The sequence below is a fragment of the Brassica napus genome, chromosome C5, assembly GCF_020379485.1.
Source record: "Brassica napus cultivar Da-Ae chromosome C5, Da-Ae, whole genome shotgun sequence".
NCBI classification, from domain to species: domain Eukaryota; kingdom Viridiplantae; phylum Streptophyta; class Magnoliopsida; order Brassicales; family Brassicaceae; genus Brassica; species Brassica napus.
Window position 1 is genome coordinate 44,689,656 of NC_063448.1, and position 72,089 is coordinate 44,761,744.

At 40.0% G+C, this 72,089-nt stretch overlaps 3 protein-coding genes, 1 long non-coding RNA gene, 1 other non-coding gene and 1 pseudogene across 5 annotated transcripts; 3 read left to right on the forward strand and 3 right to left on the reverse strand.

Annotated features, from left to right (window-relative positions):
• Positions 1–19,170: 19,170 nt before the first annotated feature.
• LOC125588036 lies at positions 19,171–19,277 on the reverse strand. Its single transcript, XR_007324432.1, has one exon. It is a non-coding gene; the product is annotated as a small nucleolar RNA R71 (small nucleolar RNA).
• An 884-nt stretch (positions 19,278–20,161) lies between these two features.
• Positions 20,162–21,004, forward strand: LOC111207982. The gene is made up of 2 exons (XM_022706640.1): positions 20,162–20,567; positions 20,670–21,004. Exons 1-2 carry the CDS (start codon positions 20,162–20,164, stop codon positions 21,002–21,004), a joined length of 741 nt encoding a protein of 246 aa, XP_022562361.1.
• Positions 21,005–33,257: 12,253 nt separating this feature from the next.
• LOC111210441 (methyl jasmonate esterase 1-like) lies at positions 33,258–34,561 on the reverse strand. The gene is made up of 3 exons (XM_022710835.2): positions 34,043–34,561; positions 33,815–33,946; positions 33,258–33,705 (listed from the first exon to the last, which is right to left on the reverse strand). Exons 1-3 carry the CDS (start codon positions 34,490–34,492, stop codon positions 33,421–33,423), a joined length of 867 nt encoding a protein of 288 aa, XP_022566556.1. The 5' UTR covers positions 34,493–34,561; the 3' UTR covers positions 33,258–33,420.
• Positions 34,562–49,168: 14,607 nt separating this feature from the next.
• LOC106450010 lies at positions 49,169–51,857 on the reverse strand. The gene is made up of 3 exons (XR_002660058.2): positions 50,852–51,857; positions 50,420–50,754; positions 49,169–50,345 (listed from the first exon to the last, which is right to left on the reverse strand). It is a non-coding gene; the product is annotated as an uncharacterized LOC106450010 (long non-coding RNA).
• A 234-nt stretch (positions 51,858–52,091) lies between these two features.
• On the forward strand, positions 52,092–56,958 carry LOC111210442 (annotated as a pseudogene).
• LOC111210436 (feruloyl CoA ortho-hydroxylase 1-like) lies at positions 56,410–56,784 on the forward strand. Its single transcript, XM_022710828.1, has one exon. It carries the CDS (start codon positions 56,410–56,412, stop codon positions 56,782–56,784), a length of 375 nt encoding a protein of 124 aa, XP_022566549.1.
• Positions 56,959–72,089: the final 15,131 nt, after the last annotated feature.

The window sequence follows — 72,089 nt, forward strand, 5'->3', positions numbered from 1 at the left end:
GATGCTTGTGTCTGGAAGTGAAGATGATAAGTGTAAGACTTGAAAAGATTCTATGTAAAATATTCATGGACTTGGATCAAACCAAGGTTAAAAGTGATGAACTTTTGTTTTAAGGCAAGCGTAAAATGAAGACGTAAACAAAATGTTTAAACCAAATATAATTTTGTAAACCAATTTTGGAACCGGTTAAAATTTTGTAAGCACATTCGGATTTATTAAAAAAAATTTTTTTTTGTTTTTTGTGGTTTTTGAAAAAAAAAAAGCAAAACCCTAAACCCTAAACATGTTTTTAAACCCTAAATATGAGCTTTAAACTTCAGTCTTTTCATAATATAACTCTAATCTTAAACTCAAAATTTAATTATTTTAAAAAATCTTATGTCAAATTTAAAATCTAAATCTTAAAACCGCAACCTAAATACAATACTCTAAACCCTAAATTCCAACGGTATATACAAAGTCATGAATATAAACTAATAGTCAATAATGGTAGTATTAATTAGAAGATTTTAAAATTTAAGTCGTAATTTAGTCTTTTTAATTTTGATCTATAAATTCCAAAACATAAATCTTAAACTAAATTAGAAATAACAAAACATAATTTTTAAAAAAATTATAAACTTTAAATCCTAAACTATAAGCAGAAACCTTTAATCTAAAATCTATACTTTAAATGTAAACTCTAAACCTTAAACCCCAAAACTTAATCCCAAACCCCAAAACTTAATCCCAAACCTTATTCTCCAAACTCTAAATATACTTCAAACTTAAAACTTTAGATATAAACTTTAAACTTTATATCATAAATCTAACTTTGAATCTAAACTATATTTTTGGAAACTTAACTATGAACTTTAGTATTAAACCCCAATTCCTATCCCCTGACCCCCAAACTCTACTCCCAAAACCAAAACCATATTCCCAAAAATTCAACAAACATCAAATCTAAATCTTAATAACAAACCTTTATATACAACTCTAACCCTTATACTTTCAAAACTCTAAATCCCTAAATCATAATGAATTATAATAGAAAGTTTAAATTTAAATTCAAGTATATATATATATTTGTCACAGATTCAAGTATATTCTAAGAATCAAATTATATACTTATTCAGAATATAACCATCAAAAACTTGTAATTATTCAACATGTCTAAGCTTTTATTTAGAATCTCGAAATTTAAATTGCAATTTTTATTACTTTCTATAGATTATGCACTTTAATAATAAAACTAAACAACATGATAATCAAAACACAAAAGAAACACTAAAAGTAAGTGTCAATCCGTAAACTTCTTTCTCATTGGTCGAGAAGGGCAAGGATTACCGGTTATTATATCACAGCCGTCTATCTCACCTCCTTTTACGTTATTCTTCTTCTTTTCAATAGCAATCCTAGTGATTCTTTTCTATTGGCTTATACAGGAAAGTGGGGATAACTTCTTTTTGTAATCTTAACCGTTGATGAATTTAATCTAAGGGACATAAACATTTGCTTCTTTTTTTTAGTGGGTTTTCTCTCTCTCGATCTCTGCTCCTCTCATCTTCTACCGTAAACCTGAAAGAAAAATCTCTACTCTAATCAAGAAACCACCTCTGAATCGTCGAGTTTGAGTCTTACACCGTTTGAATTCGAACCTTTCTTTGTAAAGTTCTGAGCTTTACTCATGGCAGCTTATGCTCGTACCTTCGCCTCGTTGACCCATCTCCACCAAACCTTCTCGCCGCTGATACCTCTTCTCCGACGACATCACAGCACCAAACCCACTTCCCGAATCACCTACAATAAATTCGTAGCTCCATCTTTTCTCCTACTCTGGAATAAACCCTCCATCTTTTACGAAGGACTCCACTTCTCACCTCGTTGGTTCATGTCTCGAGCCCAAGAGAATCTCCAATCAAAACAGAATCTGACATCGACTAAGCCATCGAGTAAGTTCCTCATCGGGGCTCCAATTAGGGTTTAGATTCGTAATCTCTAGTCCGTCCTTTTGATAGATTTGGTCCTTTTGATTCATTTTTTAGAGGTAGTGAATGATGATGAAGAGGTTCTCGTAATATCTCTCTCTCTCTCTCTCTCTCTCTCTCTCTCTTTGATTCTGATTTCGGCTCTTTTTTGGTAAATGAAGTTGATTAAAAGAATTTTCCATGAAAGTTTGAATCTTTTTCTGTTTATGTTTTGAAAACTGGGTTTCAGGGATAAGCAGAAGATGAAGAAGATGAAGAACATCAGCATACAGAGAGAAGAGGCAGAAGCAGAAGAATAAGCAATGACGGAGGAGTTTCATAGATGGAGGTTGTGGCGGCGGAGGAGGCAGAGCGGGGGAGACGTGCGGAGGAGGCGGTTCGAAGGAGTTATAGGGATATTTTTGGTTTTTTTTTGTTAGATTTAGTTTTTAAACCCAGTTTAGTTTTTGGTACATTATAGTGCCTTTTGCATATTTCTAGTCTGGTTACGGTTACTAAAAATTCTATTTTTTTTTACAATATTTTCCAATTCTATATCCCATAAAAAAAACAAAATTAGTAATTCAAACCGAAAAATGTGTCAATATAGAAAATATTAGCTATTCAGTATTACCTAGAATATAAACGTCATAGCACAAGTAAAACGCTGTATTATAATATTCAATGGCACAAAAAAATTGCTATTAAATGTTCAAAAATCCAAAAAAAAACTGAGTTACAAAAAGGTATTCTATGACAAAAAACAAATGTCATAACAAAATATTTTATGGCACACGAAAAGTGCCACATAAAATATTTAAAAAGCGAAAAGAAATCGCTATAAATAGGTATAATATAACACAGGACCAACGCTATAATATCTGTATATTGTTACAGCACGCGAAAAACGCTACGCTAGGGGGGGGGTCTATTATAGCTGCGGCTGTCACGGCGTTCTTCGAAACGCTATGAAAACGATATGATAGCGTTTATCGGGTGCTATTAATACCGATATTTCTTGTAGTGTCACGATTTCCGCATATATTTGGTCACTTGCCGTCGGCTCTCGCAGAGATCCGGGACCTCTGGGAAATTAGGATTTCCTAATTTCCTAATTTAAACGTAAATCGACAGGGCGAATTTCGGTTTCCACATACCTTGACCGGTGGTCCTGATCCCAAAGGGCATCTGTCATGTCTCAGCGGCGATCTTCGAGACAAACTCAACGCTAGCGTGTTCGATCTTCGCGTTTTCCTCAACAGCTCGAAGCCCACAGATCTTCGTAGACGGTTGGAACAAACTAAGACGCTAGGCAACCCTACACTGTCGCAAAACGACGACAACGCATCAGCTTACCTGCACGCCCTTTTAAACTCCAAGCGAGTAAAAACAAAACGGCGACTATACGTCATTATGGGTGGTTCTCCTCCCTGTGGAAATTATGTTCGCTCTGTCAAGGATTACCGCCGGTAGGTTGCGACTTCGCAAAGGTGGCCCACTAGACAACCAAATCATCCTCTGATAACCTTCTCGCCTGATGACACCGCCGAGATTCACGTCCCCCACAACGATCCTCTTCTTGTCGTTCTCGGAATTGGAGAGTATGAGGTCACGAAAGTACTTATCGATACGGGAAGCTCCGTTGATCTCATCTTCCGGGGAACGCTGCAAAAGATGGGAGTGGACCTCGACGACATTAAGGCATCATCCAGAACATTAACAGGCTTCAATGGATCTTCCGAAACGATAATGGGGACGATCCGTCTTCCGGTACGCGCATGCGGTGTTACTCGAACAGTCAAGTTTGCTGTTGTAAGCACGAAGGTACCATATCATGCGATACTTGGAACCCCATGGATACACTCGATACAAGCAATCCCGTCCACTTACCACCAATGCATCAAGTTTCCCGGTACGGACAGTGCAATTAAAACGTTGTGAGGAGATCAGAAAGCCGCTCGAGACCTATTGATCGCAACTATTAAGCTCCAATATTCTTCTCTACCTGTCAACTCCGTCTCTCCCCCGATCTCCAAAGTTTGCCCCCAGGAAGACGAAATTCTTGAGTTGCCCATCGACGACACATACCTGAACCGAACGAATCGGTGCATATCTATCTGAGGATATGCAGCGGTTGATCTTCGACTTCCTCAAGGAGAATGTATCTACGTTCGCATTGTCCATGGCGGACATGAAAGGAATTGATCCAGCGATAACAACGCACGAGCTTAATGTCGACCCAACCTTCAATCCCATTCGACAAAAGAGATGAAAGCTTGATCCTGACAGGTCTAAAGCTGTGAACGAAGAGGTCGAACGGCTACTCGGTGCTGGCTCTATCGCTGAGGTACGTTACCCTATGTGGTTAACAAAGGACAGCTACCCTCTTTCCAATATTGACCGTCTAGTCGAATCCACCGCCGGAAATGAGATGCTCACGTTCATGGATGGTTTCTCCGGATACAATCAGATCATGATGCACCCTGATGATCGCGAGAAAATGGCCTTTATCACAGATAGGCGAACCTACTGCTATAAGGTCATGCCGTTCGGCTTAAAGAACGCAGGGGCAACTTACCAACGACTCGAGAATAGAATGTTCACAGATAAGTTGGGCGACACCATGGAAGTATACATTGATGACATGCTTGTTAAGTCGCTACACGCCGCTGATCACATCCGCCATCGACGAGATTGCTTCGAAACTCTGTTGGGTTCAAAAACGGTTACGACGAAGTTAATGTCCAAATCCCCGAAGAAGAAAAACGTAGAAAACTTCTTCGATAAATACTTTTTCGAAATAGATTCTTCTTTACGAAAAACTTTGCGGAAGAAACGCGAATCATCGGACAAGAGCTCGAGAAGGATCGTTACGCAGCGACCAAACACGTGCTCCGTTCGGTCGCTACGTAGCGACCGAGTTCGAGCCAAAGCTCAGTCGCTACGTAGCGACCACACATCCATTCCGCTCGGTCGCTACGTAGGAACCGAGCTTGACCCAAAGTTCGGTCGCTATACGTAGCGACCGAGCTCTTCCGAAACGTCGATACGACATCAGTCCATGCATTCTCGTCTACCCTTCGATGCTATCTCCCGAATACCGTAGCGAACCCATCTCACGTTCCCCGCCATTTCTAAGTTATCAATCAAACTTTACCGTAAAAACCGCGGATAAATACGAAATTTTGAAGATAATTACGAAGATCGGAAAAAATAGAATATCTCCATTTTTATGCTATGGCGGCTTAAGGGAAGAAGAGGAAAAGCGTAAACCGACCTTGGAGCCAGTATATAAGGGGTCCTAGGCGAGAGGTATGAGGAGGAACTTTTTCAGAGAAAACTTAGCACTTAGAGCAATTAGGCAACTTTCCGTTTTTGTTATTTCGAGCTGCGACTCAATTAGGTTTTGCCGTCTTAGGGTTGCTAGATAGGAATCTCGCCGACAGCTCTCGAGCCCAGGCTTATACCTTGTTTTAAACGCTCATACGCAAATTCGGAATAAGACTTCTCTTTCTCTTCTTACGATTTTTATACTTCTTCGCTGTCATTATCGTGTTCTGATTTGCTTGGCGTGTGGTATTAGCAGATATCCAGGACCTCTCGGAAATTAGGGTTTTCCTAGTTTCCTTATTTAAACGGAAATCGACATTGCAAATTTCGGTTCCCACAGTGTGGCGCTAGAAGGAGGGGGGGGGGGGTACGGATCAATCTAACTCTCAACCACATCACGCTCAACCAGACATGTCAACTGACGACGCGGATAACGTGCAAACTCCTCTTAACGGAGGCAGCGGCACTGATCTCCACACTCCGGCACCGGACGTATTCGCGGCCAACGCACCAGCCAACGCCGCAGCACTCGAGGAGTTTAAAAAGATGTTCGCCACCTACGAAAAAAGGTCGGAAGAACATGATAAGTTAGTGAGCACCTCGACCAAACAAGTTGAAACTTTAACGGCAAGGACTCGAGAAATCCGCCCCCGCGGAACCACTAAAGTCCGGGGGAAAAGACTCGACTTCGCAAACCCACTCAACAGGCCTGGAGCCGCGCAGGAACGACCTTCGGGTCAAAACCCTTGCGAGAGATCTCCCATCGAAAAGGGAAACTCCGAAAGCCCTCCGCCTCCCGCGAAGGTTTCGGAGGACAACGGAGTCGAGCAAGTCGACCTGGATCCTAGCGATGTCTCCAACAATACTGATGAGGACGCCGACAGACATCCAAGAAGGACCAAAAGCCAATTCACTCGGGAAATCTCTCCGTTCGACAAACCAATGACAAAAGAGGAGGAAATCCTCTATTGGAACGAACAGGAAGAGCTGGCTGAAAAACAAACCGAGCTCACTCGCAGTAAACGCCGACAAGCGCAGAAATCAGCTGACGAGGCGTCGGATATGCGCGATCTTCGCGACTATATCACCAAGACTGCGGCAGAAGTAAGAGCCGTGAAATCCCAAATCCATCACGCTACGAGCGCGGCCCCCGAGATCGACAGACTGCTGGAAGGGGCTCGGAAGACACGAATCCGATCCAGGAAAAATCAAGGTACCGAAGTATGATGGTACGACCGATCTGAGAGCTCACCTTCAGGCTTTTCATATCACGATGGGAAGAGCGAGGCTGAAGGACGGCGAGAAAGACACCGGCTACTGCCGCCTGTTTGTCGAGAATCTAGAAGGAGCAGCTTTCGAATGGTTCGCGCGCCTTAAGCGAAACTCTATAGGGAGTTTCCGACAGCTCGCATCGGAATTTCTCAAGCAATACTCTATGTTATAAGATAGAGAAACTTCCGATGTCGATCTCTGGAGTCTGTCCCAGAGGGAAGAGGAACCCCTCCGCGAGTTCATCAGCCAATTCAAGTTGGTAATGTCCAGGGTCAGAGGGATAAGCGACAAGGTGGCCATCGATGCGCTCAGAAAGACGCTCTGGTACAAGTCGAAGTTCAGAAAATGGATATCCCTCGAAAAACCGCGGACGATCCAAGACGCCCTCTACAAGGCGACGGACTACATCATGATCGAGGAAGAAACGAAAATCTTATCGCAGAAGCATAAGTCGGCGAGATCGTCCTCAAAAGATGTAGACCCAAAAACGAGGAAGAAGAACCCTCGTAACAACAAGTATGTCCATCACGAGGGGGAAGAACTCCAAGGAGCGCATAATTACGCGATCGGCTCAGACCAGGGCCGAACCACGGGTAATACGTGGACTCGCAACCAAGGATATGATGAAAACACCTTCTGCGAGTTCCACCAATTCCGAGGACACTCCACGACTAACTGCAAGGTCTTGGGGGCAAGGCTGGCCGGAGAACTCTCGGAAGTGACCAGCGTGAAAGATCTCATCCTCGAGGCCGATCGCCCCCCGAAGCCGGACGGAAATCTTCCCGCGGAGAGATCTCCTCATAGAAACCAATTTGGGGATAAACGCGGCAGGAGGCCAGACGACAAAGGGAACGATAACAATTGTCGTAGAGTCAACATGATCATCGGAGGATCACAATTCTGCAACGATACGGTTTCGGCCATCAAGGCTTGCCAGCGGAAGGCGGAGTCAAGCGCGAACTGGCCTACATGGTCTCCTACCCGAGACGATCACAATTGCTCAATCACCTTGACAAAGGAGGAAACCGGCGGGATCGATCAGCCTCACTGCGATCCGCTCGTCATAGACCTCGTCATACGAGATCTGGATTCGGAAGAGTACTCATCGACACGGGAAGCGCGGTCAATGTAATCTTCCGCGACACTCTCAATCGGATGAGCATCAAACTCGGAGAAGTAACTCCAACTCCGAAGCCACTCACATGCTTTTCTGGCGAAGTATCGATGACCCTCGGATCAATTCAGCTACCTGTCATGGCCAAGGAGGTCAGAAAAATCGTAGAGTTCGTGGTAGTCGATAATCCTGCCATCTACAACTTGATCATGGGAACCCCGTGGCTCAACGCCATGCAAGCCGTTCCAACGACGTACCACCTGGGCATCAAATTCCCGACCCCAAACGGAGTCGCAGCTATCTGGGGATGTCAGATACAGTCGCGACTGTGCTTCCTCGCAGAACACAACTTATGACAACCTCTGCAACGATAAATCGCAAACGCACGAAGATTGATAAATCTTCGACCAACAACGTTTCGAGAAAAGACGATTTCACATCATCTGCCGACGTAGACGCTTCGGGTGTCGAAACTCAACATGAGGCCGAAGCCAACACTATAACTCAACCGGAACTTACGGAAGAGAACACTGACCCTGCCACGATCATCTCGATCAAGGCGGTCAGCACGGCGACAACCGCTGAGTAAAAACGCTCGTGGCGTAAAACAGAACTACGAGATGGCATGATCCTCGAAAGGGGTACGTAGGCAGTTCGTCGAAGGACGCGTGCAGCTATCCCCCTCACTAAAAGGGGGGGGGGAGTGGGTGCGTATACTCGTATACTCCCACATAGGAAAAGATGCGTTATTGTAATCGAATTCTATCGAGATTTCAAAAATTTTTATGAAATATGCGTCGCTCTTTTTAAGACAAAATCGCAAAACAATCTCACTTCAGTAATATACGTATAGTCTTCGAAATAACTGCGAGACGTCGCCAAGTTAAAAATCGAGATGATACGAACAAATTGTCCGAACGCGACCATTACAAATCTTACATTCCGTTCGTCGATTGGCCCCGACGAACACATCAGCCGTCTTAAACAAACGCAACTTGATCACTCTTTTGATCTTCAAACGTCCAACGCAAGGACAAAAGCGCGCTACAAAAAAAAATCTAAATTTTGGTCTAGCACTTCCAGTTGGCTTAAAAATTGTCTCTGGAAAGATGCTCGATTCGTACCATACAAGTCGTATAAGCCGAGAACCTATTGCGGACTTTAAATCGGTACGAATCAGGTAGAAATCGCAACAGGAAAACCGATAGCCGGCTTGTCACCGCACAAACCTTAAAGCCGAGAGTAAACCTACGTCTTGCCCTAAAACCATCGCATTGGTCTCAGACAACTCAAAGACATGATATCTAAACGAAACGAGATCCTAAAACATGTCTCTTCGTTCATATCTCAACGTTCCTGGAAGATCGTAAATAATTTTTACGAAAACTCACGTCTCGAACAAACTAACAGATTGAACGCCTCAACGAAGATAAATATGAGACGACAACTCATGTTTACTTCAAAACCCACTCTAAAACAAAGTAACTCAAACAAACATCCAATATAAACCGCATAGCGGTAGGGGTTCAGAGCCACCAACGACCAGTCCCGATAAAAGCGGCCAAAAAAGGCCCGTACAAAGGCCACACTTGGCCACACATATATGAACAAAGGCCACACTCGGCCGCTAAATACTAGATAAAAGGAAAAACTCCTTCCCGTTAAAACGCTCCTAGATCAAAGTTAAAACTCCCGGACAAGGAAGCTCCGAATGCATCCGCGGGAAAGTTCACTTCCTCATCGTCACCGGCAAAATCAGTCGTAGTTTCTATGGTATCAGGGGAAACCGGGATAGGATCCCAGAATCCCTGGATCTTCCCATCGATCGGAGGAATGGTCGCCTCAGCGTGAGCATAATCCTTCATGCCACCCATCATTAACTTCATCTCCCTCTCGAAAACGTAGTCATCTTCCTGCGTCTTCCAAAGGCTACCAACAGAGCCGCGACACTCACGGAAGTCGCCCAGCGAGTTGAAAGCACCCTTAATATTCCCGTACTCAACCTGGAATTTAGAAGCGCGAGTCTTCATCACCTCGACAATTTCCCTCTTGCCCTTCCGTTCCGCTCTGCGAACAGCCCTGGCATGATCACGAGCGAGTTGAGCGTCTCGCGCCAACATCTCGTCTCGCATGCGAGCAAGATCCTTTTCCGCCTTCTCCGCTTTAAAGCGATAGATCATGGCCTCTCTATGGCTCGCTTCAATGGCCGATCCAAGCAAGTTCAAACCCTATAAAACCGATTGACACGTTATAAGTAAAAAAATAATAATAATAACGATCGTCAGAATTCTTAAAATTTATACCCCGTTAATGATGCGAGATCCTTCCGCAACAAATTTTGGCCTCCCTGACTCGCTCGTGGCCTGAAGAGCATCAAAGCCCGACGGAAGATCAGCGAAGAAATCATCAAAGTCTGGAATAGGGACCTCGCTCGTACCACTTCCATCGCCAAAAGCAAGGTTCGGATCCCATCCTGGAAGCATGCAATCGTCCACCGAAAACTCCAGGTCGCCGAGATCAATATCTTTACCCTTCAAAGAACTCAGCCCCATCACAATAGTGGGAGCGGCATTGGGACCGGCGTTGGGGCCTTGGTCTTCGGGCTCGGAATCACTCCTTGTTTCTCTGCCCAAACCAGGACCAAGATGATCAAACCTCAACGCCTTTCGAACTCTCTTCGGCGTAAAAGAAGTCCAGAAAAAGGACTATTCCTGAGCAGATCCCTCATCGCAATAATGTCCTCAGGAAACGGAGCAAGAGGGTTGATAAAGGGACGATCGTTCGGCAACCTCCGAAACAGTGGGATACAACTCTCCTATGAGGTGCTGGATGCCAAGAGGATTCAGTTGGCTTATCGCCACCCCGAAACGACCCAACACACGGACAATGATCTCGGGGATCAGAAACCATAAATGGCAACGCACTACTAATGCCTCGTAACAAGTAAAGAAGCCCTCCGGGGGACTACTAGCGCATTCTCCTTGACGAGGAACCTTGAATTCCACCGCGTTCGAAATATGGTAGAACGACCGCATGACCTCGAGGAATCCACTAGTACTCCTACTCGGTGCACCTGCCTCCACCGGGCGATGGTTCATGACCGGGAATAATTTTTCTATGGGAGGCGTGATCGAACCGTAACACACCACCCACCATGCCTCGTTCTCGGCTGGGTCTACCGAATGAGGAACGAATTCCATCTTCGGCACTCGAACCTCTTCAGAAATGTTCGCGGGCAAGGACCCTTTCTTCGAACTCCTCTTCTTACTCGACATCTCGTGTTTTTCTTTTTCTTTAAAATCAAGAAGGAAATGACAGAGAGAAAGAGAAACAACTTTTCAAGAAAAACCTCTCTATGAGAATGAGTAAGTGTGAAGATTGTGAATAAGTTACCTCCGTTCTTATAGGCATGAGAAATTACTATTTACTTGCGGATTTTTGGACATGAACTTCGCCCAAATACACCAATCTCCTCCAAACTCGCCATACCACGCATTGGGACCTCGCTAGAAATCCACGTTCCCAATGAGCTGGGAGGCTAACTGTTGGGGTCAAAAACGGTTACGACGAAGTTAACGTTCAAATCCCCGAAGAAGAAAAATGCAGAAAACTTCTTCGACCAAAACTTTTTCGAAAAAGATTCTTCTTTACGAAAAGCTTTGCGGAAGAAACGCGAATCATCGGACAAAAGCTCGAGAAGGATCGTTACGCAGCGACCAAACACGTGTTACGCTCGGTCGCTACGTAGCGACCAAACGTCCATTCCGCTCGGTCGCTACGTAGCGACCGAGCTCAAGCCGTATCGACCAAGCTCGAGCCAGAGCTCGGTCGCTACGTAGCAACCGAGCTCGAACCAAAGTTTAGTCGCTAAGTAGCGACCGAGCTCTTCCGAAACGTCGATACGACATCAGTCCATGCATTCTCGTCTACCTTTCGATGCTATCTCCCGAATACCGTAGCGAACCCATCTCACGGTCCCCGCCATTTCTAAGTTATAAATCAAAATTTACCGTAAAAACCGCGAAAAGTTCATTCTTTATCGAAAGAAGCCGTAATAAACGCTTCGAGTCGATAGACGTCCCAAAGGGACCTAAGACATGGCTCGAGGCCCAACTTACGATTTCTTAACCAACAGCCCGTAAACCACATGTCGGTTTACACTTGGTTCACAAGGGAAGATAAATGTCAAGTTTCCGCAGATAAATACGAAATTTTGAAGATAATTACGAAGATCTGAAAAAAATGGAATATCTCCATTTTTATGCTATGGCGGCTTAAGGGCAGAAGAGGAAAAAGTGTAAACCAACCATGGAGCCAGTATATTAGGGGTCCTAGGCGAGAGGCATGAGGAGGAACTTTTTCAGAGAAAACTTAGCACTTAGAGCAATTAGGCAACTTTCCGTTTTTGTTATTTCGAGCTGCGACTCAATTAGGTTTAGCCGTCTTAGGGTTGCTAGAACTAGGAATCTCGCCGACAGCTTTCGAGCCCAGGCTTATACCTTGTTGTAAACGCTCATACTCAAATTCGGAATAAGACTTCTCTTTGCTCTCTTCTTACGATTTTTATACTGCTTCGTTGTCATTATCGTGTTCTGATTTGCTTGGCGTGTGGTATTAGCAGATATCCGGGACCTCTGGGAAATTAGGGTTTTCCTAGTTTCCTTATTTAAACGGAAATTGACAGTGCGAATTTCGGTTCCCACAAACTCTCAACAAGTACGGCATGAAATTAAATCCGGCGAAGTGCACCTTTGGAGTTTCCTCAGGTGAATTCGTCGGTTACATTGTAACACAACGAGGAATCGAAGCCAACCAGAAGCAGATCTCAGCGGTCCTGAACCTCCCAAGTCCAAAAAATAGTAGAGAAGTCCAACGGCTCACGGGTCAGATTGCTGCACTTAATCGGTTCATCTTTCGATCTACCGACAAACGTTTACCATTCTATGATCTCCTACGTGGGAGTAAAATTTTTATCTGGGACGAGAAGTGCGAAGAAGCATTTGCTCAATTTAAACAATATCTGACTACACCGCCTGCACTCGTCAAGCCGGATGTCTGGGACGTTCTATCCCTTTACGTCGCGGTATCCCCCGCAGCAGTCAGCAGTGTTCTGATAAAGGAAGATCACGGCGAGCAAAAACCAATCTTCTACACAAGCAGGCGTATGACAGGCCCAGAGACGCGATACCCAACTCTGGAGAAGATGGCGCTGGCCACCGTCAAAGCGGCAAGAAAGCCCCGCCCGTATTTTCAGTCACATTCGGTGGAGGTACTGACCGACCAGCCCCTCCGAACAATACTCCAGAACACCAACAGGTCCGGAAGACTAACGAAGTGGGCTATCGAACTCTGTGAGTTTGATATCACTTACAAGAACCGAACGGCTGCAAAGTCCCAGGTCCTTGCGGATTTCTTAGTTGAGCTGGCTCCAGAACTGGAGCAAGACCTCGCACTCCCGAACCCAAACTGGACCCTTCATGTTGACGGATCTTTAACCAACAAGGGCGCAGGGGCCGGGGTCCAGTTACAGTCCCTGACCGGAGAATTGATCAGACAGTCTTTTAGCTTCGGCTTCCCAGCGTCGAACAACGATGCAGAATACGAATCTTTGATCGCCGGACTCCGCTTAGCCAAAGCTGTCAAGGCCAAACGTCTAAGCACCTACTGCGACTCACAGCTGGTCGCCAGTCAGTTCAGTGGCGACTACGACTCCCGCAATGACCGAATGGAAGCTTACCTCAAGATAGTCCAAGGGTTAGCAGCTGAGTTCAAATTCTTATAACTCATCAAAGTCCCCAGAGGAGAGAACGTATGCGCCGACGCCCTCGTAGCCTTTGGCAGCAAGCTTCGAGATCAGGTTAAACAAACCATCCCAATACACCGAATTGAGAAGCCAAGTATTGACACCTTGACCGACCAAACGGTCACCGTGGCCCCGATCACCGACCGTGGGACTAGTAACAGGACCACCACGCCAGACATCGAAGGGTTCGACCCCGACTGGAGTACAGAGTTCATCGACTATCTTAGCAGGGGAGAACTCCCAGCTGAGAAATGGGCTGCACGGACAAAGAAGTCCGCAGCTTCGTATGGAAGAACTTTATCTGCCGAAACGGTCTACCTTATGAAATTGTTACTGATAACGGATCGCAGTTCATGTCAGGCAATTTCAAAGAATTCTGCAGCAAATGGGACATCCGATTAATCCCTTCCACCCCTCGCTACCCGCAAGGAAATACCCCTCACTACCCGCAAGGAAATGGCCAAGCAGAATCCTCCAACAAGCTTATTATTTGACAGCATCAAGAAACGTCAAGATGTGAAGAAAGGACATAGGGCCGATGAACTCGACATAGTCCTGTGGAGTCACCGCACGACACCAAGAGGTTCGACTAAATCAACACCTTTCTCCCTTGCATACGGTGTCGAGGCTATAGCCCTTGCAGAGGTCAACGTTACAAGCCTCCGACGTTCGAAGATGCCCCAGTACATAGAACTCAACAAGGAGATGATTCTCGACGCCCTCGACGAGATCGAAGAGCGAAGGGACCAAGCTCTGCTCCGGATCCAAAACTATCAGCATCAAATAGGGAGCAACTACAACAAAAAGGTCTGGGCCAGACCCGTCGAACTCGGTGACCTCGTCATGCGCAAAGTGTTCGAGAACACTAAGGAACTCAATGCACTTGCGACATTTCTACTCGTAGAAAGGTCAAATCTCAAAAAAACAAAAAAAAACCCGAGTAGATGCACCTCCGCGGTCACTTCCACTCAACCGAGTAGTTGCACCTCCGCGGTCACTTCTACTCAACCAAGTAAATGCGCTTCAAACAGCCACTTTTACTCGGGTAAAACTAACTACGAATGGCTTGATCCTCAACTGAGGTACGTAGGCAGCCTTAACCGGTCCAGCTGTAACTACACCAAAATCCAGACTTTGTTTCAGTCTCAATCGACTAACGAGTGATCGATGAACCCCACTTGTCGTAAGACGCTCATCGCATCAAGTGATTCCCGTACCGCCAACAGGCAGTACGCGGACACTCACATCCCACTATTCAGCGATGTCCTGATCATACATCTGGCTGAAGGACGCAACGGTTGTCAGTCACCTATGCCCCAAATGCATTGACCGACCAAAAAGAGCGAAATCTATACCCTTTTTTTAGATTGACGAGTAAAGGATTAGCTACCCAAAACTCGACTGTCATTTGAAAAACGGATAAAAGAACCTTTCCCTCTTAAATTAGGTCTCTCGTCTTTCGGAATTGAATAGCGTCTTTAGACATTATCTCAACCGAAATGCGACGAGGACATGCAAAAGTCCCTTAACGGCTTGTTTGGTTATCTATTTGCAAAAATTAAAGATCAAGGACCTATCGTTTCTAAGCAAACATACTACGAGACTTTCAGGCAAATTTTGATTTTTTAGACACTGCAAATACAGATAAAAGAAAACAACAACATACGAACCTAAAGTTTGCTTAAACAGCAACTCGCCGATAAGGTAAAAACGTGTCTAAACATACAACAAAAGGGTCGACCAGGACCACAAACACATTTCGACGGAAAACAAAAAAAATAATAATACAACACAGATGGAAGATCAAGCAGCGGAATCTTGGTCATTTCCGTTCCCAGTCAGGACACTCAGAGCAGGAGGATCCTGGGGGTCTTCGGCCGCAGAAATAGTTGGACCAACTTGAGCGGGAACAAGAGCAGGAAGATCCACACCTAAGGACGGGATGCTTGAAGTACTCCCTTTCCCGACCTCGCTTGTTACCTCCTCCTCGTTTAGTCTAAGCGATGGCGTCTTCTCACCTCGCTCGCTTTCCCCCTCCTCGTCCTCTCGCCTTTCGGAAGAAGTGTCGGAGACGAGAACAAGGTCTTCAGGACCTACGTTCTCAGTCCCCCCTTTCTGGATTAAGACGTCACCCGTCTCAGGGTTCTCTTTCTCAGGACTCTTCTCCTCCGTAACCGCGACCCGTTCCGTGGGGGCAGATGTGACGTCTACCGCTAACTCTCTGGACTGGTCCTCAACGACTTCACGTGAAGTAATGAGCTGGGAAGCCGACTCCGATCCAATCAAGCCAACGTTCGACTCATACGGGTCAAGTGTCGCCATAAACTCCTCGTTAACAAACCTAGAATGAAGGTTGAGAGGGGACAAAGTAAGGTCGCTCTCGGAAAGCGGGTCAATGCGAAGTTTTGCAGCCTCAGCCTCATGAAGCTTCTCCTGCTCTATGAAAATGTTTATCATTTCCTGTGGGATCTCCGTCCCGTTGTCCCTTATCACCTCGAGGCATTTTCTCGTTCCCGAGGCCTGTCCATACAGATTCTTGGCTTTCTCGAAGGCGTCAAGGCGAGCTAAGTGGTCTCTCACCTGACCGAAGCAGCGAGTAGACTTGTCTGCCATGGCAGTTTGAACCTTGACCCTCTCGCGAGTAACTTCCTGGATTCGAGAGTCCTTTAAACGCTGCCTCACCTTGACCAGCGTCTCAACAACAGCATCCCTCTCTTCTTCAAGCTCCGCCTTCTCCTTCTCAAGGGCAGCAGCAGTCTGCTCCAGACGAGTCTTCTCGCGCATAAGCTCCTTCTTCGGAAGTCGATCAGACTTTAGCTTGCCTTCGAGTTCTTCGAACTTGACTCGAAGAACTTTTTTTTCCTCAGCCGCCTTGTCGTTAGCCTTCTTGTTCTCAGCCCACAACCTCTCAATCGCGCTCAGCCTGGTCCTCGCAAGTTTCTCCGCCGCGCCTAATTGTATCATCATTTGCTTCAAGGCACTGTCATACTTCTCGACGAGCAAGAATGATTTTCTTTAGCTTACGAAAGGGTCCTGTTTGAACTAGTGAAAAGGGTAAGTAAGTTACCCGTTTTCTCGTGAAAGCGGCATCGATGTATTCGTCCTTGAAGTATAGGTCCCCTATTGGCGGCAACTCCCTCGTCCCGCCACGGATCTGAAGCGTCAACTCCGCGCACTGTAGAGGATTAAACACTAAGGGAGTCTTCTCATCATACATGAAATCCACGCGGTTTGGAAATTTAACCCTCGCCCTCTTCGATAGTGAACCTTCACTCTGAACGCCCTTCCTCGTCGCCGACGTAGGAACAGCCCTCTCACTCGATGGAGATTCACTTCGAGGATCACCGTCGGATCCAGACGCCTTTCCTCCACTCCTCGAAGGATCTTCAGACGCAGGAAGATTATCGGGATGATCCCCGTCAACAGAACGACGTGCCCCTTCCTCGACAGATTTCTTCTTCGCTCTCTTTTTTTGTCGTTCCTCAGGTGATGCCTCAGTAGAACCAGTCTGAGCAGGGCTGATATCTTGCATATTTGCATTGTTTTATCCATTCATTCATAAACATTTTCATCATAGAGATTAGGATTTAGACATGTTTAGGTTGCATTTTGCATACATGAGTCTCTATTAGGTACTGGAGTGCCACATGGAGTTCTTGGGGATGTTTGGAGCTCGAAAGAGGTGTAAAGATGATCATTGGACAAACAGAGCGTTGGGAGCGACTTCCCGGAGCGACACCAGCAAGTCGCTCTGACCTGCCTTATCAGAGCGACCTTACCAGAGTGATGCGGAGAAGTCGCTCGCCATTTCATCCCAGTGGAAGCACAAAACGAAGCTCAGAGCGACCTCTCAGAGCGACCCACTGAGGTCGCTCCTGAAGTCCGGAGAGACCTGTTGGAGCGACACACAAAGGTCGCTCGCGTCCTCTCGTCCGGAGACACCAAAGTCGAGCATCCTGGAGCGACCCCTCAGAGCGACCAGCTCAAGTCGCTCGCGTTCCATGCCGAGACGACCCGGGAGCGACGTCTTCTGAGCGACACAGCCAGGTCGCTCGCGAAGAAACGACCCCGGAGCGACCTCTCGCAGCGACGTGCCGAGGTCGCTCCGCGTTACTTTTCTGCCGAAAATCATGATTTCCCGAGGACCTTTTTGCAATTTATTTTGGACGTTTTGCACTTGGAAAAACCTATGTTTTAAAGACCTTTTGTAGCCGGCAGGCAGATTATCTTTTGATCTATTGAAAAAGACACAAAAACTCTCTGGAGAAGTTCATCTCTTGGATTTTTGATTGTTATGTTCTTGTGTTCTTGTTGATTTCTTATCTATTTCTCTACATGATTAATCTGAAATCCAATATGGGTTTAAGAGGAATCATGGAGATTAGTGAGTAATCACCTTTTGAATTCATGGGTTAGGGAGATTAAGGGTGATTAGGTTAGTTCTAGGATGTTTTAGTGTAGATCATTCTTATTCCTTGCTAGTAGAGTATTCTTAATGCATCTTCTGAGTTGACCACTCAAAAGTTGATCAATAGGCATTTTCCACCCGAAAGGTGTTCGATGAAATGTCTGAGACAACTCTCCTAGGCTTTTAGTATACTTTGCCAAATACATTTGTTGTTAAAGATGCTAAGATAGCTAATAGACTTGTTAGTAATGATTGCTTTCATATTATTCAACCAAAGACATTTGATGTTTGAGATATGTTAGCAAATGAGCATTCATCTAGGCATAGAGCTTGCTTAGAATTGTGTCTAGGCTTAAGGTTGATAGTTTGATTGATCATTTGTCATCCTTAGTTCGATACTTGATCACCCAAGGTCTAATCCCTATGCCCATGAGTTCTCTTTTTCCTTAGTCAAGAAAGTATCATTCTGTTATTGCTTTTTAGTTTTAGTCATAGCTTAAAACTCATCTAAATCATTGGTTGCACTTAGATTAAGTGAGTACTTGCATTCTCGGTGCTTTCATATCTCTCAGAACTGGTTCGACAATCTTTTATACTACAACATTTGTCTTAGGAGCCTTGAAAACTCCTAACACCAAATTGGCGCCGTTGCCAAATTCTGAGTAGATTTAAACATTGAGATTTAGTCACTTGCTTGAGACTAAGTCATTTTAAATTTTGTTTTGTTACTGACTCTTCTTCTTCACCTACCTTTTTAACTTTCAGGTGTATGAACTTGAGGAGCAGGGGTCCATCAAACCTAGTTCCAATAGTAGCAGACATCAGAGCTTTAGAGAGAGTGTGTGCTAGAGCTAGAAGAGAAGAAGAGCAACAATTGGACGTTGATATGGCAGATCCACAACAAGGGGCAGAACACCAACCGCGGGTAGCTCGACCCATTGGTACTTATGACCGCCCCAACATTCATGGTTATAGACTGGGAATCCGAGCACCGGCTGTGGCAGCCAACAACTTTGAGGTCAAGTCAGGACTCCTCAACGTGATCGAGAACAACAAGTATCATGGCTTGGCTCTAGAGGACCCATTTGATCACTTGGATAGGTTCGACAGCTACTATGGGTTGTCAAAAACCAATGGTGTGTCCGAAGATGCTTTAAAGCTCAAGCTATTCCCTTTCTCTTTGGGGGATAACGCACGTCAGTGGGAGAAGTCTCTACCCAGCGACTCTATCACTACTTGGGATGAGTGCAAGAGAGCATTCTTGGAGAAATTCTTCTCATCCTCAAGAACTGCTAAGCTGAGAAATGAGATCTCCAGCTTTCAACAGAAGGGCTTGGAAGGATTCAGTGAAGCCTGGGAGAGATTCAAGGGCTACCAAGCTCAATGCCCTCACCATGGTTTCTCTAAAGAAAGCTTGCTGAGCACATTCTACCGTGGTGCTCTTCCTAAGTACAGAGCCAGACTGGATACAGCTAGCAATGGGTTCTTCTTGGGAAGAACTGAAGATGATGCAGAAGAGCTGGTTGACAACATGGTAAAGAGTGATGCAGTATACAGTGGAGACCACGACAGGGGCAGTAGGGGTGATGATAAGCAGACGAGGAAAGAGATCAAAGCTCTCCAGGATAAGATAGACATCCTCCTTGCTGATAAAGCCAAACAAGAGCAGCTGCACTTTGTTGGTAACCCAAGCCAAGAGACACCACCTGTTGTCCATGAGGTTGAGGGTTTGGAAGGGCAAGAAGAGTTGTGTTTCATCAACAACAATGGTAGCTGGTACAAGAAAGAGCCCAACTTTCAGTACAACAACTACCAACAAAAATCATATCCTAACAACCAACATAGTGGTTATCCGCCTAGGAACAACCAGCAAGGCAACTATCAGCCTCAGCAAAACCCTCCTCCTGGTTTCTCCAACAAAGGGAACCAGTCTTTTCAACAACAAGCTAATCCTTCTACCTCTACTCCTCAGGAAAGCAGCACTGATGTTCTACTGAAACAGATCTTGGAGTCTCAGACTAGAAGTGAAAAGCAGGTTGGATATGAGTTGAAGAACCTTCACTCCAAGATTGATGGAAGTTACAATGAGCTCAACAACAAGTTCATGGCTTTGGAAAACCAGTTTGCTTCCATGACCACTCACCAGAATCGCCAGCAAGGGTCTCTACCTGGAAAATCTGAGCAAAAACCCAATTGAAAGATTGGTGTTTGGAACTGAGATTGAACAGGTTCAACATCTGATTGTAGCAAAAGCTGAAGCAAAGATTGTGAAGGAAGCTGACAAAATGGTTGAAGTAAAGATTTTGAAGGGAGATGCACCCATGGCTGAGAAACCAGTTGCGAAGAGAGCTAACCGGAAGCTGAAAGAAGTCAAGCTGGAGGACACCACTGAGGTTGAGCAGTCACCCTATGACAAGCTCCCATTTCCACAAAGGGTCCTCACCAAAGCTCAAAAGAAGGTAATTTCCAAGTTCAGAAAAGACTTAAGTGATATTGGAGTTAAGCTTCCAGAGATCTCGGGTATGCGTGAGGCTCATGTCCAAATGATGCTCATCAAGGACATTGTAGACCACCAAGCAGAAGTAGCAGAGCTCCTCAACATTTCAACTTTGAAACTTGATCCAACCATCATACCAAAGTCTCTCCCTAAACTAGAATCCCAAGGGAAGTTCACCTTGTCCTGCTCCCTTGGTAAGCTCACCTTTGATGATGCTCTTGTTGATTCCGGTGCAAGTGTGAATGTGATCTCAATGGAGATGGTGAAGAGTCTTGAGATTGAACACATGGAGTCAGATACTTCCTCTCTCACGTTTGGGGATTCTTCTTCTACTACCCCTATTGGCGTCATCAAGGATTTCCCTTTGAAGATTGGATCTTGCACCATCCCTATAGACCTCACTGTCTTGCAGATGGCAATTGAGAAGAGAGTTCCATTGATCCTGGGCACACCATTCCTTACTACTGTGGGTACTTGCATCGATTTTGCCAACAAGAAGGTCACACTCCTCAATGTCAACAAAGCTGTCTCTTACCCAATTCAGTCTCCACTGGATGTTGAGTATTATGGAACCATCACTTGTGGAGACCCCTACATTGAGAAGGATCCTCCTTCTCAACTTTCCACTTGAGGTATTTCTCTACTTTCCCTTGTATATACCATTTCATTTTTGCATATTAGCTTTCGCTTTTGGGTATCTCTCTCTACTTGACAACACAGAGACTGTGTCATTTAAGTTTGGGGGAGGTACCAAGTATTTGATCATGTTTGCTTTGATGTTGTTCATTGAGTCATGCATTGCATACCTATTTGCATATTAAAAAAAAAAAAAAAAAAAAAAAAATCATATAGATTGTATCACTTGCATTTTTAGGAGAGTCTAGAGCATATAGGTTGCATTCACTTGCAATGGGAGAAATGATTTTAAACGCCTTGTAAAGAACACTACGTTGCACCTGAGTAGCTTTTGCACCTCTCAAAAATACTTGTATGTTTCGAGCCTTGAAAACTCTTCCTGAAACTTGTTGATTGCTGAAACTCAGTCTTTGAAGCCAACTACAAACCCTATTTGAACTGAATGAACTTAATGCTTCTTGCTCATGGTCTTTTGTGTACTGAGTCATGGCTATACACACCTGAGTTGTTACATCCTTTATGCCAATCTTATTCTGACAAACTCTAGTGGTAGACCACTCCCAAAACCTTTCCCTCCTTTTAAGCTTTCATTGTTTGATGAGTGAGGCCTTCTTCGGAAAGTCTTACATGTGCATAATGTTGAGAGTATCGGGAACGACAATGCTCGATCTTCATTCTTGCTAGATTGGGCACTCTATTGTCTAGCTATAGGTGGGGGGTGAGAGTTGTGATTATGATTTGGGAGCAATGAAAAAGGAAAAGAAATAACTCTTTGTGTTTAAGTGAATTGTCTTACTGGGATAAGTAGAAAAACCTCTAGCTCAAGTTATGAAAAGTCTTGGCTTCCATAAAAAAAAAAAAAATGAAAAGAAAAGAAAAAGAAAGAAAAAGGGGGCTAGCAAAGTTGTTAGGAGCTAAGTAATGTTTTGAGGTTGTGAAAAATCCCTTGTAGATTTCAAAGAGAAGGAGTTAATGTTCTTAGGATCTTTTGGTGAGAGATGTGAGTTGGGTTTGACATTTGAGAATGATTGTGTAATTGTATGTTTGGGAAAATGGTAGAGCAATGGAGATTGAGCATTGTATGCATGAGTTGGTCCCTTTCTTAGATATATTATGTGCAATGTCAAGGCTACTTGTTTTGAGAGTAAACCACCCTAAAGATTTTATGTTTCGAACCTCTTGAATCACTTGAATAAAAGCCTTCCCTCACCCAACCAAATGACTTGGACCAACTGACCATTTGCAAGAATTCACCTGATGTTTTGTGCTTAATGAATGTGAGAGTTGGTTGATTTGAATATGTGGATGCTTGATGATGAGTGTAAGGGCAAAAAGAGTTGAGATAGGCCTAGAGAAGCTAGAGTGTAATAAGAGAGTGTGCTCATGCTGGATTAGATGTTGAATCGAGTGCTAGTTGTGTTTCTTTTGGCTAAGAGCTCCCATCTTCAAACCTCTCTCCCTATGAGTTCTAGAAAGTTCACTTGTGGACAAGTAAAAGAACAAGTTTGGGGGAGTTGATATCTTGCATATTTGCATTGTTTTATCCATTCATTCATAAACATTTTCATCATAGAGATTAGGATTTAGACATGTTTAGGTTGCATTTTGCATACATGAGTCTCTATTAGGTACTGGAGTGCCACATGGAGTTCTTGGGGATGTTTGGAGCTCGAAAGAGGTGTAAAGATGATCATTGGACGAGCAGAGCGTTGGGAGCGACTTCCCGGAGCGACACCAGCAAGTCGCTCTGACCTGCCTTATCAGAGCGACCTTACCAGAGTGATGCGGAGAAGTCGCTCGCCATTTCATCCCGGTGGAAGCACAAAACGAAGCTCAGAGCGACCTCTCAGAGCGACCCACTGAGGTCGCTCCCGAAGTCCGGAGCGACCTGTTGGAGCGACACACCAAGGTCGCTCGCGTCCTCTCGTCCGGAGACACCAAAGTCGAGCATCTTGGAGTGACCCCTCAGAGCGACCAGCTCAAGTCGCTCGCGTTCCATGCCGAGACGACCCGGGAGCGACGTCTTCTGAGCGACACAGCCAGGTCGCTCGCGAAGAAACGACCCCGGAGCGACCTCTCGCAGCGACGTGCCGAGGTCGCTCCGCGTTACTTTTCTGCCGAAAATCATGATTTCCCGAGGACCTTTTTGCAATTTATTTTGGACGTTTTGCACTTGGAAAAACCTATGTTTTAAAGACCTTTTGTAGCCGGCAGGCAGATTATCTTTTGATCTATTGAAAAAGACACAAAAACTCTCTGGAGAAGTTCATCTCTTGGATTTTTGATTGTTATGTTCTTGTGTTCTTGTTGATTTCTTATCTATTTCTCTACATGATTAATCTGAAATCCAATATGGGTTTAAGAGGAATCATGGAGATTAGTGAGTAATCACCTTTTGAATTCATGGGTTACGGAGATTAAGGGTGATTAGGTTAGTTCTAGGATGTTTTAGTGTAGATCATTCTTATTCCTTGCTAGTAGAGTATTCTTAATGCATCTTCTGAGTTGGCCACTCAAAAGTTGATCAATAGGCATTTCCCACCCGAAAGGTGTTCGATGAAATGCCTGAGACAACTCTCCTAGGCTTTTAGTATACTTTGCCAAAGACATTTGTTGTTAAAGATGCTAAGATAGCTAATAGACTTGTTAGTAATGATTGCTTTCATATTATTCAACCAAAGACATTTGATGTTTGAGATATGTTAGCAAATGAGCATTCATCTAGACATAGAGCTTGCTTAGAATTGTGTCTAGGCTTAAGGTTGATAGTTTGATTGATCATTTGTCATCCTTAGTTCGATACTTGATCACCCAAGGTCTAATCCCTATGCACATGAGTTCTCTTTTTCCTTAGTCAAGAAAGTATCATTATGTTATTGCTTTTTAGTTTTAGTCATAGCTTAAAACTCATCTAAATCATTGGTTGCACTTAGATTAAGTGAGTACTTGCATTCTCGGTGCTTTCATATCTCTCAGAACTGGTTCGACAATCTTTTATACTACAACATTTGTCTTAGGAGCCTTGAAAACTCCTAACATCAAAGGCCCCCCGTGTTATCTTCCCGAACGACTGCCGAGGCCTCATTTTGGTCGATAGAAGGATCCTCACGAGGCCCCTTCTTACCGTCCTTCTTCTTTTTCTTCTTCTTCGAGACCATAGAAGCTTCAGCAGAAAACGGAGTTTCGTCTAAAGGAACAATTTCCTCAAGAGAGGCAGACTGCTCCTCTTCGGCGATACGTTTCTTCGCCTTCCCTGCCGCCTTCTTTGTGGGATTTTGGGCCGACGGCACCACGTTTGCGTCTCCTTCGACAAGACTAGGTCTAATGTCTGAAACATCAGTGGAAGACGACTTCGTCGACAACATCTGAAGTTTCCCTTTTAGCAAGGCACTCAGGTCTGGAACTCCCTCCATCTCTCTAGCTTTGTTTAAAAGCTTTTGCTGCTTCCGGGTCAACAAGGATAAGCGAGATTTACGAGGGCCGAGTACAGCAGGAAGCCTCGACTCCCAATCAACTGCAAAACAGAAGAGACGACAAAAACATAAAGCCGGCGCAAATAAGTTATTAATAAAACTTCTTGGTGAATGATCAACGAGCTCACCTCTAGCAATCCGAGCTTGTTGACGCCTTATCCACTCTCGACCAAGAACAGGCCAACGGAGATGGTTGTGAGCTGCGATCGCCTGGGCACTCTCGAAGAATTTTTCCTGGTATGCGATTGTGTTCGGGTGGCGAACTGCAACAATAATAAGAAACACATGGTCTGGATCCCCGAGTAAGACATGACGTTAACAAACAGTAGTGACCGAGCGGAGCACGCGTCTGCTCGAGCTCGGTCGCTACGTAGCGACCGAGCGGAATGGGCGTTTGGTCGCTATGTAGCGACTGAGCTTTGACTCGAACTCGGTTGCTACGTAGCGACCGAGCGAAGTACGCGTTTGGTCGCTTCGTAACGCTCCTTCTCGAGCTCTTGTCCGATGATTCGCGTTTCTTCCGTATAGGTTTTTCGTAAAGAAGAACCTATTTTGAAAAAGTATTTGTCGTAAAAAGTTTCCTACGTTTTTCTTCTTCGAGGATTTGGACGTTAACTTCGTCGTAACCGTTTTCGACCTCAACACGGACTTTCAGACATTGATTCCGTCGTGACCGATTTTGACCCCAACAGTTAGCCCCCCAGCTTATTAGAACCATGAGCTTCTAGCGTGAGGTTTTAGCGAGTGGCTTGGCAAGTTAGGTGAGTTAGGCGGAATTAATGGTCGAAAAGGTTCGTGGTAAGTGGTCTTCTCGCTCTTCTAAGAGTAGAACGCGATTAGATTGGGGCTGCGCCTTATGACGGCTGCCTACGTACCCTTGTTGAAGGGATCAAGCCTTTCATAGTTCGTCTTTGAGTTAAGGTTCTTACGACTTGTTTTCCAGCGAGACCTTTATGGTGTAGTTTTTATGTAGCGGTTTTCAGGCGTGTTGCTGCCGATGGCATTTTATATAGGTGTAGTAGGAAGACTACGAGTTGTCATCTCGTAATCTAACTCTGTGTGAACTGTTATATCCGTGATCTATTTTGAGAGTATTCTGCAGTGTGTAAATCTTGCGGGATTTCTGAAGACACTTGAATATTGGCAAAGAGACAAATTTTGGGATCTCGTATCAAGGTTTTTGATACTATGCCTAGAGATGTTAGAGACCAGTGCGCTGGGTTTAGGGCAAGACCTAGGTTTACTCCTAGTTTTAGAGGGTGCGATGACTAATTCGACTTACGTATCCCGTTTCAGTTTCATTCTGATTCCATACCGATTTAAAGTCCGCGATAGGTTCTCGGCTTATACGACTTGTATGGTTGGAACCGATCATCTCTCCAAGGACAATTTTTAAGCCTCCTGGAAGTGCTGACCAAAAATTTTGGGTTTCTTTTATAGCACTATTATCCTTGTGTCGGATGTACGAGAGTCATCTCCACGAGATGGCTAAGTCTGTTTAGGACTTTAAGAGTTCGTTGTGATCAGCAACAAACTTAATGGTAAAAAATACCGTTTCGAGTCTTCGCGAAGCATATGTTTTGAGAAGATGTTAGTGCGTACGACTGTCTGGTCTTCCAAGAAAGTGTTTTTATCGAGGAAGGAAATTTTGTCGAAGAACGAATCTTCAGGCGTCTGCGACGTCTCGCGAGGCTGAAGATTTGTTATTCTTTCGTATGCCGCGTTTCTTGCTTGAAATGTTCGCGGGCTTGAAGATGTTTTGCGATGTTGCAAGGGTTTAGTCTTAGCCCTGCATTTGAGAAACGTTCTTGCTTGACTACGGATGTTCGCAGCCAAAATTGTTGTTCCTGTTTGGATGCTAATAATTTGATTTGCGATAGAAGAATTAGGACTGAGGTGTCGCGTAAATTTTTTCATGGGAAGAAGCATTTTCCTTCATAGTGCTTTGTGAAGTGTTGGCTTTCCGAGAACTGTTTCATGCATTTTTTTTTAGGATGTTTCGTATAGCTCTAGAAGCTTTGTTCGGATTTTTCCTTACATGCTGCGTATTATGGGTAAAACGTTACGGGCTTAAAGTGAAATGTGGAGCGTATTGAACTCGGTCAATTTTCGAAAAGTTTAAATCCTCCTTTAACCATTTGGTTGTTAGGACTGAGTTTCGTTACGAAGAATTTATCATATGACTTCCGACTGTAGGCTACACGATAATCATTCTCTTAATAGTCACACGACGTTTTTAGACAAATCGTAGATTGTCGTTTAGCCGTTAAGTGATGGAGCTATGGTTTCTCAAATAGTTTGGCTTGGCGTGAGAGATGTGTTCACTCAGATAGCCAAGGATGTTGTACTTTAACATTTAAGGTCATGTTAGTTTACGATCGCCCTTAAAGGGGATGGCAAATATTGGTTTGGACCTTTAGTGGAAGGCGTAATTGACCGAGGGCCAAAGAGAGCTTGTTGAGATTGATAGGCGAAGTTTGACGGGGTTATCCATGCTAATATGGCCGATAGTCGTAGAAAACGATTCTCCGCTCTAGGTTTCAGTTATACGACGAATATTTCATACAATGTGACCTAAAGTCTTATGAAAATCGAATCTTTTTTGCTTGAGGAAGACGAAGCCCAAGAGGTTTGCTACATAACCAGTGTGGAGTCAGTGGCGGGACGACTGCCTTCTCGGATGTGACCGAGGGAAAAGAAAAGAAGAAGCCAGCGAGCCGCATGGTTCTTCATAAAGCCTGTTATGTTAACTTTAGAAAGTTTCTTCGTAAGACTTGGTCTGATTGTACGAAGGATTTTTTCGCGTAAGTAACGGGGACCAGTTTTACGAAGTTTGTAGATCGGTGATATGTAAACATATGTTAAAGTAGCGTTGTTTCTGTGGGTTTCACGAGAAACATTTCTGCCGTGATTTTGATCCTAGATGAAAGTTGCTTGGAGTTACTCATGGAGTGTTACCGAAGTTTATTTCATTACGATCTAGTCGCAGAACGTTTTTCATAGGTTTTATGAAAGGATTCTCATGACACATTCGTTTCTGGAACGAATTGGTCGACCAGAGGTGGATCTAGCCACCATCGGGAGGAAAGCGTCTCTTTGTGCACGATGCTACATCTATTCTCGAGTTTTCTTCGTCACAAATGTTTTTGATGCTTTCCCGTGGCTCACTTGGTACAACGGAAACTGAAAGAAATGCTTTGGTGAATGAAGATTTCTCGTAGAAATTTTTAAACGAAACTGGCTTTCTAAAACTGGAAAGGGCTTCAATACTTTGGCTAATCGTCGAGTTTCAGTTTCATATTGGTATATGTTTTTTGTACGCATGATTGCGACAAGAAATGATGTATAGTCTTTGAGATTATGTTCATGATCGTCTGGATATGTTGCTAGCGTTTAGACGAATTTTAGATTGTCGTTTGCCTATTTGAGACGATTTGCTTTGACAGAATCGTTTTCATGACGATTTGCAAGAGTTTTTGAAGTTTGGGAGTATACGAGTATAGTATACGTACCTACTCCCCCCTTTTTTTTTACGAAAGAAAACAGTTGAACCGATACTTTGAAGGGTTGTGTACGTTTCTTCTTCTAAGGTTTGAAATGATCAATAATCCTGGACGATTTAAAGACGACGCTTGGACTGTGATTTGGTTTGTTTCCACTTTGATGACTTGGAATATGTCGGTTCTGAGAAAATTGCTAGAAACGAAGCGGTTTTAAGACGACGTTCATGTCTCTAGTTTTTTCTCTCTTTAGGAAGCGAGCTTGATATGCGTGGTTGAAAGATCTGGCTGAACAGTTATGGAATGATATATCGAGACAAGAAAAATCGCCTAAGACTTAGTTCGCTAGACTATCCACCTAGGTTTTACGTTTCCAAAAGTTCTATGGCAGTCTCAAAGGCATTTTTATTACTTAGTAATTTGAAAATTCCAAGTCTGATTTCAAAAATCTCAAGTCGGAAATACCTTAGTTCTCTCGAAGAGGCTGTTTTGTCTCTTCTCAGTTTTGCTTGCTTATTTCCCCTTCTTCTTCTCGTGTATGTTCGCCATTTTCGATATTGGTCTTTATCCTATAAACTTGAATTTTATCTTCTCCTTAGATACGACGTTAATTTTTATAAAAAGGTTCAAAGTAATCGTATAGTTGAAGCGGCTAAGGTGTTAAGTTAACCGTTGCCGTTTTATACGATTAATCTGAATCCAAGCGAGAACACAAGTCTTTGCGGGTTTTTTTATCATAAAGTTTCAATGGTAACTCCAATCAAGACGAAACAAGAGACGCTTCGATCGAGATTTGAAGGAGAACACAAAGATGGAGGTAAGGGCGAGTAGGAGCAAGCTAAGGAGTTTAGACGAGTCCTACTTGTTTTTGTCGTAAAATCTCAACGGAAACTCCGATTGAGACGAAACGAAAAGTGTTTCGATGAGAATTCAAAAGAGAACCTAAAGGAGGACCTTTCTGAGGCCTGACAGGTCGCTATGTAGCGAGTGAAGGTCAGACAGGTCGCTACGTAGCGAGTGGAAGCAACCCAAGAATAGTCCTACTTGTTTTCGTCATAAAATCTCAACGGAAACTCCGATTGAGACGAAACGAAAAGCGTTTCGATGAGGATTCAAAGGAAAACCTAAAGGAGGAAATTTCTGAGGCCTGACAGGTCGCTATGTATAGAGTGAAGGTCAGACACGTCGCTATGTAGCGAGTGGAAGCAAGCCAAGAAGAGTCCTACTTGTTTTCGTCGTAAAATCTCAACGGAAACTCCGATTGAGATGAAACGAAAAGCGTTTCGATGAGGATTCAAAAGAGAACCTAAAGGAGGACCTTTCTGAGGCCTGACAGGTCGCTATGTAGTGAGTGAAGGTCAGACAGTTCGCTACGTAGAGAGTGGAAGCAAGCCAAGAAGAGTCCTACTTGTTTTCGTCGTAAAATCTCAACGGAAACTCCGATTGAGACGAAACGAAAAGCGTTTCAATGAGAATTCAAACGAGAACGCAAAGGAGGACCTTTCTGAGGCCTTGCAGGTCGCTACGTAGCGAGTGGAGCTGTGTGCGCGCTTGGTCGTTACGTAGCGACCGAGCTGTGTGCGTGTAGCGATCGAGCTGTGTGCGTGCTCGGTCGCTACGTAGCGACCGAGCTGTGTGCGTTCTTGGTCGCTACGTAGCGACCGAGATGTGTGCGTGCTCGGTCGCTACGTAGCGACCGAGCCTTGTGCGTGCTCGGTCGCTACGTAGTGACCGAGCTTAGCTACAGCTCGATCTCTACGTAGCGACCGAGCTGTGTAATCGATTTGCTGCGCTTCCTTTTTCCGCGATTAACCTAGGGATTTTCTGCGGTTTTTGGGAGAACAAGTTTTACCTTCCGAAAAGTTTTCGGAAAAAGTGTTTTGGTAAAACTCATACGCATTGAAACTTCTTTAGCTAGGAAATGAGCCAAACTTACGGGGTTTGATAAAATTTATCGTTTCCCTTTAGTTTAGACAGAGAAATCGCGAGCTTGTTTTGTTGCACTTCCTGTGGCGAAGAGTCGCGGCTAGGTTTTCGATTTTCTCAAGAACTGTGGTGTTTGCCTAAGCGTTCGCCGTTGGCGCAGTGGCGGCTGGAGTTGTCTTACAGCGTTATTGCAAACTACAATTTTGTCTTTCGTGTTTCCAGACATTGTTTTGATCAAGCGTTTTGTGGCTATGAGTTAGAGTAATCCGTACCCCCCCCCCCCCCTCCTTCTAGCGCCAAACTGTGGGAACAGAAATTCGCACTGTCGATTTCCGTTTAAATAAGGAAAGTTAGGAAAATCCTAATTTCCCAGAGATCCCGGATATCTGTTAAACCACACGCCAAGCAATCAGAACAAGCAATTAAAGACGAAAAGAAATAAGAAATCGTAAAAGAGAGCAAAAAGAGTTTTATTCCGAATCCGCGTATGAGCGTTACAACAAGGTAGAAGCCTTGGCCACGAGAGCTGTCGGCGAGATTCCTAGTTCTAACAACCTAAGACTGTAAAACCTAGTTGAGTCGCAGCTCGAAATAAGAAAAACGGAAAGTTGCCTAATTGCTCTAAGTGCTAAGTTTGCTCTCCAAAAATTCCTCCTCATGCCTCTCGCCTAGGACCCCTTATATACTGGCTCCAAGGTCGGTTTACGCCTTCCATCTTCTGTCCTTAAGCCGCCATAGCATAAAAATGAAGATATTCCATTTTTTCCGATCTTCGTAGTTATGTTCAAAATTTCGTATTTATCCGCGGAAACTTGACATTTATCTTCCCTTGAGGACCAAGCGTAAACCGACGTGCGGTTTACGGGCTGTTGGTTAAGAAATCATAAGTTGGTCCTCGAGTCGTGTCTTAGGTCCCTTTGGGCCGTCTTTCGACTCGAAGCGTTTATTACAGCTTCTTTCGATAAAGAATGAACTTTCTGCGGTTTTTTTACGGTAAAGTTTGATTGATAACTTAGAAATGGCGGGGAACGTGAGATGGGTTCGCTACGGTATTCGGGAGATAGCATCGAAGGGTAGACGAGAATGCATGGACTGATGTCGTATCGACGTTTCGGAAGAGCTCGGTCGCTACGTAGCGACCGAGCGGAATGGGCGTTTGGTCGCTATGTAGCGACTGAGCTTTGGCTCGAACTCGGTTGCTACGTAGCGACCGAGCGGAGCACGCGTTTGCGCTGCGTAACGTTCCCTCTCGAGCTCTTGTCCGATGATTCGCGTTTCTTCCGTATAGGTTTTTCGTAAAAAAGAACCTATTTCGAAAAAGTATTTGTCGTAAGAAGTTTCCTACGTTTTTCTTCTTCGGGGATTTGGACGTTAATTTTGTCGTAACCGTTTTCGACCTCAACATGGACTTTCAGACATTGATTCCGTCGTGACCGATTTTGACCCCAACAGTCGCTACCTACACCAACGTCGGTACGACCAGCGGTTTCTTCGCGAATTTGCCTATGAGACTCGGCGACTAGAAGGCACTGAGATAGACTCATATTCTATGTATCCCGCATGGCGTCGCGATGGATCAGATTTAAACTCATCTAACGGGCTGCCATTCGCTGTCAAGTCTTTAGCTGGGCTAGGAGTGTTAGTAATGTTCTTCCCTTTCTCTTTGCGTGACAGTCGACTCTTTGTAGGCGTACTTGTCATTCTGGGGACGACTAAAATGACGCTCGAAGCGCTGACTCACCAAAAACAAATCTAGAGAGAGAAATAAAAGTAGAGAGAAGGGAGAGAAAGCGGAATACCTGAGCTTGCAGAGAGGAATGACGAAAACGAAAGGGAAGGACCTATTTATAGCAAAAACGAAGGCACGCTTCCCAAACTCAATCATTAGGTCTAAGAGGGCCTAAATGGGCCGCCTAAATATCCAAAAACCTACTCGCGATGGTTTGATTTCTCGCCTCAACCGATTTCTGGTTGAACAACCAAACCAGATCAATCTCCGATTTTTGATCTGAACCGGTTCTCGCCCAAACCGGTCTCCGGTTAAATAGCGAAACCGGTTCTACCATTTCACGGTTCGCGAGTAACCTTCCGCCCGACTAAAGCTTGCCTTCCATCACGAAGACAACAAGAGTGGGGTAGGCGAGTCGTGATGAACTTTACTCAAGCGACTAAATGCGTCCAACAATGGCCAGAGAAACAAGAGAAAGAGATACCTTCTGCTGACCCCGAGTAAAAACGACATGCGACTAAAAGCGCCTAACAACGACCGGGAAGACCGACTAACCGCAAGGTGCCTCTCACACTAGAACCTATTATCCGAACGAACCTGATCCACAAATTCACTGAGACCGCTACACTGCTCAAAAGTGAACTGGGGGGACTTATTGTAGGAGATGGATTACATCCCTCCACAAGGCCCATCGAATAACAAGGTCTAGCCCAACAAGCTACAAACTTACTCGGCTCAGCGAGTCAAGCTGTCAGCTCGGTCTTAGAGTGCTTTTAGCCGACGACCAAGCCGACCAAAAGCATCCAGCTCGGAGGAACTCCAGCAAGGCCCATATACTCGGCCTTCTCAAGTTAAGGCCCAAAGGGGGACCGGATCTAGGACACACAAGGACGGAAAGCCTTTAAAAGGAAAGGAGACAACAACAAGAAGGGGATCGACACTTTTACGCACACACTGAGCGGCTAGATCTAGGGTTTTAGTCTCTCTTTACTCCTAATCGTTCTGTACCTTTTCCGGTTTGCTCTTCGAGCTCCGGCTTGTTTCCTTTATCTCATGTCACTCTTGTACCTCCTTTTAATCAGATCTAATAAAACGTCTTTAGTCATCCCATTTTTGAGTTCTTTCAACCTAGTCGACTGAATCCCGTACAAACAAAAACCGGCTATATTCGTTATGTTTTATTGACAATTTTTTCCAAATAATCAAAGTTTAAAAAGAGAAAGAAGAATCACTTTCTATGGAGAAACAATATTGCGAATCGATAGTTAGGTGCGTGAATTAAGTTAATTTGTTTCTTAAGAATGTCTCAAAACTTTAGAACGACTGGATTTGAATAGGGAGCATGTTCTTGACACGAATTAGATCTCAGATGAAATATGTATCCTTGTTCAAGTTTATTTAATAGATTTGTTAAGTCAATTTCCTTCCAATTTAAATTTACATATTAATTTATTTTTATTCTAGTTTTTCAGGGAAAGTAGCGAGTGTTTTGTAAGTAATAAATTTCGATTCATTAGATTTTAGCCTTCTCACGATCCCTATTCCATAATGGCAGGCTAATTAAAGTGTTCGACTTACTTTGATCAGTTTTATGAAATAATTTAGCTGAAGTTGCAAATGTTGAAAAGTCAAACCACGTGCACAAAAAAAAGTCAAACCAAATACAGAGTGATGATCACATACAAAATATAAATATTCACACAAGGCTTTTGCAACACAAGAATAGTAGAAGTGATAACCATAAGAACTCGCAACAAAATGTTGAATCAAATGTCAAATATTTTCAAGCGAACTTCTTAGCCAAATATAAAAGACGGTCACCGAGATCCAACGGCCTGGAAATCATGACCATATGATCAGAATCCTGGATATACTCCACATGATTAGGAAGATTGTTCTTGATCATCCAGAGTTGGAACTCTTTCATCAATGTTTTGCCTTTCTCGGACACTACAAAGATCCGATTTACCGATCCGTATCTCTCGGGCGTGAGCACAAGACTTGTGTCTATATCTTCGTTTCTGAATAAGCGCAGTGGCCGAACCAATGCACCCGCCAATTCAACGTCCTTCAAATCATACATGGTGCGGGTCCAAAAGTGGTTATATATAAGTAGAGAAAAATGAAAATGAAAAAATTATTTCCAGTTATGTGATAAATTTTGTGTATGTTTTTACCTCTCTCGGACTAAGGTCATACATATTTAAAGAAAGGAAAAGTGGACCTCCAATGGAAAGAGTAGGGGGGTTATTAGGACCATCTCCAAATATAAACTTCATGTCTAGTAATGGAGCTTGCCACCTCACCAACTTACAAAAAGTTTAAAGGTGTTACACGATGATTATTAATTTTGAAACTACGATCAATGTTACTCTAGAAGTGAAAATATGTAATTAGTAGCATACCCCTTTAGAAAGAAACGTGAAATTGAAGGTTGGGCCAGGCATTAGGGCAGTAACGAAAATAGCCATATGAACCTTATCATGGAATAACTCCATGGCCTTGGAAATAGCAAGCCCACCAAAACCATGTGCCACCAGAATCACCTTCTCATCCACGTTTAGACTATTCATTAGGTCCATCAGTGGCTCAATATACTCGTTGATCGACATGAGAGTTTCAGCCCGACTTAGATCGATCCCGGATGCAGCTAAGTCGACTGCAGTTACGTTGTGTCCTTGAGATTTCAATATTGGTATGAGTTTATACCAACACCAAGCGCCGTGACCGGCCCCATGAACCAGCACGAAATGGGCATGGCCTTGTTGTGGTGTGGCGGAGATAGGATGGTGGTATAGACTGATCAAGAATGTAACAAGAATCAGGGCTAAGTATTTGTTGGTTTGGCTCTCCATTATTTTCAAGTTATTGGGAGGTTGTGATGAACATATATTGCCTTTACAAAACAGTTATATAGTAGAACTAAACAACAAGGTGTTGACAAATTGAACAATTCTTATCTTTTTTTTTTTTTTTTTTTTTTTTTTGGCGACGAACAATTCTTATCTTTATGTCATCACAAGTATATTACTTGATAATTCTTAAAAGGAATTATAGAAACAGATATAGTGTACTAATGAAATCATTTTTTTGATATCCTTGAAAATTTTCTTTTAGTGCTATACTACTAATAAAGACTTTGTCTTAACAATTTTTTTCCAGCAATTCGTATATCTAAACGGATTTTGACGTTTTATTTTGTTAGTTTACTTGATCACATCGTTTTTTTTTAAGAAACAGTTTCCATCATGCTTACAAAAGAAACAGCCCATAGTATCAGCAATTCTAGGACAAAATATTCGTATTTCTTTTAACGTTTCTGAAAGTAGAAACGCAAACGCCAACTAGAAGAAACATGTTCACAACACGAAAAAGAGTTTCTTACCTTTTTTCCAGTGTGTAAAAATTATCGGTCGTTTAAAATTTGAGTGTAGTAAAAAAAAAAAAAACTTCTAAAGGCGTTGTCAAGGAATTCTAAATCATTAAAAACGTTAGTCTATATAATTTTCGTTTTGTCAAAATAGAAAAGGAAAAATAGGTGGTTTCTGTTATAAACCAAGCAGTGATCGACCCATATCAGGCCCAAACCGTCCGGTCCATCAGCTATCCATCAGGTCCATTCGCTAATGATTTAGGCGAATGAGAATTTACATTTATCTATATTTGATGTTTATTCTTTTCCATATGTATTTAACATAAGTACTATTTCCTATTCCTATTAGGAATAAGATTTTCTTTTCATAACATAAGTACTATTTCCTATTCCTATTAGGAATAAGATTTTCTTTTCTCTTATGACGGTCTAAATAAGACGGTTTAAATAAGACGGTCTAATACTTGTATAAATGTAGACCTCTGGTCATGAGTAATAATAGGCTTACACAACATCTCTTTTATAACACGTTATCAGCACGATAGCCTCTAACCCTAAGCTCCCACGAAATTCCTTAAACTCAACCGAATATCACAAAACCCTAATTCCGGCGGAACTTCAAAGAGATCGTTCTCCCAAACTGTGAGGACCCAGACGACGAGCAATATATCAAATTGAAGCTCTCGCCGAGACGAATGAGACGCTGCAAACCGCTTGTCGATCCGATCACTGACGCGCCATCACGCTCTGTTACAGTACGCATCGCCGATTTGCTTTGGAACCCTAATCGTTTTCCTAACCCAAATCCGAGTCTCTCGCTTGAAGTTAGCTCTTTCTAGACGTGATCAAGTAAACCAGACGTTCTCCTTCTTCCCTGTTCATGATCCGACCAAGCAAGCAGCCCGTCCGCGACCCGACTCCAAGAACGATCAGCTCGCGGCCTCCTTCTCTCTTTGGTGGTCCAAATCTACACTCCATAAGTTTCTAAAGGTAAAACTCGAAACTTAAAAGAACCTACACTGAATTTGGTTGATTGATAAAGATCTGAACCATTAAAATTTGAAGAACCCTAATCTAGGATAATAGAAACCCTAACATATGGAACTAAGTTTTGGTTAGATTGTTTTCCTGTTAAGTTGATAGATCAATCGCTGTTAGGGTTGCTAGAACATTGATTGATAAGTAAGGGCATTGAAACCCTAAATCTAAATTATATGATCTGTTTCCTTTATGATGTTTTGAAAAGCTGAAATATGAAAAACCTAAATTGATCCGACTGTTTTGATTGATTGATTTTGATGTATCTGAGGTTTAGGTTGCTAGATTAAAACCTTGAATTATCTTTGATGATTGTTTGAGTAAATAGAACTGTTTAGAATAGAATTTGATCTTAAAATTGTTAAATTGCTTAAAACCCTAATTTTCCTTTTTGCATAAATCGATTGATAAACAAGTTTCCATAGTGTGATTAATTGTTTGAATATCGAATGAACTGATTAGGAAAATTGCTAGTTTTGATTAAAACCATAACCTGTCCAGAATTGTGAATTTCCTTTTTGCTAAAAGTAGAAAAATTCTTTTTTCCTGAAATTTCCTTTTCTACTTGCTGGAAAATTTCCTTTTACTGTTAGGATTGCTAGCGAATTGCTAAAATTGACTGATTGGTCTGATTTAATTCTTTTGTAAAGCTTGATATTGATAAAATCAAACAGAAAAAAATGGGCCTTGAAACCCTAATATGATCTGATGATACTTGCATTATTATTCTGATTGCTTGATCATACTAAATGTTTTAAGAAAAGTAAAACATAAGAATTATTGACCTGGTCTCACATTGATTAAAAATCGGCCTGCATGTGATTGTTGTTATGATTGATGCTTTGATTGCATTCAGATATAAAATCCGACCTCTAGGGTTGTTGCATCACAATTTTATAAGGCCGTCTGGCCTAAAGCATCATATAGACCTCGTATACTTGTTTTTCTCGCACCATGGTCGAGCAGTTAATTGTTTGGTCGAGAAACTTGTGAAACCGTATGCATTGATTTTATTGACTCGGTTGCATCTTGAACTGATTAATAATATGTTTCAGATGTCAAAATTTGAGCCTTAGGATTATGCTGCCCTAAATCTCTCTGGAGATAATTATCTAAAATGGGTAATGAACACTTCAGTTGCCCTGAAGTCTAGAGGACTCGGGAAATGTATCATTCTCACTGATGGCAATAATGCAATTGAAAGTGAAAAGCATAAAGCCATAAAAATTATGTGTTATCATCTCACTGAGGATCTTAGAGATCAGTACTTAAATATTGAGGATCCTTGTGACCTTTGGACAAAACTAAATTCCAGATACTCAATGGCGTTATGGCGAAAAGCCATGAATGAGTGGAAGATTCTCAGGTTCTAGGATTTTGAATCTGTGGACGAATATAGTTCTGCTCTGATGAAAATCGCCTATAGTCTTGAACTATGTGGTGAAGTGGTAACAAATGAGGATTTACTATATAAAACCTATTCCACATTCCATCCAAAGGATTTGTTGTTATCACATAAGGCTAAGGGTTTCACCACCTATAATGACCTATTGTCATGCCTATTGGCAACTGGGAAAAGAAAGCAGAAAGTTATAGATACCATTAGCAGATTTGAAAAACTTCAGAAAAGATACATTGAGCAACGAAACAGTGAGTTGTGACCTCTTGAAGCCAATGAGGCTAAAAATGATAAGGAGAAATCCAAGGAAGCCGTGTGGAAATATATGGATTGTGAGCCCGGCTTATACATTGACTAAAGAAACGAGATTTCGACATTCTGATTTTATGTTTTATGTTTTGCTTTGATTTGCTTGTCATTTACAATTTTATAGCAATAATAAGAGTTGTTTTTAATTATCATGTTTGATTTGCTTGATGATTTCTTGATTGATAAATGACACTGAAAACTTAATAAAAGGATAGTCAGTCTATTATAGACCACGGCATTGCCTAAAGGGGCACAAATTTATTTACCCAATAAAAGACCCATTGAGTTATAAAGACTTGAGCATGAATGGTTTCCACATTGAACCAATGGGCAAAGGAAACAAAAGTTCCTTTCAGATTATAAGAAAATCGCCTAAGGCCTTATAAGAAAGTGGTCAAGACTACACCTACATACTCTACTGATCTAGACTATGCCAAAGATCAGTATGATAAAGGCAAAAGCCATGGTAACCTGTATACCCACGAAATTTTATACACTTTATGGCATGACTGGATTAGCCATCCAGGTCTTTAAAAATTGATGCATATATTACAAAAGGCACAAAGAGTTATCCCATAAAATCTCACGTTGTGTAACATGTACACAAGGGAAACTCATTAGGCTCTATTATCCCAAGTACCACGTGACTATAGTATGTCCATGAGGGGGAGTGAGGACAAACTGTGATCCATGAACATACTACAAATCCGTGTGACATGATGTAAGACTTGGCTGAATTCTTTATACTACAAAGGCCACCTAATGCTTGGGGACACAAGGATTTACATGTGTAAGGTTAATATGCATCAGGCCATATAAGTGAGCATAGATAATCCCATCTCAGAATGAATACGGGTCATAAACCAGACATATACCATCCTAAGAGATTTTGAATAAACCACCACATACATATGTGCCATCTAGGATGGAACCTCAGAAGAGGATGAGAAAAAGATTGGGAATATATGTTGGATAGGAACATGTCTTTCTCCCACGTTTTTTAAGAGACCTTGTGCCAAATATGGGTGATCAAATTATGGCCAGGTACACGGATCGCATGACTGATGAATCCAACTATCCAACATCAGGGGGAGAAAGAAATAAGCTGGTAAAAGAGAATAAGAGAAATAGAATGGTATTTACCATCATTGTCTTGGCAAGATCTTCGAACTAGAAAATATGATTTAAGACGTCCAAAGAATGTGATCAAATGAGCTAGCAGAACTAGATGCCAGAAACATTGACCCGAAAAGAAACGAATGACTAAGTCATACCAGCTTAGCACCACGAATTTGATGTCCTAAGAGACACAATCAAGTTGCTACAGTGTCCATACAAGATAGACCAATAAGTTCCAAAAGATAAGAAACCTCGGAAAGAAATGAAAGGTGCATAGAATGATACAAATCCGAGTTCAAAGGAAACCAGTCCAGATAGAGAGATAAGGTTGGCCAGCTAAACATCAAAGGTACCAAACCATGTAGTTTGGGATGCCAAACTGTAAGGTAGTAAAGGTCCTGGATAATAAGATTTCAAATCTATTAGATCATGTCTGGAACACTATGGAACTACATAAGAGTGTTAACACCAATGATGTATTTACATATAAGAGAGCTCATTTAAGAAAGTAGCACTTGAGTTTAAAGATATAAAGCGAGGATCATGAACCCACGTAAGAGTACTCATAAAGAATAAAGATCAGATTAAAAGAAAATGTGAGGTTTAAAGAGTTTAAAGAAGAGATAGGCGTATTGGCCAAATATATAGAAATGCCATCTGATGATATAGACCAGTGGATAAATAGGTCTTGTGAGGGAAAGAAAACCGTGAGATGTGGAACGTGACCTAGTAGTCAAGAGGTCGTTCACATTACTACTTACAGCATTCAAAGAATGTCTTGTTACACAAGGATACTCATAGAGACCAAAGGAACAGATTATAAGGAAATGTGCTCCTATGTGGTGGATGCTACTACACAAACTCGAAATTGATGAAGTCTGGAAACAAAAGAAATAATGATGTAGTAAGCAGTATATTGATCACTGAATAAAGAAAATAAAGGTTCCAGAAAGATGAGAAAAGAAGTTCTCAAAGAACAGCATTGTTGCTAAGCTGTTCATGGACTGAAGCAAAAGCAGCTGCATTGAATATGATAAGACTAAGTAAAACTTAGTGAAGGAGTTCGATAAAGAACAATCCAAATCAGTCCATATATTCTTATAAAAGAAATCCCTTGTGTTTATAATAAATCAGCACTACAAGTAGGTCATGAGATGTCATCAAAGAAAGTGTGGACTGCGATGTTTTTCAAGTAATAAGATTATAGTATGAGACTGCGATGTTTTTCAAGTAATAAGATTATAGTATGGGACTGCAATGTAAGCACAAGCAATTATGTTTATATCAGTGGATAAAAGGAAACCATGATGGTCCAAGAGAGTGACCAGAAGTATGTCTGGTCGAGGTCAAATGGATATGGCATTGCTGATAGCAAGAAAGATCGATAACCATGTATAAAGGTCCTTGATGACTGCAGATCCATAGTTTGATGAGATTATAAAACTCATTGCAGCAATGATTATTAACGATATGACCTTAGACACTCCTGGGGTATGGACGAGTATAGACAAGGTCTATAACTCAACATGGATCGACCAATGAAGAAAGATCGGCTATAATGGATAAGCCATTAGCACATACGGGTGATGTATGTTCGAATGGACGAAGGCATGTCCGTGAGAAGCCAAGTGATTCGTATGTTTTTGGGTCGATGACTCAATATATATATTAAAGTGTCCACAGTATGGAAAATCCATGTGACTAGAGGATCTGTGGGACATGAGAGGACTTGCGAGTAAAGTTTGATCGCAGATTAGAGGTCCATCCGAGTACTGGTCGAGTGCCATCCGTCCGACCAGGACATAGAGTGGTCAGCTGCAAAGATGCACGTCTTGACCATGTCTTAATGAAGTTCCAAAAGATATGAGAGTTACAAGATAACTCAAGTTACAATTTGGCAAGAGCTATTCCTACATCAACGTTCAAGAAGCTCAAAGGACTACAAGTTCAGTCATATGATATGTCAGCCGACTTCTTCACCATGTCTACACCAACCACACGTCCATGAAATTTATCTATCAGCTTTGGACGTGTCAATTAAAGGACCAGTTCAAGACTTGGCGCCCATGAAGCTAAACTATCAAATTGTCCATGCGCCAACTTGAAGAACATACACGGGGGTACAAGTCAGGGGGAGTTCATGTGTTGTACTATTTTTCCTTATCCATGGTTTTGTCCCACTGAGTTTTCCTGGAAAGGTTTTAATGAGGAAACATTAAGCATGTTACAAGCCCTGAACCGGATGTGTCGATCAAGGGGGAGTGTTATAAACCAAGTGGTGATCGACTCATATCAGGCCCAAACCGTCCGGTCCATCAGCTATCCATCCGGCCCAATCGCTAATGACTTAGGCGAATGAGAGTTTACATTTATCTATGCTTGATGTTTATCCTTTTCCATATGTATTTAGGATAAATACTATTTCATATTCCTATTAGGAGTAGGATTTCCTTTTCTCTTATGACGGTCTAAATAAGACGGTCTAATACTTGTATAAATATAGACCTCTGGTCATGAGTAATAATAGGCTTACACAACATCTCTTTTATAACAGTTCCTGTTAATTTTTCTTTAGGTCTTTTTGCCCACGCCAAGTATCTATTGAAATCATCGAGTCATTTCTAAAGTATTTCATCACCAAATGACCCAAAGAACAATGGAGAAGCCTTAGAGCATGTTTATTGTAGGTCTCTTAGGTTGGGTCTCTTAGCGTAATATAAGATACGGTCGCTTAGCTTTTAACTAAAAAAGCTAAGAGACGTCTCTTAAATAAGAGATATAAGAGACGTCTCTTAGCATTTTTAGTTAAAAGCTAAGATACCGTATCTTATATTACGCTAAAAGACCCAACTTAAGAGACCTGCAAGAAACATGCTCTTATGGCTCTTTCTCCTCTTCTTCTTCATTTTTTTTGGCATTATACATTATGTTACCGTTCTCATTATGAAGAAGATTTGGTTCTAACCAGACGCCAGCTTTTGGCTTTATGATCTTTGTGACGATATGGTTTATTAAGTCAATTTAGACCTCAAATTTGCTAATAACTGACTTAAAGAGCTTATATATATATATATATCCCTTCAAGCCTGAAAAGCAATGTATTTTGATCTCTTCAAAACATCAGCTAACTGAATTGGCTGTCCAAACGTGTGTTGTTACAAATGTGTGTGCTCCCCACCGGCATTTTATGAGCCACACATAATGGCTATGGCGGAAAATTGATATGAGCCATGCAAACATAGCCAAGTATTTGCCTCTCGAACTAGGTTTGTTGACTATTGTCTGTATAACGTCCCGATCGTCCACGGCTAATGGGCCACCCACGCCCATTCACTCGGTCCGTGAGCTCCATCCCGTTCCAACGGTCGGTCCATTAATTTTTCCAAGGTTCGAAATCATTGTTTACTGATCCTGCAATCACCACCCGACCTTTCTCCGTGTTTTGGCCTCACTCGCACGGTATCGCAAATCACTTCCCGATAGGTCACCCATCCTTTCACTACTCCAGCCCAAGCACACTTAACTCTGGAGTTCTAAACGGATGTTTGACGGAAAAGGTAAGTCAACTTTGGTGACATAGGTAGTCAAATCACTTTTCTTAAGTCTTTCCATATATCACAACTCGGGATGTTACAATTCACCCCCTCTCAAAGAACGCAACGCCCTCGTTGGGCGCAACGCCCTCGTTGGGCGCAACGACAGGTCTCAAGACGCCTCTCGGGTCAGAACCAAAATGGCTAACCAGCTCTGATACCACTTATAACACCCCGACCGCCCACGGTTAATGGGCCACCCACGCTCGCTCACTCGGCCTGTGAGCTCCATCCCGTTCCAACGGTCGATCCATTAATTTTTCCGAAGCCTCGAAATCATTGTTTACTGATCCTGCAATCACCACCCGACCTTTCCCCGTGTTTTGGCCTCACTCGCACGGTGTCGCGAATCATTTTCAGATAGGTCACCCATCTTTTCACTACTCCAGCCCAAGCACACTTAACTCTTGAGTTCTAAACAGTTGTGTGACGGAAAATATAAGTCAACTTTGGTAACATAGGTAGCCAAATCAATTCTCGTAAGTTTTTCCATATATCACAACTCGGGATATTACAGTTTCTTTTAAGTTAATTCCAATATTTTTTTTTTGTTAGTTCCCACGGATTTTGCAGAGTTATCCCGAAAAAAAACTTTTCAAAACTGGCATTGATGAAAAAAGAGCAACAACAATTTTGTTAGTCTGTTTCTGGCAGTTGCCCTCTCTTGGCCATCTTTGCAATGCCCTCTCTTGGCCATCTTTGCAATTCCTTGACATACGATACAATGGCTTTGAAGGAAACTGTGAGACTACTGAAACACCATCAAAATCAAATCAATCACCAGTGCTTGGTTCTGCTCCAACACTTATCTACAAACCAAATAATGCTCCAACTCAGTGGCGAAGCTACTTATGGCTTAGTGGGGTCAACTGATGACCCCTATGATTTTTTTTTTATAATTTTGGTTTATATGTTAATTTAGTAAGTATAAAATGGAAAATTTGGCTAATTTAGATGCAATTGACCCTCATGTTTGATGTTGAAATCTTAATTTTGCACCTCTTCTAATATTGTTAGATAGTTATATTGATATTAACCCCGGTGAACAAAACTTTCTAGCTCCGCCACTGTTCCAACCCCACTTTCCCAACTAGATATATAAGTAAATTCCACTAGAAGAACAAGAGTCGAAGCACCATCATCGTTAATACAAGAATTTGAAACCACGTAATAAATGCATAAACATAAAAAAAAATAATGATGGTGGAGATTCATCCTCTCACCAACATTGGATTTAAATATGCATCACCTTTCACCACCAACCAATGTTCCCTTGCTACTAAACCAACCAACACATTTGTACTTATGGTCGTTGTAATTTGTAAGTAGATAATTTTTACAAGTGATATAATGAATAAGTGAAAATGTTATACCGTATTTTGGAAAAATAATTAACTGATATATAAAAAGTTAGTATCATACTTATTGTCATTTGGTTTTAAATTATAAGCTCATAATAAACATGAATGTAATATGATATCATAACCACCCGATGTTGGAAAACTTTACGAATGTTGTTCTCGCTGTTGTTCACGCTTAATTTTAAAGGAAAGTGTAAACGAATGTAAAATTTAATGTAAATGTGTGTCTAAATAGGAATACATAGATTAGTCTAAATCCCTAAAATATAGGAATATATCATTATTCCATTAGAATGAATGAAAAGTCCACATGGCAAGATAGAGAAATAACTAACTACCATAAAAACTTTATAAATTAATAATGTTGAAATTATGATATTTTCTTACTTTATGGAATTATTAATGTACAGGAAATCATTTTTTAGATTTGTGTATTTTAATGTATGTTTTATGTAAAAATAAAAAGGATATTTTCTTTTACGATATATGTATTGATTAGATTTTATAGATACAAATTTTATATTATTCTTATTCAATTATTTGTTGTATATAAAATATTTACCGTAAATGTAAATACATTTTTAATTATATAATGACAAAATAACATCAAAATATTCTGATGTGTTTGGAAAATAAAAATAGACTTCAATATGAATAAAAATATACAATATATTATTTATATTCATATAAATTAATTATTAATTTATGTTTACATTGGAACTATATATTTACATAATATTTTTCAAAATTTTATTATTTTATTATCTTACCGAATTATGTTATAGTTTACATGGTTCAATTCATGATTTATGAATTTACTAACTTATTATGTTTATTAACTTATCGAGTTTCTATTATAATATATAAAAGATTATGGTCAATCTAGTTATTGTCAATTTTGCTTAAGTCCGAAACGATAATCTTGAATTTAACACATATGTTACTTTATGTCATAGTCTAAACTCATCACAATATTTGTGTGTTTCTTGTGTATTTTATAATTTATATACCTTTTTGTTCACTTGTGTTTTGATCTCAAAGTTCGTATTCGTTTACTTTTCAATGTAATCCATCAATATTACCTAAAAACCATCTTTGAACTGTCAACTTAGATAACAAGTAAGTAGTTGATTTTTAATTCTGGTCTTTATTGGCAACTATATTGTATTTCTAACTTTTAATGGCCCAACTGTTCTCAAATAGCTTCAGAATACCATCAGTTTGACAAACAAATTATTGCTTAATTGATACCTTTCCTTGTATCTAACGGCAAGTAAGTCAGCATATCTGGGAAGAAAATCTTATTAAACTAATGTTCAACGATAAGAAATAATTATTTAGTCCTAATCATTTCACCTCGACTATGATATATTTTTATTTGTCAATTAAATTGTTAATTACTTCATATGATTCGATATATCCTCTGACCGGCTTAATACAAGTTTTAATATTAATTCAACGAGAAAAAGTCTCGTAAATGAGTTGGTCAAAGAAAGATAGGTGGTAGTAGACTTGTACTTTTTCAGTATCTTCTATCATTAATACATACGCATATAAACAAAATGGGCAATTTTCTTAAATATTCTTTTTAAATTTTTGTCATAAAATAGCTTCCGAAAAAGCAATTATCTCAAATATATTATTTAAGTTTTTGTCACACAAATAATATTCAAAAAAAGAAAATGACCAAAATAGATTTTTTCTATTTTTAAATTTTTAATTTTTAATTTTTAATTTTTTTTAATTTAAAACTATATCTCCAAAACTCGACCCCTTAACTTTAAACCTTAAGTATTGATTAGATAACCCTAGGATAAAAATATATTTTCACCTTTTAATAAAATTTATTTTGGTCATTTTCTTTATTGAAGCCTATTTTTCTGACAAAAACTTAAAAAAATGTTATCTTAGGGAATTTTTCAAAAGAAAATGGTCAAAATAGTTTTTTTTTAAATTTAAAATCATATCTTCAAAACCACGCCCCTTAATTCTAAACCATAAATTTACCCTTTAATAAAATTTATATTGATCATTTTTTTCATTGATGGCTATATTTGTGAAGAGAAACTAAAATGAGCTATCCTAGAGAATTTTCAAACAAAATTGATTTATATAGAATTTCAAGTTACTATTATAAAAACTAGGAAACAAATCCGCGCATTCGCGCGGACAATTAAATTCTTTACGGTCAAATTTAAATGATTTGATATTAATAAAAAATCTATTTAACAATTAATTTATCTTAACATAATAATTTTTCATTTAGTTTACATATTTATTAAATCTATTTTTTTATCACACACATGTTTTGCTAATTATTCTTTTCGTTTTTATTAGATGATGTTTTAGGATGGTATATAACGTCTAAAAAATATTTAATATGTAAATTTTCTACACTAAAATATTAATAATAGTTATACTTAACCATTGTCTGACCAATAGAAAAACCTAACTGCAAAATACATAAAGCCTAACATAAAAAAAATATTAGTTTTTTCATTAGAAATTGAAAACATCATCTAATTTGAAACATTTTTTTCCAAACCGTCAAATATTAAAAACAAAAGGAGTATATTATACACGTACAAAATATAAAAAAAATAATTTTGTCTTATTTTTTATTTTAAATACATGTCAATTTTGTAAAATAAAACTGTTCAGTCAAGCTGTATAAAGATTGTTGAATCTTGAAACATTTAACAAAAATGCTGATATTTTAAACAACACCAAATTTTAAAATACATTGAAATGAAAGAAAATAAATCAATGAATTTCGATCTTTGTCAAGTATTAGGTTACACAAAATTTCTTTATATGATAAGACAAAAAAATTTAATATTATATCAAAACTTTTCAAATTATTTAGATGTAATACAGTTAAGTTGTTTATCAAAATTTTGTTTTAAGGGAATTCTGAAATTTGAATTTGGGATAATATGTTGTACAAGTTGTAATTTTCAGATTATGTTTGTTCTTCTAATTACTTATATATAACAATAGGAATACCAAGTTCTCCAAAGAAACTTACCTCTGAGGTCTCTCCACTTCTTTTTTCGAGTCCAAACTAACCTACGCAGACACAAACAGATAAGTGATGCACTTGAGGATGTTGTTGAGGCTGCTTTGGACCATACTCTTTTGTAATTGTCTTGTCTCACCTAACAATCCTTCATTTACAACTTCCTAACGATCTGGATAAACTTTTTGAAAATCTGAAATTGGTACAAAAAGAATGTAACAGACATCATCCACATGACATTACGTGGATTCCACTGAAAAACAGCATATTAAAGTATTTATATAGAAGTATTAAACTTCAAAACCATTAGATTATTCATATAAATATGATATCTGTCCACTGTGCTAATTGAAACACCAAATTACCATACCTCAATAAGACTAATAGTTATTTGTATATAGAAAGTTCGTAAAGCTAAACTCATATGTTTCTGGGAACATCTATCATCATAAATTCATAATTATCTGTTTTAACCACTTAATACATTTTTATTCTCCTAGCGTTTGTCTCCCTTAGAATTCAGTTTAAAGAGAGTTCCTATTTCAAACTTAATTGGCCATTTCTTGAACAATTCTGCCTCATTTATAATTACTTATGTATACAAGTTTGAAAAGAGAGAAGAGAGGATCATAGAATTTGGAAAAAGATACAAACATGTAACCGAAAAAGAAGATTTTCTTGTTTAGATAGTCATGCGTCAAAGATTGCAAACGTGTGATAGAATGCTGCTATGGAACTCTGCAATAAACACGATATGTGTGCCGTGTAACGATTCTCAAGAGACCTGTCACCATCTATTCTTTAGTTGTCGGTAATCAGATTAGATTTGGAAGCCTCTTGTTGGGAGGCTGTTTTAAGATACCTTCACAACCATATGGAGTGATATAATTGATATTTTTTTCCAATCCAAGACTTACTCCTACCAAGGACTTTCTTGTGCGATACACATTTCAAGCAGTAGTGCATATGGTATGGAGGGAGAGAAACTCACGTCGGCATGGTGAGCAGGCAAGGGATGTGAACTGTCTGATCAAATTTGTGGACAAAACCATTAGACTCAAGCTTTTATCATTTCAAGGGAAGGGTCAAAAGTACCTAGAGGAGAGTTTGGTTACTTGGTTTCGGACAAGACAAGGCTCATCTCCAACTTGAAGGATCATTATTTTTTGGTTTTTAGAACTCATTCTTTGATTCCGTAAACTTAGAAAAAAACAGCTGCACTTGATGTAATATAGGTTTTGACTAAATAAATTTACATTCATTCAAATAAAAGAAGAACTATTGACATTATTTTTGATTCAAGTAGAAAAATAATTTAGGAGTTATAACCAATGTATAAGAAAATGCACAATAAGATTCGAGCTGAAAAATACTGTAACTAACTGCAGTTCAAAAACTTCTGAAAAAAAAACGATTCCAAAGACGAAAGAAGTCGGAATCTATAAATCCCTTATATATTAATTGAGGATCATTTAAAAAGTTGTAACCTTAATTTTGTACTAATTAAAATGAGACAATGCTTAGGTGTCACTTAATTAAGATGTAAATTTAGCTTACGTGTCAGTTTAAAAATCAATTGAAAAAATGTTTGTTCAAATCCAATTATTAGGGAACATTATATTAACCCAAAATATAAGAAGCGTGTATTTTTTTTTTAAATAAAAACTACGGAATTACCTAATATGATTAACATATATATAACAATTAATGACAATGAATAATAAAGATTTGATAACAATTTTTTGCATTTTTCTTCATTTTTTAATTTTATATTATTAAAAAATATTAAACAATCACATTAACCATATAATAATAAAATTAGATTTTTTCTTATATGTTATATTTTGAATTTTTAAAAATGACTTTAAATTAAAAAAAATGAAGAAACCTTATATGTTATATTTTAATTTTTTTTAAACGACTTTCAAATACAAAAATAAAGAAACCTTATATGTTATATTTTTCTTATATGTTATATTTTTCTTAAATTTTATATTTTGAATTTTTGAAACGATTTTAAATTACAAAAACGTAAGTTATCCTTAAGCATACGACTAAAAACATTAAAATGACATGTATCAATTCGATGGTTGATCTGAAACCTTTCAAAACCATATGAAAGATAAAGATCAAGATAATTCAACCGTGGAAACAATACTGTTCACTTTTTCAAAAATGTGTTAGGTGAAAAAAAATAAGGTTTTTGTGTCATAATTTGTTTAATGTCCAATTCGATCAACCCATGATATATTAATTTATAGTTTAGTTCCATAATTTTTAATAAAAATTGATGAAATTATATAATAACAACAAAAATTATTATATATATATAAATAAAATGATCAAATATATTAAAAAAATTGTCGATAATATATACGAATAAACTCACGATGCGCAACAAATATTATTCTAGTAATATACTTGTTGAGAACAAATAAAAAAGAAGCGTGTAAACAGATTACTCGCTGGCCACAAAGATTCACTCCATCTCCTCCTACGCATCCCTAACCATTTGAAAAGAGATTTATCTCTTGATGATATCAATAGAATTATGAAGCGATAACAAAATTTGAAACTTTCATATACAGATTTATTAAAAGATGCAAATGACACATTGACTCCAAAAGAATGTCATTTCAGAAGCAAATGAGACATCGTTAATCGTTATATAAAATAGAGATTACTTCAAATCTTTTGTTCTCATTTTTGTTCGCGGTTGTCTGTTGATGGCTAATGGGTTGTGATGCAGAGAATATTTGAATATATTCCAATTGCAAACTCAAATCAAAGGTGAACTCAGAACACAACTTACATGTGACACAAATGTTTTTCCCATCGTGTAAGTCAGCTTTATCATTCGAATGGTAAAAGTACAAAGGTAAATTGGCGTAAGAGAAAGTAGAACTCACTCACGCACGCCGTTCCGAATCTATTAGTAACTATATTTCTCTCAGGTTATAAGCTTATCTGAAATTCCGAGCTACGCATAAAAAAAACATAATGGTAAAGTTCGGGTAGTTAGCCCAATTTGTCTGACGTCTTTGTCGATGTGTCCACATCAGTATCAATCTTATCTAATTACAACAAAATATTTGTGGAAAAAACTATTTCATTTATGTGTGCTCTCATCCCAGTTTACTTGAAGATTCACTGAGTTTTCAACATAACAATATTATTATCTATTAAAAAATATTGCTTCAAAGTTCAAATTAAATAAGATGGATTGCTTATACCAAATGTGATATATAGAATGTACCAAGTCAAAATATCTCTGGTATGTGGACAAGAACAAAAAAAGAGTAACGCATGAGGGCACATATACCTAAGATGCTCATAAAAGGTTTTAAAATCTAGAAAACAAGCTTATGTGGCTCCATTCCTTGTGCAATGAAAACTGTGCAAAGGCAAGTATTCAACTCTGAAACTACCTCGATGGCTTTGATCAAAGCTCCGTCCACAGCCATCTGGTCGTCTTTTTCCCTATGTGTAGACACTTTCTGAGAATGAAGAGAGGAGTTGTATCATGTCTTTCATCAAAACAGTTGATATATTTTCCAAAGAAGATTTTTACCTCTCTCTCTGCCTCGAAGACTCTGATACATTGGAGTGTATAAGTAAGGACACGAGAGGAAGGCAACACGCAGAGGAAGAGGAAAGAAGTGAAGAAGTACAAGGGAGAGCTTGAGATTGAAGCCTAGCAGAAAACAATAAACTTGAGTAGTATAAATAGTACACTTTTTGTATTTCGCCTTTAGGTGTTTGTAATTCAAATATATAGATCCACGGCTCCATCAGAGACTCTCCTTCTCCCTTCTTGTTCTTCTTCTCGCCTACCTTTCCAAAATACTGATCATCATATTTATCGAGGCTAACATCAGAAACTTTCAGGACGTGGCAATCATTGATCTTGAAGGGCCAATTACAAAATAGGAACATATCAGGTGACACAAGTAGTGAATGCTTAAGATGGATAATAGAACATGGCAGAATTATAAAAACTCACCGGTCACAAAAAGAAAAACAGAGGGTAGTTGGTTAAAAAAAATTAACTCTCTTGCCCTTGAACCTACCAGCAAGGATGATCAGTAGTGTCCCAGGGGTGATGCTGGATCTGCAATACAATCACATTCACATTCACAAGCCTACTTAGACTGCAGCGTATAAATATTCATTAGATATCTTGATTCTCTTGCCATCGATATGGAACCAGCCTAATCAGACAAATAACATGTAACCGAAGTTGAGAACATGCAAGAGATTAAAAAGAATGATATGTAAATAAGGAATGGATAATTAATTTGAACCAGTTAACCGCCTTCTCTTGTGTATACATCTACCATCTATGCAATATAATATATTCACTGACATCTAAAAACATCTCATCTATACGTTCGGAAACTTTTGTTAAATCAAACATATCTCTACACCTAGTACTTATAACAGAATTTCTAATGTAGTATCAATTACGGGAAATTAATATAAAACTAATTTAGAAAACAAAAAACAGATTTTCAATGGCTAAAGAGAAATGTGATTAGAGAAAGACATGCACTTGACGTCTGCCCCGGTTGCTTCCGACCCAAGAAACAGCACAAGATTTAACAGACGAAGCTTCCAAATTGGCGTCGTAGTTGAGCCTCAACATCAGATGACATGATCTATCCTCCGTATCTTATTTTCTCGAAATTGAGCTTTTCAATTCCATCCATGGCAGCGTTGTCACCGCAACAACTTTCTTCTTCTACTTCTTGCTCTTCTCTCTCATCAACTTTATAACGTCAGTCTCATCATCAATGAAGACGGTGGTGGCGGTTTAGATTCGCGGCGAAATATATTAGAAATCAATTGTAGCCGTCGAGTTGGCCGGTTAGAGCAGAGCATGATGAGGAACCAAAGCTTTTCCTTGGGACTTCGATTGAGAAGCGTTCTCAGAAAAAAAATAACGACTCTAACCAATACTTCAATCTAATAATCAGTTTAAAAGGTGCGTCGTTCCCGTATCAAAAGGGGTCACCGTAAAAAGGTGCGTCGATCAGAGAAGAGGTGCATCAATCTGTTGAAACAATTACATGACGCAAGATTTTGTGATTAAAATAAATCGTGTCCGTTAGATTAAAAGTAGGGATAAACTCAAACGTTAGATCAAACTTTTTTTTTTCCTATAAAAAATGCTGATGTCATAGGAAAACAAAATTAGATTTGCTATTATATATAGATTGGTATATAGTTAGCTACATTCCATCCAAATAGGCAAAACATAGCAACTCTCTTGACTTGCCCAAAACTTCTAACAAATGGAGGATCTTGATCAAACTTTCATCCAAGCACCAGAGCATAGAGCAGATTCCAACTCCATCCCTAACCAACCCGAAGAAATACCCGTGATCGATCTCTCACGTCTCAATAGGGGTGTCAATTGGTTGGGCCACCCATGGGCTAACCCATTCCAAACAAACATGGGTGAGTAATGGTCATACCCAAATAATTAATGGTCCAATTGGGTTAAAGACCCACTTTGCCCATGGGTTAACTGGTCCAAACCAAATGGGTGTTGGGCTGGCCCAAAAACTTAATTTCTAGGGTTTAGAGAATTTGGGAAAAAATCAATCAGAAATAATTTCTCTCGATTCTTTTCTTCTCTCTCGCGATTCTTTCTGCAACCAACGATTTTCTCCTCCCAGATTTCTCTTCGTCTACTGTTCTTGTGTTCATCAATCCATACGATTCTCTCTTCCCTCCCATCGATTCCCTTCTTCATTTCTCTACAATTTCAGGTATGATTCGATTTTAGCTCTGATCTCGCGATTTCTCTACTTTCTGTGTTGTGGGTTTTGTGGGTTTTGTGGATGATAATCTCGTTTCCATTGTTTCCATTGTTTACTCTAGTTCTGATGATGATGATGATGAATCGTTTAGAATATTGTTTTGTTTTGGGTTGACGTGTATTGTATTTCTCTTTAAATGCAGGTTTCGTTTCTGCTCGGAGTCATCCCTGTCTTCATAGCATGGATATACTCAGAGTTTCTGGAGTACAAGAGTGAGAGAGCAAACGTTGGGAGAGAGTGAGAAAATCAAGTGTTGACGTTGAGTATATTCTTGTGTGTTTACTTATCAAATCACATCCTTTTACGAACAGGTATTAGAGCAAGAAAGTCAACAATATTTGGGGATCAATATGTGCATTTCAACGTCAGCATCCCTACGTAAGTCTCCATACAACACAGTTATTTTGCTTGAAATGTTAATCCTTGTGTTGATGTCTCTGCCCTTACATACAAGTTATGAGAATCATTGAATAACTCCAAGTTGCTATCTTTTTTCCTTCTTGCAGGCTGAAGACAAGTAAAGAAGCTGGAAGCTGGAGCAAAGTGAATCATGATATCAGAGTTATAACTTTTTTTTTACATAAAAGAGAGAGTTATGAAAAACTGAAGTCTATTGAATTTAATTTACATCACATTTGTATTCAGAAATTTTCAATGACATTAAAATTGAGTTTAAATTGAGTTTATACAAATTTTCTATAATTTTTATTTTCTATAAGTATATAAGTTTGTAAATTGAGTTTACAATAATTGATTATGAACAAAATTGAGCTAATTGTTAAAAAGAATAATAATAAGTGGTCTTGGGTTATTTCCAATGGGTATGGACTAACTTGGGTGTGGGTGTTTTTGGGTATGGGTATTAAATGGGTGTGAATGTTTTTGAGTATGGGCGTTAAATGGCCCAACTGTACACACCCATTTGGGCGTGGACCGCCCAACTTGACATCCCTACGTCTCAACGACCCTGAAGATATCCAAAACGTGATCTCGGAGATTGGTGATGCATGTGAAACATGGGGATTTTTCCAGGTGATCAATCATGGTGTGCCTTGCGACGCAAGGAAGCGTGTGGAGGAGACGGTGAAGATATTTTTCGATTTGCCTATGGAAGAGAAGATCAAAGTAAAGAGAGACGAGGTGAATCCAACAGGGTATCATGATGGAGAACACACGAAGAACGTTAGAGATTGAAAAGAAGTGTTTGATATTTATTTCAAAGATCCAATGGCTATGCCTTCTTCCACAGATCCTGAAGATGAAGGTTTAAGAGTTGTTTACAACAAGTGGCCTCAGTTTCCTTCTGATTTCAGGTAAGTTATTTTAAATACATAAAGTTGTGATTATGAGAGATAACACTAACGTAATCCGGTTAAGTTATTATTTATTTTTATTTTTATTTCTAATGTTTGACCTTAAACATGAAATTATTCTTTAAATGATGAACTTTGTACTAAACTTTATTTATCAAATTATAGGATCAGTCTAACATATATACACATTATAATTTTCTTTTAATTTTGTGACAATGTTACTTTGGTTTCTTTCTTATTCTTGATTTATTATTCTCTATTTTCGATAAAAAATACAAACTTGAAATCCCAATATGATCAGAACTTCATCACTTTTTCACAACTCTATTGAAGGCACGTGAACGCTATCTTCCAACGCTGCATACGTGATAAGTTACAACTTACACGTAGGACATATCAAACAAGAATTTGGTGAAAAAAACTTATTTTTCAACGGTGTAGGCTAATCTCTTCTCTCTTTTTTGTTTGTCTAATTTGATTCTAGGGAGGCATGTCAGGAATATGCAGGCCACGCTGAAAAACTAGCGTTCAGACTTCTAGAACTCATCTCATTAAGCTTAGGCTTACCAAAAGAGCGTTTTCATGATTACTTCAAAGAACAAATGATGAGTTTTTTCAGGATAAATCGTTATCCACCATGTCCACGGCCTGACCTAGCTCTAGGTGTAGGCCACCACAAAGACGCAGATGTTATAAGTCTATTGGCTCAAGACGAAGTTGGAGGGCTACAAATTAGTCGCAGATCGGACGGTGTTTGGTTTCCTATTAGACCCGTTCCTAATGCTCTTGTCATCAATATTGGCAATTGTATGGAGGTAAAATTCTTCATATTATATCGCATTTTAAAATATATAAATTTAAATATCGAATTGTAATCACTATATATACTGTTAGGTATGGACAAATGATAAGTATTGGAGTGCAGAACATAGAGTGGTGGTGAACTCAACAAGGGAAAGATACTCAATACCCTTCTTCTTGTTGCCTTCACATAATGTGGAAGTGAAACCATTAGAAGAGCTTCTGAGTCCTGAAAACCCTCCAAGATACAAAGGATATAAATATGGCAAGTTTTATGTCAGCAGAAACAGAAGCGATTTTAAAAAACTTGAGATCCAAAACATTCAGATCGATGACTTTAAAGTTGTAACTTAGTATTACTGGTATTATGTGTAACTTTGTTTTATCAAGCTGTGATCTTATAATGTAAGCCCTGAATGTAATAATGTGTGTGAGACTGAGTCTGTCAGAAACAATAAATTTGATAATGTTTAATGGAAGTTTGCGAGATTTTGATGATGACAACATGAATTTGTAGTGGAATTGACGCTTTGTTAATTTCATGTAATGACAGAAACAGAAATAAGAAAACAACACAAGGTAGTTGACATGGTGGATAACTAATACAATTGATAGGTTAAAACCTTAAAACTTCAAAGTTTTAACCCAATATTATGATGAACGGATGGATCATTTCGAAGTTTTAACCTAAAAATGATGATGTACGTACCAATTTTTCTTTCTTAACCAATTAAACTACATATGTTATTGTGTGTGTCTGGTGAGATTGAGTTTATGTCGGAAACAATAATACAAAATGATCTTTTTGACGACGATTCCGTCCGTCTACATACATTTTTTGGTAGGAGGCAGGAGACTCATGTCTCCTACTTTTTATTCAAACACTTAAACAAATTACAAGCAAATTTGCCGAGGTCTAGACACCTCATGAAAATCTTCCAACAAAACAGAAACAACACTCTCTTGAACAACCTCAAAGAAATGTAAACCAAAAGGTAAAGAAAATGCATAGTTAGCTAAATCCATCGGCTAGATGATTAACCTCCTTATACACGTGAGAAATTTTGACTGGCCCTTTATATTAAGCCATAGCACAGACGTACTAGGAACGACAGAGAATTCGAATCTTGGATCCCTGTCTTGAGAAAACCCGCAACCCTTTCTGAATCAACTTCTACTTCCACTCTACGGATACCACGATCCCAAGCTATACACTGTCCATAGTATACTCCCCAAAACTTCGCTAAAGCGACTGAACAAATGCCAATGTTGAGTGCAAAACCTCCCTGCCACATCCCGATCTCATCTCTCACAACCCCACCAGCAGCCCGGGATTTCCTCTAGATGCCATAGTTGGCTTGTTTTGTTACTCTTTTCTCCAAGTGACCTACCGTGATTAAGATTCCTGACTACAATTCCTAATTAACCTACTGTGAATAAAATAAAACTAATTTTCACAAAAAATCGTATACATTCATTTTATTAATCCGATAATTAATAAAGACTTTTGTCTTTAATTCACACGAAATCTACGTGGCAATAATAGCCTTTGTACTACCAAAGGCAAAGCCAATAGCCTTTGTACTACCAAGTCAACATAAGAATCACCGCAAAACCCCGCCATGGGACGACTCGACGAAGCTTTCATCCAAGCTCCGGAGCACAGACCCATCACTCATCTCACAAACTCCGGTGACTTCATTTTCTCCGACGAGATCCCGACCATCGACCTCTCTTCTCTCCAAGATCCCAATTCCGACAAGACATCGATCGCCACAGAGGTCGGAAAAGCTTGCGAGAGATGGGGATTTTTTCAGGTGATCAACCACGGCTTGCCGTTGGACTTAAGGCGTCGCGTAGAGAACACGGCGGCCGAATTCTTCAACCTAACGGCGGAGGAGAAGAGAAGATTGAAAAGGGACGAAGTGAATCCTAACAACTACGGCGAAAACACGTGGCATGCCTCTCATGGGCTCTTAGAACATATGGTTAGATAATTTTGGTTCTTTGTTTAATTAAGAAGTTTAAAGTGTAAGAAACAATAGTTTAGATGCTCCTTGCAAGTTTCAGTAATAATATTTCTCAGCTATGCATCTTATGCGTTTGGTGCTACGTCCCATCGAGACTACTCTACTGAAATTCATTTCAGTCCCACGATTTAAGTTTAATTACTTAATCATCCCGTTTGACCAAAAAAAAAAAAATTACTTAATCATCCCGATCTTTGATTTGTTATTTAAGACCCTAAATTCTCTTGTTTCGGGTGACTTTGCTTTCCTAAGGTTTAGTTAGTGATTGTTTGGATTATATATTTTGTAATGGGTAGGTTTGATTTAGTTTGATTGTAGATTAGATTTGAATGATAGGACGATGATTTTGTTTTAGCAACAAGCTATGTTGTTATTTGCAAATATAGCAAACTTAATGACACATAGATTCCACTTTATGTAATAAACAACTGCCAATCATTCGGAATAAAGAAATAAATAATCACTATCATATGCACTTTTTGATGAACACTTTTTGATCTTTTGTATTGAAAACAATTTGATTCCTCATAATAAAGTATCAACTTACATCATGTGATGTTACTGATGTATATTTGTATGTCTATATTAATCAAAATCTTAGCCAGCCTTACACTGCAAAGGGGACATGAAGTTTTGTAAGTATTATATCCACGCAAGTTGGTCAGAATTATTAATAAAATTCCAATCAAAAATAACATCAAATTGTCTTGATGTCCCCGTGTCCTTCACTCCTATTGGTGCAAAATTTTCATCCTGATCCATATCAACCAACCAGTGTATGCTAAGTGTTCGAATGGGAGGCGGTAAAATGAAGAAGAATACGCACGAGCGTGCCAACTGCACTTTGGTTTGCCATTCTAACATTTATGTGTAACATTTCACTACAAGAAAACAGCGGTATTCCGACGGACATTCCGACGGAAAATGAAATCCTCGGAATATACCGAGGAATTTCCGAGGAAATTCCGAGGAAACACAAAATTGGGGTTCCTCGGAATTTCCTCGGAATATACCGACGGAATTCCGAGGAAACCTCAGTCCGTCGGAATATTCCGAGGAAATTCCGAGGAACAATATGTTCCTCGGAAAAAACCGATGAATTCCGGAGAAATATTATAGCCGTTGGAGAGCCGTTGAGGGATTTTACAAAATTCCGAGGAAATTCCGACGAACTAGCCTTTTCCGTCGGAATTTCCTCGGTATGTCGGCAGGATTTAAACTATAAATACAAGCACTCCTCTTCCTCTTCTTTCACTCCATATCTTCTTCCTCCCTCTTACTCTATTTACACACGAATTTGATTCATAAAAAATATGTCTTCTTCAAATTATTTTCGTTCTTGGATCGATCGACCTCATTTGGATCCGAACACGAGATTGCTTACGGAAGAATACCAACGAGGTATAACCGAATTCATGGGGTTAGTTCACCGACAACCGGAAGCAAAAACAGGTATGTTAAGATGTCCTTGCTCTAATTGTAAAAATAGAAAGGTTATTAAAGAGTGGGATGTTTGGACTCATCTATATTTGAGTGGGTTTACACGAAGTTACAAAATTTGGTATCATCATGGGGAAACTGATTATGAACATGGTAGTACTAGCGAACCTCAGCCAGCGGTTAGATTAGAAGAACCAATTAGAACGGATGTAGATTATGGTGTAGGTACTGAGCAGATGGTAAATGATCATTTTAGAGGGGAAGATTTACCCAATGCAGAAGCTAGGAGATTTTATGATATGTTGGATGCTGGAAAGCAACCATTGTACGAAGGTTGCAGAGATGGTCATTCAGCTTTATCATCTGCTACAAGATTGATGGGCATTAAAACAGATTATAATTTGGCTGAAGACTGTGTGGATGCGATTGCTGATTTTGTAAAAGGTATTCTACCCGAGGATAATGTAGCTCCTGGTTCATACTACGAGGTTCAGAAACTCGTAGCTGGTCTTGGTTTATCGTATCAGGTAATAGATGTATGCAGCGACAACTGCATGATTTATTGGAGGGCGGATGAACAGCGGGTTACATGCAAATTTTGTGGAAAGCCTCGTTATAAAGATACGAGTGGAAGAGTTCCAGTGCCATATAAAAGGATGTGGTATTTACCTTTGACGGAAAGGTTGCAGAGGTTGTATCTGTCTGAACGCACAGCGCAACCAATGAGATGGCATGCGGAGCACTCAACAGATGGTGAGATCAGACATCCTTCAGATGCAAAAGCGTGGAAGCATTTCCAATCAAAGTATCCCGACTTTGCGTATGAGAGAAGAAATGTCTACCTTGGATTATGTACTGATGGTTTCAGTCCGTTTGGCAAGAGTGGAAGACAGTATTCTCTATGGCCCGTCATTCTTACACCATACAACCTCCCCCCAAACTTGTGCTTGCGACGAGAGTTTTTGTTTCTCTCGATTCTCGTTCCCGGACCAGAGCATCCTAAGAGATCACTTGATGTGTTTCTTCAGCCACTAATATATGAGTTGCAACAACTATGGGCTCAAGGTGCTGAAACATACGATGTTTCGTGTAAAGAAAACTTTCAAATGCGGGCAGTACTAATGTGGACAATAAGTGATTTTCCAGCATATGGTATGTTGTCTGGATGGACAACGCATGGAAGGCTATCATGTCCATATTGTCAAGATAACACTGATGCTTTCCAACTAAAACACGGAAGGAAAACGTGTTGGTTTGACTGTCACAGGAGATTCCTACCACCTGATCATCCATATCGTAGGAGTAGGAATTTGTTTACGAAGAACAAGAGGGTGTTTGACAGTCCACCTCCGGAAATTTGTGGGAAAGATTTGAAGATACAACTAAGAGATTTTGGTGCAGAAAGGACGCCAGAAGTCGGTGGACATGAGCGTTTTCCGGTAGATGCTGTTGGAGAACTACATAACTGGCACAAAAAAAGTATTTTCTGGGATCTGCCATACTGGGAGGATCATCTGCTAAGGCATAATTTAGATGTCATGCATATTGAGAAGAACTTTTTTGACAATCTCATGAACACGATCCTTAATGTTCAAGGTAAAACAAAGGATAATTTGAAGTCAAGACTGGATTTAGTCGATATATGTGCTCGTTCAGAACTTCATGTTGATGAGAATGGTAGGGCTCCTTTTCCCATATACCGACTTGATGCAGCGGGAAAAGATGCGTTCTTTGATTGGATTTCAAACGATGTGGAATTTCCAGACGGTTACGCATCAAATTTGCGTAACTGTATCGACAGAAAGGAAGGAAAGTTTACTGGCTTGAAAAGCCACGATTGCCATGTAATGATGCAGCGCCTCCTTCCGTTCGCCTTCAAGGAACTATTACCACGAAATGTTCATGAAGCAATTGCAGGGATAAGTGGTTTCTTCCGCGATTTATGCACGAGATCAGTGACTCTTGAAGGTATTGAAAATTTGAAGACTAACATAGCCGTGATTCAGTGCAACCTTGAGAAGATATTTCCTCCCTCATTTTTTGATGTTATGGAGCATCTTGTTATTCACCTGGCAAGAGAATTGGAACTTGGTGGTCCTGTGCAGTATAGATGGATGTATCTGTATGAGCGGTATATGTTCCATTTGAAGAAGATGGTGAAAAATTTAAGTAGGGTGGAAGGTTCTATAGTCGCACAGATGATCAATGAAGAAACTTCAAACTTTGCCGAGTACTACTTTCCAGCAGAAGTTCAGACCAAAAACAGAAGACCTGCTCGGCATGATGATAGAGGCGAACGGGCAACATATCATGTTACGGTTCCAGACATTTTCACAGACGTTGGACGACTTAGCGGAAAACCAAAGGACCGTCGACTTACTGAGCAGGAGCGCAGTCATTTGCAAACATATTTGCTCACCAACTGCGAAGACGTTCTTCAATATGAGAGGTAAATAAATGAGCTTACAAATTTTTATTTTAACAAGTTGAAATTTAAATCTTAATTAATTACATTATTGTCATCATATACAGGATTTTCATGGCAGAAAAGCGGTTCGAGTATAGATACGCCACAGAGGACGAACTAGAAGAAATGAAGCAGAGAGAATTTAGTGGATGGATGTTTACTTATGTGAGTGCTTTAAACAAATTAAAATATATTTTATCACATATTTATACTAATTCACATTTATTGATATATATATATATATATATATGTGCTATTAATAGGTGTCTGCTGGTTTGGCCAGAGGTGAAACATTTGACGATTGGATACGTGAGATGGTCGTTGGACCAAACTTTGTTGTGAAGTCATATCCGAGATTTTGTACTCGAGGATATGCATTCACAACTCAGAAGAGGAGACGTTCGAGTACGACTTATGATGCTGGCGTTTGTTCTGCATCAGGAGATGATGTATACTACGGACACATACATGAGATTTTGGAAATTAAGTATTTGGGCATGGTTGGATTGCGCTGTACTGTTTTCTATTGTGATTGGCACGACAACACCCCAGATCGAGGTGTGAGAACAGATGCATTTGGTGTTACATCAGTAAATTCGAGGCGAAAGCTGCAATATTATGATCCTTTCATTCTTGCTTCTCAGGCCGATCAGGTAATTAAATGTTAATTATTCAGAATGATTCATCATCATGTGTATTAATTTATAATTTTTCTAAATGTTACAGGTTTGTTATATCAAGTACCCCCGGGTAAGGAACAGAGATGATCCATGGGTTACTGTTACAAGACTCAACCCGAGAGGCCGAGTTCAGGGAAGTTCTGAGCTGGAAGACCCACTACAACCAAGCACATCCGGCAACTTAAGTGCAGCAGAAGATTTAGCTGGAGTTGGCCTTGTAGTCGATTTAACCGACTTTGGAGAGGAAGCCGTCGTTCACGTAGAGGATGAACCAGTGATTGGAGAGTTTCACCAAGATCCAGATTCAGATTCATCTGGTGATGATGACTCGGAAACAGACTACCATTGAACTTATTATTTTATTTTTTTAAGAAATACCGAGGAAATTCCGAGGAACACTTGATATAACCTCTTTCCTCGGATAATAGTTATTTGGTTTATCTAGCAAGGCAAAGCTGAATACGAATTAAAAACTACTCAGAACACAACCAAATAAAACGAAGAAACCATGTAAAGAAATACGAACTCATAATTAAGAAACCCAAAAAAAAACTCAGTTCAAAATTAACAGAAAATAAGACCATAAAACGTTAGAATAGAAAAGAAAATAAAATAGCCGGTGATAGCTCCTACTCCTCGTCTCCTGCTCCAGATGTTCCTGCATCGTTGGGTCTCTTGGACCTCTTTCTTACCCTGTGTGTACCACTCGAACCCGAACCAGAGCTGGATGGAGAGTTGTCCCGATGAACTACATCATCCTTTTGGCAACGACACGGCCTGATACGTGAAATGGCAGCCCAGATCTTGTGTAGCATGTCGTTGTTTGTCTTTATGCTCTGATCTCTCCAATGTTGTTGCTGGCGCGAAGTGGCGTTCGGTGGAAGCTCTTGCAGCTTGTACTGGCTGGAGTCTGATGGGAGTAGCTGATGGGGTTGTGAATCATCTGGAATGGCTTGTGCAGCCTCATCTTCTCCTTCTTCATCAACCACGCCCTTGCCTTTGGTCTGATATTTTGGCGTGAAGAAGGATGGCTTGTCTACTAGTGCGGTAGCAGGGGGTAGGAACTCAACTGCAGCCTCTGAAAGTAGAGAAGTCAGACCGATCTGAGGCAGGTGGCAGTAGAGTGTTTTCTTCGCTCGGTCCTGGAATACGTAGACGTAAGGACCATCCCGATGGATCCTCGAGTGGGGACCAGCTATGAACTCCTTACTTACTAGAGAAATGACATCCAGGTAGTTCCAAGCAATGTTGTTCGATCTGTCCAGTGCTACCTGCTGGTTCTTGCAGTCTACACCCACATGTCTAAGGATCCGAGTAATCACTGCACCAAATCCACATGCATTGCTCTTGGAATTGGTTACTTTCCCCTTGTATCCTGCTAAGTTTGCGGCCAGCACCGCTCCCATGTTGAAGGCAGTAGCAGGTGGGAATGTAGAGTTTCCAAATGCCGGTAGCAAATGCCTCACACCTTGGTACAGGAGGCACAACTCCCATTGCGTGACTGATGCGGCTGTGGTTGTCCCGTATAGCAATGAGCCAATGAGGCGTGTGGCATATCTCAGTACTGGGCTCCGGATAAGTGACTCCTTTGCCTGAGAAGATCTATAAACCCCTGTGCCAATCGTTTCCCAGAAGTTCAACAGCTCTGAAGTCCAATAAAGACCAGATGTCCTCTCCCCTGCACTCAATCCAAATAGTCCGCAGAGGTCTGTGAAAGATACCTCATAGTATACTTTCTGCACTACGAATGCCAGAAAACCTTCCTGATGGCTATCATCGGGACGGGTGACGTATGCGGATGCTATGAACTGGCGTACCAACTCCGGATAAGTGGGTTCGTTGAGGTTGCATAGTTGGCCTAGACCCATGTTCTGGAACAGTCCTTCAATGTCTGCTTGGATTCCCAATATTGTCATCGTCTCAGGACATGCTAGTTGTGTAGCCGGAACGGCTACCTTCTTCATGTTGTTGTAGTGGGTGGTATCAGACTCATCCCACTTCTTTGGCCTTTGCTTCTCCAGCTGAGACGAACCCTCTTCTTGTGTGTTCTTCTTTGCTGACATTTTCGTGCGCTTCATTCTCTACAAAATAGAATCATTGCTCTCAACATGGTTATAATCAATTAAGAACTCAAAGCAACATGAAAATGAAAAGCGAAATCGAGTTGTGATAAAAAAAAACCAAATTGAAAAAAATTCTCAATCCCTAAATCATCTCAAATCATGTTCCAAACTCGTTGATCACAGACAATTGTGTTCTATTCCATGTTTAAACATCTGTTTCATGCATATTTGATCAAGGAATCAACACGAAAATAAGAAATTCACAAAACCCAAAAAATTGCTCAAAAACACGATTTCAGAATGTGGAGATTCGCGGAGTATACCTGTCTTAGGGTGAAGACGAGTGTAGGAATCCGGTAGAGCTCGAAAAATCAAGTGGAATGGAGCCCAAAATTGTTCAAATCGGATGATTATAGAGAGAGAAAGGGGGGGCGAATTATAGGGGAAATCGGAGGGGATGAGAGTTCTAAGGTTTAGATCCAGAAAAGGTCGGGTTTTGCCTTATAATTCTGTTTTCCGAACACGCATCGATCGATGCGTTTTTGTTCTATAACGCATCGATCGATCACAATCTTACGGCCCGGTCCATCTTTGTAATCGATCGATTTGTTTTTGTTCAGAAACGCATCGATCGATGCGTTTTTAAAAAAACATACAAGATTTTCCGAGAAACAATTGAGATTCTCGATCGATCGATGGGATACTCTCATCGATCGATCACAATCTTACGGCCCGGTCCATCTTTGTAATCGATCGATTTGTTTTTGTCAAGAAACGCATCGATCGATGCGTTTTTAAAAAAACATACAAGATTTTCCGAGGACATTCCGAGGAACAATTGAGATTCTCGATCGATCGATGGGTTACTCTCATCGATCGATCACAATCTTACGGCCCGGTCCATCTTAGTAATCGATCGATTCGTTTTTATTCAAAAACGCATCGATCGATGCGTTTATTTAAAAAAAAATTACGTTTTGAAACCCCAAACACTAGTTCCTCGGAATTTCCTCGGAATATTCCGAGGAAATTCCGAGGAAGAAGAGAGTTTCCTCGGAGTTCCCTCGGAATAATCCGAGGAAATTCCGAGGAAATAGGGTTTTTAAACCGAAAACAACGTTTTGCCGTTTGAATAACACCTATATAACCCTTATTAAGTGTCTTACGTTCATTATGAAGTCAAAAATTTGTTCCTTACCGTATAATTAACACTTTTCGAATTGTATGAACGAAATCTCGCAACATAAGACAAACACTTATACCTTTTAATGAACGGTAAAGGGAATACTTTCAATTAGTTTTGAAATTTTTTATTTCATGGTTTATGCTCATCTATACAAAGAATCCTCAATGGTATGCATTACAATTGTATAAGAAATGAAATACGGCAAAAAAAATTGATGTTTTGAAACCCCAAACACTAGTTCCTCGGTATTTCCTCGGAATATTTCGAGGAAATTCCGACGGATATTTTATTATCCGTCGGAATTTCCTCGGAATATTTTCATTTTACCGGGCAAATATTTCACGAAAATTGAAATTATAATTCCGACGGATAATGTCCGTCGGACCCTAGGTTTTATAACCACAAGCCCGTTCTTCTTCCCCATTTCTCTCTTCTTCCTCTGCGCAAATCCTCTCTTCTCTCCGGCGATTTCCCCCTGAAATCCGACGATATCTCCGGCGATCTCCCTCTTCTCTTACACAAATCATGTAAGGACCCTATCCCACTCTCTTAGGTTCTATTTGTTAGGTTTTTGTGTGGTTTTGATAGATTTTTTTTAGGGTGATTGGTTAGGATTGTGATTTGGTTGTATAATAGGTTTAGAATTGTGATTTGGTTGAATGATTTGTTTTGTTGAATTGATTTAGAATTTTTTTATAATTTTTTTTTTGTATTTATAAAATCGATTTTTGTATATAAAATCGATTTTTGTATTTTACAAAACGATTTTTCTATATAAATTCGATTTTTTGGACTTTACAAAAAAAAAATTCTATATAAATTCGATTTTTTGGATTTTACAAAACATTTTAAATATCTATAAAACTTTTTTTGTGATTAAAAACTATTATTTGGGATTTAAAAATATTTTTAATATATATATATTATTAAAACTATTTTTTTGTAATTATTAAACTATTTTTATTTATTACAACTATTTTTTGTTTATTAGAACTATTTTTATATTTTTATTAAAAATTTTAAATATATATAAATCTTTTTTTGTGATTAAATTATTTGGGATTTTTTTTTTAAATTAATTTATATATTTCTGTATTTATTAAATATATTTTTTAAATTTACAGGTCTCATGATGATCAGACCCGGTCTCGACAGCGTCGTGGTCGTGGTGGTACGGGGAGCCAGTCTCGGGATTCCAGCCATTTTCAGGATTCCCCTTCGCCCCACAGCTCCAACCATACATCTCCCTCTGCTGAACCCGCTCCTGCTCCTCTCGCTCCCGCTGCTGCATCCGCTCCTGTTCCTCCGGGTCCTCCGGGAGTGATGTGTGTTGCGGAGTTGGTTCAACAGCCCGGTCGTGACCATCTTCCGTATCTCACTCCGTATCCACATGGACGGGGTCAAACATGGTAATTAAACATTTTTTTTTCTTTAAATTTGGATTCATTATTAACCGTTTGTTCTTTTAATAAGGTTCAACCGATCCGGGAACGGGATCAGCGCATGGATCAACCGTATGATGTACTCGGCCCTCAACAGTGGACATCCGACTTTCACTCACTTCCCAACCGACAAGCAGGTTCTGTGGTTTCGTCAGTTTGCGGTAAGTATTCTAATTTTTTACTTATATTTTTAATCTTTAATATAAATTTTCTACTAATTGTGTTTTTTTTTCAGCAAGAGTTCAATTGGAATTCCGATGAGACGCTCTTTATCTATCACCACTTCGTCCATAAAGTAATGGACAACTATGGGAAGCAGATCCACGAGTGGAAGAAGAAGTGGGAAATCAATAAGGTTCGATTTAATTTATTAAACCATTTTTTAATTTATTAAACTATTTTTTAATTTATTAAACTTTTTCTTTTTTTTTTTATTAAAAGGTCCCAAAGTCGATGAACGACACGGTCTGGAAGGAGTTGTGTGCGCATTGGGATAAGGAAGAGACGAAAGAAACTTCTTCCACAAACTCCACCAACCGCAGGAGCGACCGTAAAGGGAAGGACATCTACAAGCATAACTTGGGTGCTCAATCTATTGCCACTCTCGGAGATCGCATGGTAAGTTCAACCGCTTTTTCTTCAATTATTTGAGTTTCAGAATTTAAATTTATTGTGCATTTCTTCTAATTTCTAATGTTTCTTTAATTTATGTTTTTTTCAAGGCGGAAGAAAATGATGGTGAGCCGGTTGATGATCTCGCCCTAATGAGGAGGGCGTATACCAACAAGAAGACCGGCCAGATTGATGACGGTCTTGTGAGGGACGTGGTCGACCTGGTCCAAACTCAGGTGGTAGACGAAGTGTCTCAGCTTCAAACCGAGGATGACGCTTCGACGGCTTCGACCAACTTGTCCCGGTTTCGAATCAACGAAATCGTTGAATCCGTAAGTTCTTTGTTTTTAAAAGTTCAATTCATTTATTTCTTGGTTTAAATTTCTAAATTTGGCTTTTTTCTATTCAGTCGGTTCCAAAGAAGAAGGGACGTTTGGTCGGTTTGGGTCGTCGCACCCGGTCGGTTCCCCCTTCTTCTGCACCACCGCCCTTTGTTGATCCATAAGTACTTACGGCCCAGTTGAAGGACAAAGATGATCGTATATCTTTGTTGGAGACCCAGATGGCGGCTCAACAGGCGGGCTATGAGGCACAGAGGAGGCTGAACCAGCAAATGATGGAGATGATGCAGAGGATGTACCCGAACGAGGTGTTCCCGGACGTGCCAGACCTGTAGTTTTTTTTTTTTCCACAAACTCCGAATGTTTTATTTTTATTTGTGAAACTTTGAATATTAATTAATATGATTTCAATTTTACTTTTAATTTCATATTTTTGAATTTAAATTTCAGAAATTTTATTTTTTTAAAAAATTAATATTTTTTACATTCCGAGGAAATTAATTATATTTTTCACTAGATCGATCGATGCGTTTTTGAACAAAAAAGCATCGATCGATGCGTTTTTTAAAAAACGTTCGGGCTATACCGAGGGACAGGTTCCTCTGTTTATTCCGAGGAACCAGTTCCCTCGGTATATTCCGAGGAATAAACCGAGGAAAAGGTCCGTCGGTATACTCCTATCGATCGATGTATACATGTCCAAACACGCATCGATCGATGAACTTCCGAGGAATTATACCGACGAAGTTCTCCCTCGGTATATTCCGAGGACATTTCCGACAAACTAGTGATCCTCGGAATTTCCTCGGAAATTTATTTCCTCGGAATTCCGTCGGAAAATTCCGAGGGATTTCCGAGGAAAAAAGAAATTCCGAGGAATTATTTCCGACAGCGTGTTTCGTCGGTATGTCGTCGGAATAACGTTATTCCGACGAAATTCCGACGATTTTTTCCCTCAGAATCCTTGATGTTTTCTTGTAGTGTTTACGTTGATTCACTTTTTTAATAATGGACTGCAAGTGGTTCAAACTTCTGAACAAAAATAAGAACCACCCACTACAGTAACACTCCAAATTCTGAGTGTTTTTGGCAGTTCTTCTCTTTTATCTTTATTTTTAAAATAAATTATATTTTAATTTAAACAATATGTAAAAATGCTAATTTAAAAATTAAAATATTTACAATCATATAAATGTCTACAAAAACTCAGTCTTAGACAAAATAAGAACTTATATAATCAATAAAATTATTCATATTCTAATTTTATGCTTTTATTTATAATTCTAAATTCACGTGTACCAAACCGACTATTTTTTGGCTTTTCAATTCAAGTTTAATTATGAATTTATTTCAATTTGACATATTCAAAATAATTTATTATAAATATTCGAATGAAATTTAAACCTCTAACCTGCTAACTTAAAATCTGAATAGACCCAAACCAAGTCCAAATAGGTACCCGAACGTTCATTCTAATTATATTGTCTATATATATATTGGACATCATACTTTAGTTTCTTAACAATGTGTTATTTTTATATTTTCGAATATTTTAAAATTAATTTATTAGTTAATATTAAAGCTTAAATTATTATACTACTTTATCAAAAACATATTCATCAAAGTTAGATATAAATTTCATTTTACATCCCAATGTATATATATATATATATATATATGTGTGTGTGTGTGTGTTTAAAATAATTTTGTATTATATTTAAATTAAAGTTATAATTTTTTTTAATAAATACTTTGAATTATAAAATTAAATAGTAATATAAATTATTTTAAATCTATAAATTAAATTTATAATTTTTTTTAATAAATACTTTGAATTATAAAATTAAATAGTAATATAAATTATTTTAAATCTATACAGTATTTTGAACCACTTTTTATCCACTTTCACCATTCATACATTTATTTTGGACCACTAGATCCGCTTGATCCACTCTTGTACTGCTAGATCCGTTTGATCCACTCTTGTTCCACTCGATCCGCTAGATCCGCAAACGCTAGATCCGATTTTCCTATTCGAAGCCGAAGAATACATATGTCTTAAATAAAATTATAACTACCATAATTAAATTTCCATGTGCATGAAACATGTTACCATGTAGACGATCTCTTTATATGAATCTTAAACTATACAATAATCATACCAAAATAAAAACTATACAATACGTTTTCTTTTACAATACGTCATTTGTCGACTGCAGGAAAAGTTTATTTTCTTTTTTTTTTATCATCTGTGGATTATATTAAACACAAAAACATCATTTCTTACAAACCAGAGCCGGCAAGGAATACATTCCTTCCAGAGCCATAAGCCGGCGAGGTAACATGTACCACCCGGAGCCAAACGATGGATACAACACAAACCCATAAAAAACTAACAAAGACACGAAGAAAAAAAATGTCGAGAGGCAGTAGAGTAAAACAGAACTTCAGTAGAGGAGAGCTCCACCTTGCGCTCAAAGACGAGCTTACCGAAATAGAACTCATCAACAATTAACACAAAATTAGCGGAGCAGCGAGATAGACTAGACGCACACGAACATCACCAAACATATAAACTGAATCGAGAGAGGTTAGAATCCTTAACCGTCGCTGTAAACACCCTTCAATCCCAACTAAGTCTCTCCATTGGACCTTGAGTGTGCTCTCCCCGCGCCTCATACGCACCATCACCTCACGGCAAAGCCTATAAAGGTTTCCCGGAAACGTCTTATTCACACAGCCGGTAACTGGATAATAATCACTCCAAATCCATGACAATCACGATCAAGACGGCGACAATCGACCCACAATGAAGCAATCGCTCCGATATACATCTATCTCCTTCCAAGCCAAACACGCACCTCCTCTGAGAACCATAAGATGTTTCTACCTCCACCGAAGACTAGAGCCACCACTGGTCAAGCCACATCCCAAACCCCATAAGAACTAACAAAGCAAAACCCTAACCGAAGAACCGCAAACAAGAGATTCTTCAAGCAATCAGAAATTGTATCTCTTCACCAGTGTCGGACCCACACCACCATCCTAAAACCACTGCAAAGACCACTACAAAGCCCAGACCTTATGAATCTCCAACCCGAATCAAGCAAAAAGGATCTGAACCACGAACCAGCAGAGACCTCCGCTGTCACCAACCACACGGGCTGCAACCACCTACCACCGTAAGGATCCGCACAAGACCCCGACAAAGCAAGAGGTGTCCGAGTCGTTCCCTTCTACTTTACCCCTAGCCGCAGTTAAGACGGATTAAACACCAGATCTACAAAATACTAAGCAAACGAAACTTACCGGACCGACGGTGGCGCTAACAAAGCCACCACGCGCCGGCCGGCGGAGACCACCTGTCGTCTTCTTCAATCAGCAGCGGTCCGCTACTTTCTGTTTTTGAAAAGTTTATTTTCAAGACTAGGGAATTAGTTTAGCTAATTATCGTAGATGGATATCCTGGTTTTAGTTAATTATTATATAACTGAAATAAATTTCATGATTCAACTGGATATATATTTCTTCGTACGTACAAGTAACAGCCTTTCGTTGCATGCTTGTATCTACAATAATATTTAAAACATAGTTACGTACATATATATATACATATATATAATAAACGTCCTATGCGTTCGGCATGTACTTACACATATGTAAGTATAGAAATGCCCCCCCAAAGAATTGGTGTCTACCAAGAGAGGAGGGTGGAATTGGCTTCCGAACGATTCATGAGTTCAATCTGGCGCTTCTGGCTAAACAACTATGGAGACTAGTACAGTTCCCTGATTCTCTTGTCGCTCGAGTTTTACAGGGAAGATATTATAGATTGAGTTCTCCCTTGAGAGCAAACGCTGTGACCAGCCCATCCTATGTGTGGAATAGCATTTCTGCTGCAAGAAAATTGCTATTACTGGGCATTAGACAGAAGATTCATTCAGGCTATGAAGTTAAGGTATGGGAGGATCCATGGATCCCATCGACCCCCGCGAGGCCAGCTGTCCCCATAGCGCCTGTGATGCATCCTAATATGAGAGTAAGCGATCTTATTGATCAGGGAGTAAAGGAATGAGATGTGGGACTATTGGAGAATTATGTTCATCCTGAGGATATACCATTCATAAGGAGCTTGGCAATAAGTTCAACTCATCGTCGTGATACCTTCTGCTGGGACTTTACAAGAAATGGCCAATACACTGTCAAATTTGGATATTGGGTGGCTCAGAATTTATTAAAGGTAGCGGAGGAAAAGGATGTTTTAGAGCCAAGTATTACAAAGCTCCAAGCCTTTGCGTGGAAATTGAAGGCTCTTACGAAGATATGTCATCTTATATGGCAGTTGTTAACTGGTCATGTGGCAGTAACGAGGAACTTAGTTAGACGTAATATGAGGTGCGATAATTATTGCCCAAGATGTGGAGAAGTGGAGGAGACCGTTACACATGCAATTTTTGAATGCACACCAGCTCTTCAAGTGTGGTTTCTATCATCTACTCCGACAGGCCCAAATATTTTTCCGCTTTCGAGCGTCTACGCAAATATGGATTATATATTCTGGAGGAAGAATAGTATCATTGGGCCAGAGCAAGATAGGGACCCATATCCCTGGATAATATGGTACATTTGGAAAGCAAGGAATGAAAAGCTCTTCAGGGGAATAGATAGAGATCCATTGGATCTAGTTAGACATGCAGAGAGTGAATGTCACGCTTGGTTTGATGCTAATGAAGTGGTACAACTTGTGGCACACGATAATATAAATGAGGAACCCCAAGTCGTACGCCTGGGAAATATTTGCTTGTTAGATGGATCTTGGACATCTTCTGCTAACTTTAGTGGAAGCGGATGGGCATGGATGGATAGTTCAGGGAACACTCAACTTATGGGAACAAGGAACCTTCCCCGACGCGAATCAGCCTTACACTCGGAAGTAGAAGCACTACGGTGGGCGATGGAGAATATGCTACAATATTCGAACTGCCAAAGCTTTGGGACAGACTGTAAGGAACTAATTGCAATGGTAAAGGACCCTCAGGAG

Coding starts and splice junctions, on each gene's coding strand:
- LOC111210436 (XM_022710828.1), top strand. CDS start 56,410: ATGGGACGACTCGACGAAGCTTTCATCCAAGCTCCGGAGCACAGACCC.
- LOC111210441 (XM_022710835.2), bottom strand. CDS start 34,492: ATGGAGAGCCAAACCAACAAATACTTAGCCCTGATTCTTGTTACATTC. Junction 33,947..34,042: donor TCACGTTTCTTTCTAAAGGG/GTATGCTACTAA, acceptor ACTTTTTGTAAG/TTGGTGAGGTGGCAAGCTCC. Junction 33,706..33,814: donor ATGACCTTAGTCCGAGAGAG/GTAAAAACATAC, acceptor TATGATTTGAAG/GACGTTGAATTGGCGGGTGC.
- LOC111207982 (XM_022706640.1), top strand. CDS start 20,162: ATGGTTGAAGTAAAGATTTTGAAGGGAGATGCACCCATGGCTGAGAAA. Junction 20,568..20,669: donor CACCTTGTCCTGCTCCCTTG/GTAAGCTCACCT, acceptor ACATGGAGTCAG/ATACTTCCTCTCTCACGTTT.